Source organism: Siphateles boraxobius, unplaced genomic scaffold (assembly GCF_051911475.1).
Source record: "Siphateles boraxobius isolate OS27281-9 unplaced genomic scaffold, OSU_SipBor_1 41, whole genome shotgun sequence".
NCBI lineage: Eukaryota > Metazoa > Chordata > Actinopteri > Cypriniformes > Leuciscidae > Siphateles > Siphateles boraxobius.
In genome coordinates, this window is record NW_027509042.1 from 1726421 (window position 1) to 1798509 (window position 72089).

Consider the following 72089-nt stretch of genomic DNA (forward strand, 5'->3'; position numbering starts at 1 on the left):
TAGCATATCAATAATTCATGCCACTGTGATCAGGCTAACTTCATTACAGGACTAGTTAAAAGGTTTTAGGTGTCCAGGTCTTTCTATTAGTGCAGTCAGGTTATTGATACACCATAAGGACGGTGTGCCAGAGATCACTGCTAGTCGCTTCAGTATTGATGGAGGATGAACGGACTGTGACATTTGAGTGAAAAATTTGGCCACTGAAACTCAGTTTCTCAGTCCAAAGTTTGTTCTCCACCATTTGAAACCTTTGGTTTCTATTCAGTTAGGATAGTGTTTCTTTACCTTTTCAAGTTTCTCCAGACTGAAAGGCTTCCTAATGCGCATTAGAATTGATCCAAAACACAAAACTGAGCATTCTGTATAGGAGAATATGAGAGCCTAAGAATGAAGAAATCTCGTTTGATACCGATGAACTGATTCTCAGACGGAAATGAGATTTTATCTCAGATGATTCTCACCTATTTCAGAAGAATTATTCATGATTTCTCAATCTGTGCTCAGATTTGCCAAGATACCCGGAAATCAAAGGTCAGAGATTTCAGTGTGTACTCAAGAATTTCTCATGTAATGATCTGAGCTGTTCTCCACATTTATTACTGTATGATAACTTGACTATTTTGTGTCTATTATTGGATCATTTCGTGAATTTTATAAGAAATATTTCAGAGCTGATCATCAAAAATCGAATTGACAAACAAGCATTACGATAAATTAAGTTTAACTGAGAACTCACATTAAATAACACACACACACACACACACACACACACACACACACACACACACACACACACACACACACACACACACATATTTATAACATAAAATAAGTCTGTACTGCTGTCACGCCTATTTTTCGACGTATTGAATAACAGAATTCCTGTGAATGGATTGCGAGCTCTTAAAGTGGTTTCCCCACACGTTTCAGTTGCAGGCCTACGCTGCAGTTGGGAAGGCAACTGTTGTTTGGCAGCTTTTAAACAGAGACGTGCTAATGCCAGGACCTGCTGTATTGTTTGGTTAACAATGCTTCAGCGCCTGTGGCCATGTGAAACGCCATCTTTCTCAGAGCGCTCCTACCAACACCCAGCTTACAGAGGGCACAAACAAACAGAAACACAAAGCTATTGAGAACAGCCTCTATTCATTTCCTAACAGTCGCCTATGCCCGAGGGGAGGATACAGATACAGAGACGCACACACACACACACACACACACACACACACACACACACACACACACACACACACACACACACACACACACACACACACACACACACACACACACACACACACACACACACACACGAGAACAAGCTAAATGAAAATACCCTCTAAAAATCCTAATCTAAAAGATTTCTGTTCCTCCATTGACAGCTATGCAACTACCACTTTAAACCGCTCAAATCATATGGATTAGTTTGACAATCTCTTTATGAACTTTTTGAAGCGTCAGTCCAAAAAGAGACTCGATCGCTTTATATGATGAACAGATTTTAATTTAGGCTTTTATACACATATAAACATTGATCAGCGAACATAAACAAACAAACATGCTGCGTAACACGAGAATGAACCTCATTGGTTCTTGCTGAAGCACAAACGTCCCGCGTAACACGAGAATGAACCTCATTGGTTCTTACAGAAAGTCAAATGTGATGCGTAACACGAGAATGAACTTCATTGGTTCTTGCTGAAGCTTAAATGTGATGCGTGACACGAGAATGAACCTCATTGGTTCTTGCTGAAGCTCAAACGTACCGCATAACACGAGAATGAACCTCATTGGTTCTTACAGAAGGTCAAATGTGATGCGTAACACGAGAATGAACCTCATTGGTTCTTGCTGAAGCACAAACATGCCGCGTAACACGAGAATGAACTTCATTGGTTCTTGCTGAAGCTTAAATGTGATGCGTAACACGAGAATGAACCTCATTGGTTCTTACAGAAGGTCAAATGTGATGCGTAACACGAGAATGAACCTCATTGGTTCTTGCTGAAGCTTAAATGTGATGCGTAACACGAGAATGAACCTCATTGGTTCTTGCTGAAGCACAAACGTGCCGCGTAACACGAGAATGAACCTCATTGGTTCTTGCTGAAGCTTAAATGTGATGCGTAACACGAGAATGAACCTCATTGGTTCTTGCTGAAGCACAAACGTCCCGCATAATACGAGAATAAACCTCATTGGTTCTTAGAGAAGGTCAAATGTGATGCGTAACACGAGAATGAACTTCATTGGTTCTTGCTGAAGCTTAAATGTGATGCGTAACACGAGAATGAACCTCATTGGTTCTTACAGAAGGTCAGATGTGATGCGTAACACGAGAATGAACCTCATTGGTTCTTGCTGAAGCTTAAATGTGATGTGTAACACGAGAATGAACCTCATTGGTTCTTGCTGAAGCTTAAATGTGATGCGTAACACGAGAATGAACCTCATTGGTTCTTGCTGAAGCACAAACGTGCCGTGTAACACGAGAATGAACCTCATGAACATGAACATGCTTGAGCTTCCTTTTGCCACAACTGATGTGTGCATTGATGAATGTTTATATGTGAATAAAAGCCTAAATTCAATCTGTTCATCATATAAAGTGATCGAGTCTCTTCAGAAAATGTGGACTATACTGCTCAATTCATATGGATTTGTTTTACAATCTCTTTATGAAGTTCTTGAAGCGTCGAAGTGGCAGTTGCGTGTCAATGGAGAGACAGAAATATCTCAGATTTCATCAAAAAGATCTTCATGTGTTCTGAAGATTAATTAAAGTCTTACGGGTTTGTAAAAACATGAAGGTGAGCAATTAATGACAGAATAAATTTTTTTGGGTGATCTATCCCTTTAAATCGGAATGTTCTCTCAATGTTCAAAATGTCCAGTATTTTTTGTTATGCAAATGTTAGGAGAACATTCCATTATGAGAATGTTACTTTTGATTGTTTCCTGAACATTCTGAAAAAAGCAATAACATTTAAAAAAAAACTTTAGACGATTACTTTATTTGTTCCTTAGTTTCATGCTAACGTTTTGAGAATAAAGACCACATAACTGTTCAATTAATGTAACTGGACTAATGTTTGTTCATATAGCTTTTGAACGTTCTCTGAACATTATGAAACATGTTAGATGAACGTCCAACTAAACAATATATAATTTTAAAGAACAATTCCGGCCAAAAATGAACCTAGGGCTAAATAACACATTGGTACCGAGTCGACCGTTCTCTGGGATGCGTTTTCATGATAATCGAATGTACCTTATCGTTAGTTTTAGTTTTACCACAGATTTTGTGTACAGACAGTTTAATAAGAAGACACTTTACAAAGACAGTTCACTTCACGTATAGACCTTATGTAGCCCCGCCCCTTTTCAGGGCTGCGCTCGTTGTCTTTTGACTTCCGGTCTGTATTTTCACAGCGATCTTGCATAGGTATGAATGAACTGCTCGTTAAAAAATTCCCGGTCGACATTTGTTAAGACATCTGCTTTACAATTCTTATGATAAACATTACAATGCTCATGATAACTTTTGTTATCTCTACAATAAGTAAATCCACTTCACCAGCTAATTACTCCTGGACAGCGATGCCATAGAAATATACAGAGCGACCGCAAAAACGGAAGTTCAAAGACAATATTCTAAAGATGACGGCGCCCACGTTTCTCTGGTGCATAAGGTCTACAAGTAGGAGCCATCTTTGGAAAACAGTCTCATCCAGTCGAACCACGAACGCTGTGCTACGTGCTGGCCGATAGTCGCAGTTCAGCTCACGTAGCACGGCGTTTGTGATTCGACTGGTCGAGACTGTTTTCCAGAGATGGCTCCTGCTTGTATACGTGATTTGAACTGTCTTTATAAAGTATCTTCTTGTTAAACTGTCTGTACACTTACAATGTTCTCAATGCTTCGGTTTGCAGGTAGAGACCCTCAATTTGCTACCCTGTTAGTGTGGGGCTATTTTGAGCCTTGTTAGTGGTATTAACTAGCGATTTTAATGTTTACTTATTCGATCCCCTATATACTAGCGTTATAAGCTAATCTGTGGTTAAACTAAAACGAACGATAAAACTGGGTACATTCGATTATCATGAGAACGCATCCCAGAGAACGGTCGACTCGGTACCCATGTGTTATTTACCCCTCGGTTCATTTTTGGCCGGAATTGTCCTTTAACGTTTTGAAGTAAAGAAGTTTACAACTTGTTGCAAAAGCTCTAAGAATGTTCCCTGTTGGCTGGGTCTGTGTTCTTCCGGACGCAAAAGTATAAGTTATACAAAAGAACTTCATGATACATTGATATAATGGTGAGAAAATGATAACAGAAATGCTCATTTTTGGGTGAACTATACCTAAAACAAACAAAAAGGTTTATTAAAACACATACATTCATGGACGTACATATACTGTAGATATCAAACAGGGACAAATGTGACAGAGGATGCACACACATACACACACTGACACATCCAGTCATGTTTCATGAAGCTTCATAATATCCAGCAGCATAATGGAGACAGTAAAACACGCATTAGTCATGGCTGCTCCTTTAAAAGCAGGATATAAAAAAATCCCCCAGTACATGAGCCTCGGGGTCAGGTGCATTTTTGACTGCCGTGGGAACCACAAAATGAAATGTGTGAACCTATCTGTCTTACCTCTGGGGCTGGGCCGGGGAAAAGAGATGAGACGTGCTGTGAAAGACACACACTCGCACTTTCACACAGTCCTGATCTGTCGTAAAGCGTTCAGACTGCTCGTGGCCCGGGTTAATAATAAATCATCTGGGGGCTGTTAATTTCAACAGGCCAGAACAGGTGCCAATCAAACGCTTTCGCCAAGAAAACCATGGGAATATCAGTGCAGAATATCAAACATCTTCAGACTGAAATAATAGAACACAATATTGAGTTGGTCATATATGTTTAGAAATAGATAAGCAAAATGTCAAACTAGAAAGTTTTCATGCCCAACACCCAGTGTGATAAAGGTATACTCTCTCCAAAACTATAATCGTGCATGCAGTTATTAAACACTTAAACTATTGAGAGATATTACATTGAACATTTGTGCTTTAAAAGAATTAGTTTCTCGCACTGCAAGGTTCATTTTAAACATTTAGTGAAGACAAAAAAATATTATTAAAAATGGAGGAAATATCAAAGAAATAGTGACAGTTACATTACTTTACAAGTTTAATCTAAAATCTCAGCCCTAAAACTACAGAAAAATATAAACAATGTGCTCGTATTTTGGCAATGTAAAGCAAGTGTTCACCACGCAAAATAAGCCAATGAATTCTAATGTGACAAACCACAAAGGTAAAGACTGACTTCCTACACTGATTAAGGTTTTAATTTTCAGTAATTCTTCATGTCTGCGTCACTAGCGTCTATTTAATATCTGTTGTGGGTGTGCTTGTTTTTGGGATGTTTCACTGATTCCAGAATGGCATTTTTCACATCAGTCGACAAGACAAGACTGAATACGAGTTCATGGGATAATAGCGCTGTGTTTGTATCAAATACCTTCCTGCAAGGCACTCTTGAATCAGTGCATCGCCTATTTGATGGATCATTCTTGGAAACGGTTCTTCATTTGTTTTTAAGCCAACATACCGGAACAAAGATTAGTACAAACCTTTCATTCAGATTCCCGAGGAAAAAACACATTTCTTAAACCCATTATAGGACTTTTTTAAACTCTAAGTTAAGAAATGTTTCACCCTGGTAGGTTTATTTCCATGGTCCACTTAAAGGCCCACTGAAAACGCGCAGCAATATTTAATGTGTTGATGTAAATGACACTGAAACATGAAGAGAGGGCGGGGCATATCTAACAGCCCCTCCCCTTTTTAAAATAGCCAATAGCATTACGATTATATATTACCGCTCAGCTAAAGCCGTGTAGCTCGGTAAAGCTGCCGTTTCCTTCTAATCTCAAACTGTTTCTCCTCCTAATCTCCTCCATATGGCTTTATAGCATTCTGTGCAGAATAAAAAATGGTATGTGGCGACGCGATCATATGATTAACTCTGTGCTGTCGTGTCTCTGGACCGGAGCTGCGACGGTTTGCATGACACTAACATGAAACCAGACTTCCTTCGAACCAATCGAAAGCTTATTTACACTGTCTGAATCGTTCCCTATATAGTGCACAATGTGCCATTCAACATGCAGAAAATAGTAAATGTGTGAACAAGTGCCTGATTTTAACCTCAGCTTCAGCGTCTATTTATAGTGTAGGGGGCAGAATTGGATTGGACATAAATTTTGATGAGAAGCTAGAATGCATAGAGATGTCATTAAAATTGTGGTTATTGTTTTGGAGCACTCTAGCTTATAGATAACAGTAAGGGTTACTCATCTTCATATTCATACTAAACGCCCAAAAACTTCAATTTTAATTTCATGGGGACTTTAAAGCATGTGTAAGTGATTTCTGAGAAACAATGTTGAAAGTGGATCAGACCGAGCACCAAAACACACTTGTAGCCAATCAGCAGTAAGGGGTGTATACACTCACGATGGGGGAGGGGCCTGTGTTGCATAGGGTGTTTATGAATTTGGGGGTGGAGCTATCAAGATAGGGGTGTGACACTTTAGGTTAGGGGTGTGTTTGTTTTGGTGATTTCGAATATCAACAGCGTTTCTCAGAAACCGTACACTTAAGACGTTCTACTAACTGCACAACATGTCAAACTAACACTCATTAGAGTATTATAGACTAGTTGGGTTCGGGTTAGTAGAATAAGTTGATATTGTATGTAGTTGCAAAGTTACTTACAGTCAGTAGAATGTCTGTTAGGGAGCATCAAAATAAAGTATTAGCGGATATTAAGCAGACAGTCTAATTCTCTAATGACTGCTATAGTTGACATGTAGTTGCAAAGGTAATTATATCAAGTAGAATGTCTAAAGTGGACCATCGAAATAAAGTGTTCCCCATTGGTAATTTTCGAGCACTTCTTCAGAGAATCAGCTGTGAAACCCCAAATTGCATTGCTAAATGTGACACTAAAATGTTGACACTAAAAACTAATCATAGCTAACCTCATTAAACATTCATGCACTTTGTACAGTTGCAAAAACATGCACACTGTAATTATTTTAGCTTGCATTTAAAAGAAATAGTAATCTATGTAAATAGTAATCCAAACTAATCAATGTTGTTAATAACCTTCTATTCTATATCTATTCATATTCTTTTTTTTTTTAAACCCACATGTACTGTGCTGGACTAACTGCGACTGGTCACGAGACTTCCATATAGTTGCCCAATTGTTGGTTTGATTGCTTCTATTGCTCTCCTCATACGTAAGTCGCTTTGGATAAAAGCATCTGCTAAATCATTAAATGTAAATTTAAATGTAATATTATAAACATGCAAATAAGAACATATAAGAAATATACAGTGTTAAATCTCAAATCCTGACTAACCAGATGATTCAAAAGTCAAGAAGTTGCAAAAAAATGAGAAACCCCGCTGTATTTGATTGTGCAGACATGGCAGTGGAAGTAAACTGCATGGCGGTGATTTTAAGGGGTTGTTGTGGCGGTATGTAGTGGAGGTGGGCCCTTCGGGTCAGCGAGGTCTCCAGAGAGATCACTTCTATCTGAACTTATCGGCTGAAACATCTGTTGTAATTTCTGTCAAATGAAACTTTTATTACCTGATCATTAAAGTCCTGGCGATGGAAAAAACAGATGTCCGCGCTGCTCTTACGACCGCTGTTTTTTATGGTGTTGGTGAAAATTGAACCAAAGGGAGGCCCCCCCCCCCCACCTCCATTATAAAATTAAGGGGGACATGATTTCCACATTCCACGGACAAGAGGGGCACTAGTGGGGCGCTGTGAGAGAGGAGCAACCTGTGTGTGTGGAGATAGAGGACTAGCACACACACACTCTGCACTAACAGAACCACCACAGACAGAGAGAGAGAGAGAGAGAGAGAGAGAGAGAGAGAGAGAGAGAGAGAGAGAGAGAGAGAGAGAGAGAGAGAGAGAGAGAGAGAGAGTTTATTAGTTCAGAAGAATGGTCTGCTGAAGGGCTCTACTGTGTTTATTAGTGCCGCTCCAAGACTCGAGTACATTAAAGGAGTTGTTCTTTATGACATTTACTCCAGTCATGTGAAAAAGCTTCCACCACATTGATAGAGTGTTGCTATGTGGTTTCTGAGGCACTCTGGCCTGTTTACACCTGGTATTAAGAAGTGTTTTGGTCGATCGGATCACATGGACGATGCTAAATACAGGTGTAAACAGGGTCTAAAATGTTTTGAGCTTGTCCAGAGGTGGTCGAAAACACATTCGACCGGATTGCTATTGTAGTGTAAACGCTCATGTGGTCGAATGTGTTCAAACAAAAGACCACATACTCTCCACCTTACTAAATTAATGTGTAAACATTATGAGAAAAGCGTTAGCCAGACTGGATTTAAACTGTTGGCTGAAGACCCAAGTTTGGTCTGAAGATGAAAAATGTACCAAGCACAATGTTCTCACATCATTCTTGATTTCTAACACACACTCACAGTGTTCGGCTGGTCTTGCGTCTGTCAGAGCAGAAACTAAAGCTGATGTTGTCTTTATGTTTTTCTGTCGTCTTCGAGTGAGTTTATATGTAAATTGTGCAAGCATATTTTGTCCATTAGATCGAAATATCTGAAAAACACATACATTTACCCGCGTCTCTAATAAATCAAGATAAAAGTGGTTGAAAGTGGACAAAAAAATGCCAAACAATAAAACACCAGGGGCCGGTTTCACAAGATAGACTTTGACTATGGCTTAGATATAGTAGATAGTCAGACTTAGACATCTAAACATGACGGATCGAGTAAGCGCATTCAACCGCAAAAATATGTGTTTGCTGGAGGAGTATAACAGTTACAAGGACATTTTACTTGGGAAATTTAGCGGGAGTATCAAGAAGACATTTTTAATTTGGAAAAAGATTGCTACGACAGTTAACAGCGTTAATCCGACCGTTGAGCGGAGCGTTAAAGGCGTACAGAAAAGATACAACAACATGGTACAAGATGCCAAAAAAGAAATATACAAATTATGAGCCATTTTCCCTTTTCTTTTGGCTGTTTGTACTGTAACTGATTGTTACTGCTGGTTGCCAAGGTAACAGAGTCTTAGACCTAAGTTAGCCTGGGTTGAGTTGTCTAATTGTTTTGGTCTAAAGTAAGTCAGTCTTTATTTTTGTGAAACAGTCTAACTTGCATTAGACTAGTCTATGAGCAAATTTTAGACTTGTCTAACACTATAGACCGGTCTAAAATAGCTTTGTGAAACCGGCCCGAGGGATTGCGTCTCCTTCGTCTACTTGTGATCCAATCGACCAAAACGCATCTTAATAGCAGGAGTAAACAGAGCCTCTGAGTGTTTTTAGCATGTTGCTACTGCATCTGTTTGCCAGGCAATTGCTGTTCTAAATCTTTTTGGGAGTGTTACTAGGGCGTTTCCAGGCAGTTACCAATGAGTTCTGGGTGCTACAGTATAGTTGCCCCAAAAGTCAAAAGAGTCCTCAAGATAAAAACCATCTGAAGAAGAGGTGAAAACAGTCGCAGATTAGTAAAGTAACAACACACCTCTCATCAACAAGACACATGATTTGAGGAATCATTCAAACGCTACAAACGCTTTCATCAGAGTATGCACAATAATAAATGTGATGCTCAGCTTTTAACCTAAATATATTCACTACCGCCTCTAGGTTTTAATATTAGTGTTGGCATCAACTGAATGCAGACTTAAATAGAAACGAACTTCATCTCTTTTGGGGAATATTTACATGATGTTTTGGAAATGGGTTCTAGTTCTTTGCTCATGAGGAATGGTCGACAGAAGTGAACTGGTGAATTGGGAGGAAACTCTCCCTGATCTCTTGCTGTTCGCAGCGTGTTTGACCGGCTCAACAAACTCCAAGAGAGAAATAAGGATAAAGACAATGGCTGCTTTTATTTTCTTCTTTAGCCTCACATTCCACAGAAAGCATGGAGATCGGCCACCCTCCTCGCAAAAAAAATGAATCACGGGCAGACAAATTTGTGTCTGGGTTGCGTTACTTAACTAGAGACATAGGTAAGGTTACCGGATTTTTCCTCATATATGCTCTCGTTCACCTTTATTCAGGCTCTTTCTACCTTTCTGTGTTGGCATCTCTGGAAATAAATCACACACACACACACACACACACACACACACACACACACACACACACACACACACACACACACACACACACACACACACACACACACACACACACACAAACACACACACACACACACACACACACACACACACTGTGTGTCACTTCTGAATCACTTCTTATTGTAACAAGATGATGGTAATGTTTCTTTTAAATTTAAAGTAATAGTGTGAACTTGATTTGACCCCCTGATAAAATCCACAACAACGTGATTTTAAAGGGGATTTCTGTCTTTGATTGAATTACATTACATGTTTGATGTTTGATTACAAAGATGTTTGATTTAAAGTTTCTGTGGTTGCTGACAAATGTGACAACTTCGTGTGTGACAACTAGCCCCGGTCTTCTCTTTTGTGTTTCGGGATGCATCTTTTAAACATTAGTTTTGTTAACTGTTGAGAGAATAAACATATATGACACATAATACAGCTTTAAGGTATTTTTAAAATCACACACTAATCATTTATCAGATTATTTGCAAGCCTTGTAAACTATTAGTTCACAAATCAGGAATGTAGTGTGAAACTATAAGAAGAAAAAAGGAAACCGGCATGACCTGTCCTGAATATTTTGTTAGTTCTCATAATGTTTATCTAACACAATAACTGCAACAAAGAACACAAGTCATTAATAGATTTTTTAAAACTTCCTTAAAGATTCAGGACATCTAGTTTTAAATCTATTTTCCTAAATAGTTAAATAATTGTACTTACACTTATTTTTGTGACAATATAGTTTATAAACAATATTTTTTTAATGAGGGTGACCAAAAAAATCTAATTTGTTATGTTAGATATACATTTAACTACATACTTATGAACACTCGAGTACGAAATGGATTTAAAAACACACCACTACTCCTCCAATGCAAATCAAAATGTAATGTACATAAACTGTCATAGCTGGGGACATTTCTAAGGATATGATTTATTTATGATTGAGATGATTTATCCTTCTCTTTACTCGCTTTACTGGTCACTGTAAAAGGGAAACCCAACAAAAGAAAAACAGATGTCAGCATGTTTATCCAGTTATTTTTTATTATTGGATAAAATGCATAGTATTTGACTCCACTTTGTAACACCACTGATTTGTGTAATCGTATACATTACCTGAAATGCACAATCAACACTGCCATCATACAGTAATAAAGGACTAAATTATCAACTTTTAAACGTGATCATCTGCAACTTTCTTTGGAACACACATTAATGATCGTTCTGACATTTATGGAGTTGTATCTCCTTCACAAACACACATTTGTTTTCTTTCTATCATGGACCTTCCATTGATATCTATTGGTTTTATACTAATAATATTTTTTCCCCCTACACTTCAACAAAAACCTTTCTTTATTTTTACATTTTGATTAATACGTGATTTAAGTAGCCTATGTTTATTAAGCTGTGGTTCGTTGTAGATTCTGATTCACTTTTTGAATGTTTAAAAACATAAAAAAATAAGTCATTCAAAATGTTATTTTACGTCTGTTTTCCGCATTTCACTATACAAGTTATAATGATGATGATTGTGGCTTACAGTTTATGAAAACTTCAAAATCTCAAAAAAAATAGAATATTACATGAAATCAATTAAAAAAAGTTTTTTGAATACAGAAATGTCGGCCCTCTGAAAAGTATAATAATGCACTAAATAGGCTATATTAGTTTTACCTTTTAATCTGAATTACTGAGATACATGACATAATTTTTCGAGTTTCACCTGTATTCGTGAGGTTGTAAAGTAGCCTACATTTAAATAAAATAGCGCGCGCACACACACACAAACACACAGAGAGAGAGAGAGAGAGAGAGAGAGAGAGAGAGCTACACGCGTGTGTTGAGGACATGAGCAGGAGGAGGAGGAGGAACTTCAGGTCGCTCATTTATTGAACGTTTCTTCACATTAGTGCACTTGAGTGCGCCACACACGCAGGGAGCGAGACACACACCGCAGAACTCTCGAACACACGATCGTAACCCGTTGATTTGAGATTGAAAGATTCGATTGTAACAGCGTCGGGATGCGTCATTATATCCGTGTGTTTGCGCGTTGATCAACACACTTCACGCAGGATGGAGAGGAAACTTTGCTGAACTTACAGCTGATCTTTCTTTTGCTTTAATCCAGATATGGTGAGTGCATCATTTACTTACTGTTATTGTCTTATTTTGTCTTGCATTTCTGACGATAACAAACCGATAATATTTCATGCCTGTGTAATAGACATAGGCCTATCGGTTATCAGAAAATCTCATAAAAACGAAAAGAAAAGGCAGGATCGCATGAGGACGCGTTTGTTAACTTAACATAAAGATCCAGATATCTGATCAAACGCGGATAAAATATTTTTTACAGTCTTATGCCTTAGGAGAACTAGTTTTCCCCCTTTATTGTGCTTTAAAGGAAACCAAAAACACTGATCTGAAGGACTTATAATGAAACATCATACATTTATTTGGAACCACAGAGCAACACACGATCCCAATAACCATATTTTTTAAAAGAGTGCAGCTACAGACAAAATGATACAGGGCTAGATTTAGTGTAGTCTACAATACACTAAATTTGTCATTATTAGTATTATTCCTTTTCATATATTATGGTTTCACATACAGAAATGATAATGATAATTTAGATAATGCTTGGTTGATTTTGAGTTGACATGAACACATTAAAGGTGTCCCACACACGTAAAAATGAAGAGTATGCTCTTAAATGTAGCCTATTTTTAGTTTCAGAACTGTCTTCTATAACAAAACGTATATTGAGTTGTTATACGGAGATCAGCACCAAGCATCTAAACACAGAATAAAAATCTCGATTTGCACACAGAACACTTTACACAAACACAATTTAAAAAGTGCTATAATCTGAGTACAAATAAAGATGAGTTAAGCATGTGAAGGCTGTTAAGCATGTGAAGGCATTAGTGCTTCAAAGCAGATATGGTTTTATTTGTAATTTGTAAGCACCTCTTTTTTTATAGTGTGACACAAAAATAATGGTGGATATCAAAAACACATCCCTATCCTATGAAGCAGATATATAATACCATCAAATATTGTCATCTGATCACTTTCCCCATCAAAAACTGATTAATACTGGTATCTGGTCAAATAAATATAAAAGTGTAATGAATATTGTTCATATTTTTGCTTATATCTTGGGAAGCTAAACATGATTTTAATGTATTCTCTATGCTGTGAAATGCTGCTTCAGTTTAACTACCTGGCATTTATAACGCAGTACAGTTTCTGAAGGAAAAAGGCCCTCTCTATTATTAAAGACCAAAGAAACTTTTCAAAACCATCTTCTTAATATTGTAGTAGGCTCTTGAACAAAATACTTAGATTTTCATATCTAAACATCTGTGTAATTCTTCATTTAATTTATCCACATCATTTAAACACTGAGTAGTCTTAGTTTGTGCATACGTGTCTATTAATGCGAGCAGAAATAAAACAATGGCGGATGTCACGTCACGCTAGACGATTACTCTGAAATCGCTGAGGTGATGTTTAAAGTCGGGAAGCTAATAAGATAATTTTAGGGTGCCTTGCTTAGCGTTTTTCAAAGAGAAGCATTCATATGATCCTCGAAGAGCTCTCACAACCCCCTGCTCAAAACAGTTTCACGAGAACGCAGGTCACTATTGCACATTATCATCCCGATCTGCAGTGCTAAAGTCAAATGACCCTGTATCGGATTCTGAGATCCAAAACCTGATGTAATACTGATCCGAAACTTTCTCAACTGTAATGATTCGACCACCGCCATGACTTTGCAACACCACAGACAAGTCCAAGAAATATTGACTCATGCACGGCAACTCTGTGGATTCTGTCTTTCTAACATGACTACGATAAACTAAATAATATTTCTCATTATATAACATATTGTGTGCACAGAATGTAACTATTTTTGTCTTTGGTAACTTTATATTGTGGATCTGATGAACATTCACTATCTCACACTTCTGTTTCTTAGACATAAAAACTAAATGGCATTTCATTATTGAATTATTTATATTCGATTTGATCTCCCACTGCTGTCTCTTTAATCTGTTCACACTTGATTCCTCTTTAAAAGAACCAAACTCAAGCCTCTCCAAAAATGGACAGAGTGAAAATGAACCGAATTCTCTTTTCATTTGATGCTTTGAACATCAACAAGAGTCAGATCTCTTATTCTCTGTATCCCGATGTGAATTTGGAGTGCATGCATTCAATAGACGACATGAAGAATGCAGCACATGCAGATATTTTTACTTTTGCATTTTAATAATCACGCTCGGTTGAATTAGTTTGAAATCAGACTTAAAAGCACCCATTCTTTTTTCCACACCAATACTGTTGGAAAAATGTTGGACGCACGCATCAAAGGTCACGTGCACAGGGGCAAGTTTGATTTAACGCTCTCGTTTTCAGTGTATAATAACACCAGGTCTCATTCTGAGCCCGTCATGGTTCTGATTAGTAACTCTAATAAATTGTGAATAAGCTGCACAATTCCTGGTCGAAAGCGAGGGCCGAGTTCCCCATCCTGAGCACCCCCTCCTAAGAAAACACAAATTAATTCCTAAAGTCCTCTGTAGCCAAAGGTTTCTGGAATGATAAATATTTTCATAGGAAGCAAGGCTCTTCCTGAGTTTATCGGCGCGCGTTTCATTACGGGCCGGCCGGCGTTAACCCCTCGGTTTGGAGGCCTTGAACTCTGCTTCTGCTTTGAGTTGTCAACCGATCCTCTGCTTCCAGATGGAAGATAACCTCGGTCGTAATGAGCTAAATATTTAGCTAACGCCCACAGAGGTGTTCCCGGAGTCTCGTCGTGAGTCTTGTGCAGCTGAATGTGATCGCTAGTGAAAAGCCGTTGTCGCAGTCAACACTTTGCCACATCATCACAGTCGTAACTGTGGCTCTGAGGAATTTTTTCACTCTCAGGATAAAGAGCAATAACTATAATGCAAATATAGGAAAACAGCAGGATTAAACCATGCAACAATCTTTATACAACTCAAGAATTTCTAATATTGTCGCTCATACTCAGAATTAGAAAAATATTGATAAATTTGTAGTCAGCCTTTTTCCTAAAATGTATACAGGAATGCTTTAGTAGAAGAGTTACGGTTTGGGGCCCAACTTCACATAAACCCTGGCTGAAGAACTAACCGTCTTTCATTACAACCAAACCAACTTTTGTAAAACTAAGGACCTGTTGTGGTCAAATGTTGAATGTTTTAGGGTGATTTACGTTACTCCTGAAGGTTTAATCACTGACTGTTCATCATATTTGGCTTTTCACAGTGAAAGAGAACGTGAAAATATCTGAGAATTTTAGAATTGTGATTGGAAAAAAATAATTTCTATAGTAAGAAATATTTAAAGTGTTTGTTTTGCTGTAAAATATTTAATCAGAAATCTGTCTGTGAACTCTATGATTCTTTTTAATGTCGTCTAGTAGTAATGAACAACAAGAAAAAGTTGCAGAAATTCATTGGTGAAAAGGTGCATGATTTCAAGGTTTCATGATCATCTGGGTGGTTGCTAGGTGGAAAGTCTCTGATATTCTGGTCTGTACTATATTCGTCAATGTGGGATTCCACATCATTTAGTTACCATTAACCAAAATTATAAGCAATGGTAATAATGACAAATGACAATGTTAATGTAAGTAGGAATCAACACAGTTTTGCAGTTCCCTTTCATTTGGAAACACACACACACACACACACACACACACACACACACACACACACACACACACACACACACACACACACACACACACACACACACACACACACACACACGATCATCCAAACCCCTCCTTTTCCCTACAGTCTCATTCTTTCACCAAACAGCAGCTGGTTCTTCAGCTATTGCCAACCTTTAGTCCTTATCTTATATCTTGGAGAGAGACACACACACACACACACACACTTGCTGGCAGACATGAGCGTCACATGTATCACTGTCATGGAGTCATAAAGCAAAGTTGTGTGTATGTGTGTGTGTGTGTGTGTGTGTGTGTGTGTGTGTGTGTGTGTGTGTGTGTGTGTGTGTGTGTGTGTGTGTGTGTGTGTGTGTGTGTGTGTGTGTGTGTGTGTGTGTGCATAACTATATTTTGGGGACAAATTTGTACCCAGAAGTGACCAAAACCTGACGAAAATGCCGAAAGTTTTGTGTGATGGGTAGAGTTAGTGTAAGGGGATAAAATCTACAGTTTGTTCAGTATAAAAACCATTACATCTATGGTGTGTGTGTGTGTGTGTGTGTGTTTCAGCTGCTGTAATCCAGTGAATTAAATACTTGCATATGAAAGGTGCTTATTTTGGAACTTGATGGATGCAAAGCAAAAAATAGCATTATTCATCCAACAAATGAAGGCTGATATGAGTATAACATCATTACAGTGCTGTCAAACACTGTTCTACCATCACACCACACATACACTGTTATACCTTTCAGCCCTAATATAAATAATGCTTATATTGAGATATCTTTTTTAATAACACTAATTGTATTAACGGCTCAAGAAGTTGGCAGGCTAGAAAAACAAAACTCAACACCACAGTCTCACCAGTGAGTAACACGACATCAATCAACATGTGAATGAGAGATTTTCTTTCTCATAATCAATTTCCAAAGGTGGCGACTGAAAAACTTGGATCGTATACAATCTAAACAAATTAGGTGTCTTGAATAAGCTGAAACGTTCCTCCTCTCTGTCTGTCGGGCGCGTTTACACATGCTAACAGCCTCAGGGCAAAGAAGCAGGAAATTTTTCAACAGGTTTCTTTGATGAAGTCATTTATCATTCAGTGAGTGTCCACAACAATGTAAGTTGTGAGTGTTAGCATATGCAGCTTACCGTGTCTCAAGGTTAAAAGTTCAAGACTGAATAAACTACTTATTGTTCCTGGGTTTTGCTTTCATTATGTAGATGGTGCAAGGCTGTTTTTCAAATCTTGATTTTAAACCCAAGTCAAACTCAAATTCAAAGAAATATTCTTGGATAAATACAACTTAAGCACCATTGAATAGCATATACTTAGGGTTAGGGATTTGAACAAAGCCCTAAAGTATAACATTTTGTCATTACTCATCCTGTAGCTCGCATGCTACGTACTTGAGGTGTGCGGTTACTTTTCTAAGCATTCGAGCTGATGACTGGATGATAAAACTTGCTTCTGAATATCATAGAGACTTGAGCTAATAAGCAAAACAAATACTCAGAGAACCTTAGAAACTGCATGGCAAAACCCTGGCATCACCACTCACAATTTCTTCAAATTGAAAGAGTCTAGCTTCCACACTGAATGAAAACCATGTTTGCAAGCCTAAAATAATAAAATATGATTATACCCTTGTGAAGAAGAAGTACACTTTAGTATATGTTTATAATAAGTACTAATGGAAATAATTTACATTAAAAGAGCAAACTGAATGTAATGTTTTCAGACACTTAAATGCATGTTATTTTAATGAAATAAAATTGCATTATAATTTAAATTTCTATTAAATGCAATTAGTGCTTTTTTGACACACTTAATTAGTAATGTAATTTAATTACTTCTATTTTCTTTTTTAATATGCTTAAAGTATACTACTGAATGTACTGACAAGCATTTTCGGTAAACAAATTTTTTTTTTTTAATTTCTAATGAAACTTTTATGTCATGTATTTAAATATATCTGTATGATGAATGATGAAGTTGCAATTTAGTGCATTTAAAATGTGTTAACTTTACATGTTATTAACTTTAAACACTACAGTTAAAATTAAAATCAAGCACTTTACATGTGCTTTGGTGTAATTAATTAACACATCAAAATATGTCTGCTCCATTAAAGCACGACAAAAGATTATTACAACTTTAATGACATGATTACAAAGTGCACTTTTTAGTCATGAAACTTTTAGAAAGTATACTTTTAACATTTGAAGTGCACATTCAATACAAGTGTAGTCAGTGAAATGTTATTGCATTGCTCGGTTCTCTTTGGTTGTTGGTTGTTTGGTTAGCTCGAGTGCTTTTAATGCAGTGTGATCCCTACACTACAACAGGCCAGATGTGTTACCTGGGAACAGAGTCCCTCATAAGAATGATTCTGGGAGGTCCACCAGCTGTCCCCATCCATGACCCACGTCTCGGGGCAGCGCTCCAGGGGTGAAGGGTCCAGCAGACCTGGCTTTAGAGATGGGGGGATGGGTAGGATGAGAAATCAGGAACCGATGGGGCGAATGTCTGAACGAAGGGGGTCGATTACACATAAGTCGGGGCTTTTTTTGGGTGGGAGAGGCGATCCTTCCATGCAAGCTGGCATGAAAGGTGGCTTTCTCCTGTTGGAGGCTGTCATGTGGAAAGCAGAGCCCACCATGGCAGGCGGTTAGGGTTACACACAAACATGGTGGCCAGGAACACGCGGTCGAGCTCGGGCTGGCCTTTTTAATAACAGAAGCCCATAAATTAAAAGTCTATCTGCAGGATGGGGAAACTGATAGCTTGGTGTTACTCCGAGAGGAGGCCTTTCCGGTGTCCGCGCTAATCCGTTTTACACTTTCCTTTGCAGTATTTTCTGGACAAACAAGTATTGTCATGTTTCTGGCTGAAAGGCAAAGAGGAAAAGAATACAATTATTTAAAAATTATTTATTTTGAATAATATATGTAAATATATGGATTTTCCACACTGTATTTTGTGTGTGCTAATCTGTTTTACACTTTTCTTTGCTGTATTTTCGGTAACACTTTATTTTAAGGTGACGTAGTTACACGTTATGTACTTACTATAGTAATAACAGTAAATTATGTAACATTATTACAAGTAACTAACCCTAAACCTAACCCTAACAGTAACTCTATAGTTAGTGTGTGTAGTTAATTAGTATTATTCAGTACTTAGAGTAAGTACAATGTAACTAACTATGTCAGCTTAAAATAAAGGGTAACACTTTATTTTACAGTGTCCTTGTTACATATAAGTACTTACATAGTACTTACAACAGTAAATTATGCATAATTACATGCAACTAACCCTCAACCAAATCCTAATCCTAATGTAGTTGCTTAATATTACTCAGTACTTAAATATATAATTATACTGTAACAATGACACCTTAAAATAAAGTGTAACCAAATGAAGTGTAACCGTATTTTCTGGACAAGTATTGTCATGACTGAGGAACTTGGAAAGTTTGCAAAAATAAGCAAGCATGCAACTTTTCCACTCAGAAAGGATATTTTTTTTTACATTTTTACAAAGAACAAAACGTTTTACAAATGTTTCAGTTTGAACATAGAATGCTACAATAGTTATATTGTTCAACAGATTTTGCTATACAGTGGTGGATATATTTACATAAATATGGAGTAAACCAAAGGGAGAAAAAAAAGCAGCTGCTTTATAATATATTCACTGTTTGGAGCCACATTTTGTGATGCTGTTTTTGCACTGATGTAAAATTTCATTTGTTTTGAATAATCTTATCTTTTGGTTTGCGTCCATCGAGTTCCAAATAAAAAGAAAATAATCAAAGTGCCTTTCATTTATACAATTTTTAATTTATTAGATTTTCCAAAAATAGGGGCTTACCACATGGTTGCATAACACACAAATCATTTTTAATTCCCAGCAAAAATAACTATATCTCTCTTGATTGATACCTTTACCTTTATCATAAATTTGGCCGCTAACATGACATCATTGCGCATATATCTTCATTGTGTCCGTGCAACACTTATCAGGGTTCCCATGCTCTGCTGCGCTCCAGCATTGATGAAATCCCTGGACAGTGATGTAAGCGCCGATGCATCTCAAGAGACCATTACTAGGCTGTTATACCCCACCCCCCATCCCCCCTAAAGCAATCCCCCCCAGCAATCCCCCCCAATCCCCATCGCTCCATTAGTGAGCTAAAGAGCAGACGCGTGTGGCCGGACGACTTTATTTACGACAGTCTGAGTTCAAAGGCTGCAGACAGGCTCGAGCCCGAAGGCAAGTGGCCGTAGATGGGCTGTTCAGTGTGTGTGTGTGTGTGCGTGTGCGTTTCAGATGGAAAACACCATTTAGTGCATCAGTTGAAATACTCCCAAAGCGTGCACAGCAAGTGCTCTCAGGTTCAACACAAGCTAGAGTACGTTTGACGTTCAGATAAGAATATTTACCTAATGTCAAGTGTATCTTTCAACTATAACGTGGTCTCAACGATAATCTGCGAATAAATTGATCTCAGTTCAGTTGTCTCATCTCGAGAATTTACAGGAAAAACATAAGAGTTCAATAGTTGCTGATGAATGTTGGTCTGTTTCCACTGCATTTACAGCACTTTGTGTTATCAAGGCATTTATCAGCAACTGTTGAGCTCAGGCACTGAGATTAAAACTTCGATTTGCAAAATATAGCCTACGCAAGCAAACTCTTAGCCATTCAGCAGAAAAGTTTTCATTTTGAATGCAAAAGAAAAACTCATAGAAAAACTTGTTGAGCTTTTATGTTGGTTTGCTTGCAAAAACTTTGTTGTATGCACAATAAAAGACATAATATGTTAAATTCATGGAATGTATTTTGTGTCTCTATTGTAGAGTGGCTCAGGTTTGATTTTAAACTGTCCCTCAAAACACATGCATTTCTCAAAGTTTAATCGGAATATTACACAAAAATTAAACAATTTGACTTCAATCTTAAAAAAAAAAAAAATGTAGAAGATTGTCTTAAATGAAATGCCGTACAGAGCAAGGAAACATAACTGAAGAATGAACCCTTTTCATAGACTGATGGCATATCTTCATAGTTCATAACATTGTAAATCTAACTATTTTTTTTAATATGCAATGCACATTACATGTATATAAGGAAACGAGCTGCAGTGGAGAGCATGCTGTATATATAAAGCATCTGTTGCTCAATAATGTACAGTAATGTATTGTCCATGTTAAATAACAATTAATTCATATAAAGTTACAGACAGCAGTTAACGTTGCTGTCCGGGTGTTTCTAATACAACGGCCGAGGGAGTGACGGCAAATTTGCCATCTTTCTCTCTTCTGCTCACTGCAATCATTTTTCCTTTTTTGTAAAGTTCTAGAAATGCTGTCGTGGATTTTTCCTTTTACTGTTAGAGCAAATGGGAACGCAAAAATGATATCTGTTGAAGTTTCCGTTCACCACTGTTGAAGTTTCCGTTCACCACTATTGAAGTTTACCCAACTATGATGGCTTCTTGGAACCCTTTAAATGTGAAAAGGGTCCATATTCAAGCCGTTCTCAGTGTTGTAGCTGGAATACCTGTCCCGTTGATCCCTCGGTTTGGAGGAAATTAAAGGGCAGATGCTGCTCGCGGTCTGTCTGGAGTCACGGTGGAAACACGAGGGCTAGAGAATTGCTGCATTGTTTGAGCGAGGTCACAGTGTCTCGTGGTTTCCCTTCAGGCAATGCAGTGGTCACCCGCGCCATATGGGACATAGCCCTCGGCTACCGGCCGGAGAGCAGTTCGGTGGCTTTGATTGAACGGTTGGAGAGCTCACTATAGATCAGACAGCCATATGGCAAAGCTACGGCTCATGATTTGTTTCAAAGACAGCTGACCTGCTCTCTTAACCCCGTCATAATGCTCCTGTCAGGGCATATAGAGCAACAGTAGGTTCTGGAAGTAAAAACTCATCCGTTTACTCCATAGTGAAATACATTTTTACTGATAACCTTTAAAAAATGACCTATACGAGGCTGTTAATCAATGCTATATGCTGTTGTTGGCAGCCCCTATTTCAACTTATTTCTAAAATAATTGTTGAACAGCGAGATTCCTGGTGGAAAACTACATTACCCATGATTCTGCAGAAAAATCTCCACCAATCAGAGAACTCTTTAGCTCCGCCCGCCCATGTAAAGCACTCGAATGTAATCCAGTCTCTCTTCACTCTGACTACTATACATATTTGAAAATCATGTTGTTTTTTCTGACAAAGTTATTTAGCATTTTGTTGACACAAGTATTGTTTTATATTCTATTAGAGATATTTTGAATTGCTTTTATTTTTATATTTTCAGTTTAAGTTTTAGTAATTTTGTCATGTGCTTTTGTTATTTTTTTTAAATATATCTATTTAGCTTTATTTTTATTTCAGTCTGTCATTTTAGTGCTTCAACTTAAAATGATTTTATTTCACTTGCCAAGGACACATTTCTCATTTTCGTTTTTAGCTTTTTAAATTTGTTTTAATATTGAAGTGTAATTTTATTTCAGCTTTATTTTAATGTTAATATATAATCTCAATTTATATTTATTTTCATTATGTATATGCGTATTTTGCAATAAACTTAAAATGTATCATTCCTATATACATAATCAACAGTAGTTGACCAAAAATGTACGTATTTCAATTAATAGTACAATTCCATCAAATTGAATTGAATAATCCTTTACACATTTTAATTGAATAATTGATTAAGGATTGTTCAATTATTCAATTAAAATTTTTTAAGGATTATTCAGTTCAATTTAATGGATTTTACTATTAATTGAAATACGTAAATCTTAAAAAAAAAGCGTGTATTTCTCCATTTTTAATTAGATTGTCATTTGCAATGCTTCATGGGATTGTAGTTCTTTCCCTTATTAAATGTATCTTTGTATGATTTTCAGATACTTTTCTACTTCAAATCAAAGTTGTGTTTCACTTGTTTGGCTTTGTTCATGGCTTATAACTTTATCAAAAAGACTTTTAAAAATCTCTATGGGAAAATACGTCCAGGGCCTTCATCTTGTGACGGGTGTTCGTCAACTGGTCTATATTGGCGACCACGTTCATGCTGGGTAAAAAGAGATATACACCACGTGATGTATGATGTAAGGCGTTGTGTGGAATACGATAGCCGTGAAAGACGCAAGCGCTAGCAGGACAGCGGCGAGGCCAGGTGAAGCGCCGTGCCCCGTCCGGGGTTTGTTTTAGCTCAGTTTACCACTGTGAAAGGGGGTAGAGCGTTCTTTCCCATGCCCTCTCACTCCGGGACACACTCATTCCAGGAAACACACTGCGCATCACAGGAACTCTGGGAGGAAGTCAGCATTGCACTGGGCGGCCCGTGTCAGACGTCTCTCTCTCTCTCTCTCGTCACGTTTATTTTGTTGGGAAAGGTTTTGTTAGGAGTGGTGCGTCAGCAGAGCAGGTGTGATGAAACATCAGTGTGAACCCCGGCATCTCTGACCCGCAGAACAGCTCCTTCTGTTTTCTGAAAACAAGAGCAAATGTCCGAGAGCCTGTTTATATCAAATTCAAGGGATTATCTACTCAGCCTCATGTTGTTGTTAGAAAAAATGGGGGATGTGAGACGCAAAATTAGTTATTTAGCATAATATTTGTACTATTAAAATACAGTATTTATTAGTATTTTCAATTATCCTTTATTTTCTATAATTTCAGATTTCAAGCTTTAGTAATTTTATTGTGCTTTTGAAATTTTTGGATTTTTTTTTTTTAATTGGATTTTTGTTGTTGTTGATCTCTTACTATATTTTAGTTAGTTGCCAAGGTGGCATTTCTCATTCTCATTTTCGATTTTTTTTAGTTGAAATTTTGCATCTAATATCATTTCAGTTAATGAAAACAAATTTTATTCTTTATAATTTTAGTTAACACTGGTTGATGCTGCTGCCTTCTGTTACAAAAAATAAATAAAAAGTCTGTCAATTATAACTAATTTTTCAAGTACAATTAGCTCTCAAATCTTGTTCATGTTTACATAAAATCAATATATATGTGAGAACCTAGAAGTTTGCATACAGTGAAATGTTTCAATCTAAACTTGGCATTATAAAAACAGAAAACTATTAATGTAAAATGTTCAATGCCCTGCTAATAGCTTTAAGAACATTAAACATGCACTTTCTTTTCTTCCCAGGCCAATTCAATAGTGGTCTTTATAATAGACTTTATACTGTTGGTGGAAACTGTTTAGTTTACGATACATTTGTAGAAATACAATTACCTAATATTTGAATATTTGATAAATTTTGGATTGATCAGCCAGGCTAATAACTATTTTTTTATCGCAAGTAAATGTGTAAAATAAGCTTTCTTTTTATTTCAGCAAGTTTGCATGCATCTAATTTTTAGTATGTATATATTGGTATTATATTGACTTTTTAGATAAATCGTAACTTATCAGCCATTGAATTGCTCAAATCAATCGAATACCATCACATGATCATCCAAAAGTACCATCCATTTCTTAAGGGGTAAAAAGTTTCACTTCAAATTATTGCAGCTTTGCTGTCGTTATAACAGTCACATGATATGTTGTTGTTTTTTTTCAATGTTATGCACGCCGTACAGTAGTGTCGCAACTGTTTACTGAGAAAACAGAGTGAGCTGTAGCGAGAGATTGTCTTTGTTTGTTTTAAACATTTACTGGGTGCCTCCCCGACCGCAGACGCCAAAACATCGCTCACCTCGCGCAGTCTGAACTGTCAGATTAATCAGAAAAGATCTCGAAATGTGTTGGAGTTCAGCCGGGATGTAAATCTCACATGTACATGCCCACTCTTGCATGCTTGCACGAAAGCTCTCGTTTTAGGTTTTATTCCATGTTTGCTCCTGACAGCAGCTGTGTGTGACAGATGGAGGAGCCCTGAGGGAGAGCGTTTAGATGAAGACACCATCTTTGTGCTTCTCTTCAGTCAGACGCGACCGTACGCGAGCCTAAGATGTGGACCAGGTCTTGGCGTCAAGAGACATTTGTTCTGGTACCGCAGTAGTTTTATCAAACATTAGCCAAATAAGAGTTAACCAAGCAGCGAGAGAACAAGACTTTACTTAAACACAAGCACGGTTTTCTGTCTTGTCTTGACGCGTTTGGAGTCATATCGCAATCAAAAGTTAGAGATTGCAAACATTTCTCATCAAATGATCTGAGCTGCGATCCATTTTCATTTTATAGCTCTGTCTCATTTGTGTCCAAGTTATTCTACTAAGGTCTGAGATAAAGTCTACACTATACTAAACTGAGCTGAATTACGACACGATTGTCTTCTGTAGAGGTGCTTAGCTGAATTGAACTCATTTCAGAATCGATGCTCTTTACACAAAACAACTGAATTGAGCTGAATAATGTTACTATTGTCTTTTTTTAGAGGTCCATTACAGCAGAATCTTTGCATCATTTATTCTGTTATCCTCCCGTGAAGCTTCTTTGAAACAATCTGTTTTGTATAAAGCGCTGTATAAATAAAGGTGAGTTGACTTGACACATTTGAAACGTAAAAGAGAAAGAACAACCTCTGAGCAAAACGATTCCCCTGGGTTAGCAAAAAAAAAAAAGGTCAACAAACATGTCAACCAAGGTTATTGGCGTTTCACCCGTATCTTCTCTGATTTGTATTCATGCAAACTATCCCCACATACGTTTACCACACCTTGACTGTACCAGCTCAGAACAGGGACAGTTGCATTTCTTACATTTCAGGTACAAGAGCAACCTTGGTTTCCCCGTCCTGAACTGGTGCCACGACGCGCTGCCTGCGGTTTGCTATGCCAAATTATGCCAGGTTCAAAAAGCAGGATAGACATTGTTCTGTTCCAGGAACAGTCCTACCGAGCCGGTTTCTACAAACAAGCGTTTCACTGTTGTCTGTATCGCTGTATTCTAATTATGTGTGTTTTCGGAAACCGCAGGTGCCTCGTCATTGAGAAATAAAAGTTTTTTTTTCATGTGTAAGACACGATTAGACATGAATTGCGCATTGTGCGTTTTTTTGTTCTGGATACTTCTTCATATTTTACTTTCGAGATGCGTGCTGTTGGACCGAAGCCCGATGTGCTTTTAAGGTCACGTATTTCTAACAAACAGGTCTGTCATTTTTCAGGAGAGCTGACAGCTGAACGTGTGCAGGCGGAAGTACAGCGACAGACAGACACAGGTCGGGATGAACTTCACACTCCACAGTTTGGATTTAAGGAACTTCCTCTAGAGCATTCATGCTGATTCAGATGTACGATGTTAAACATGTTTCTTTTGTTCACATGCAGGAGCCTCTCGACCTACACATCGATTTTAGGCCATGTGAGTGATGTACACTGCACAAAAAAACAACTTAATTTAGAACTGTTTTAAACTTCAAGTTTATTTTTCTAACCCCATTGGCATTTTTTTGCAACAAATGTCTGTGCAAATTCATTCAAGGTGACAAATGACGTATAGCTTTATAGATACGCAGAGATTTTTATTGGTGAGTTTTAATAGACCAACATTTTTTTTTTCTTTCTAAATCCACTTAATGATTCCGGTTCCACAATAATGGAAAAATAACAAATGAGTTTGAGATTTTTTCCAATTCATTAAAATTGAGAGTCATTCTTTCCTGAATTAGATTCCACTTAGTGATTTATTTTCCTTAAGGATTTGATTAATGATTCTTTTAGTGCTTTTTTAAGAATTGATAACTAATGAGTTTGAGACCAATTCATACATCTGATTCATTAAAAAAGAACCTGCTCATAAGAGTCATTTGCTCTTGAATTGGATTCCACTTGATGATTCCAATTCTTTAACGGTTCCATTAATGACATGTTTAGTACTTTTGAAGAATTGCTAACAAACTTTTGAGATGGATTTGAACAGAAAGCACAACCAGTTAAGTCCGATTCATAAACAAATGACTCTCGTGTGAAGTGGTTCGTTTTTTTGAATCATGAATCAACCTCATATCAGCTCATATGATTCACTTGTTCACAGATTGGATTCCATTAATGATTCAATTATCTAATTACATGAACAATTATTTTCTAAAAGTAATTTTAGAAATAGAGTTTGAGTAAGGGTTATTATAGTTAACTAAAGCTATAAAAAAGTGTTTACTAAAAAATAAATAAAATATTAAAATTATATTTTTTCATTTATTTTAACTTGATGTACTAAACCAACTAAAACTGGAATACAAATTAATAAAAATTGCAAAACCACACAAAAAAATTAATAAAACTTTATAAAAAAATAAAACTATATTAGTGTCTCAATATTAGTAAATAACACTTGCTTGTGACTGTCAGTCTTCCTGATTAATCGATTAGAGTGTGTGTGTGTGTGTGTGTGTGTGTGTGTGTGTGTGTGTGTGTGTGTGTGTGTGTGTGTGTGTGTGTGTGTGTGTGTGTGTGTGTGTGTGTGTTTTTGAGAACACTGCATTAGAAAATGTTGTCTGTTTATTGTAAAGATTCAGTTTCTCTAACGACAGCTGTTTGTTTTCTCAGACCAGCTGTCCTCGGATCAGTCATGGCTGCTTACGGACAGACGCAGTACAGCCCTGCGTTACAGCCGACGGGCCCTTACACACCATACACACATCACACACAGGGCTACAGCATGGCGTCCTACAGTGAGTTCTCAGTGTCCTTTCACAACCACCCGAAATAGTGCACATCACAGCTGATTTGACAGTCTTTCTCTCACCTGATCAGATATTAAAACAGAAGATGGTCTGAGTCATTCACCAGGACAGAGCAGTTTGCTGGGGTACACGTCGAACTTCGGCGGGACGCCACCCGGTCAGGCGCTGTACACTTACTCCACACACGGTCAGTGTCACAGCCTCATCTTATATATATAGTATTTTAGAACTTGGATTGAGCAATAAAGTATCACAGCATGATATGTGCCCATCACTTTACATGCAAAGAATTAAAACAAACTCTGGTGTGATTCTGGTTCAGTTGAATAAGTGTGAACGCTGCCGTCTGAACCCTGGTGTTCACTAAACAAGCTGAAAAGATTTCATTTTCATTTAGCTGACACTTTTATCCAAAGCGACTTACAATTTCTATATGTCAGAGGTCTCAGGCCAAGATGAGTCTCACTCCGCTTCCAAACAACTCTGGTGCGGTTCGAATGAAATATGAACACAACACGGACCAAAGACATGTAAACGAACCAAAACAGGACATGATGTCATTAGATGCGACCCTATCCACCTTATTCCTGACGAGCTTACTGCGTTTTGAATTATGGGTGGCACTTCCAGTTTGGTGAACTTCCATTAAAAAAGACTGAAACAAATCATTTCAAATCATAAGCTTGCCCTACAGAAAAAGCTTATCAGTTAGTTCGACTAAATGAGCTATCAGTTTTCTTTCATGTTTTATTTAAGAATAGCATGAGAATTACGTAACACTTGGTATTTTAACGTGACCTTATAACAAGAATGTCTATAGTAAGAGCTATTTTCAGTCACTGCTTTCTTTTCCTCATGATTATTTTATTTTTTCCTTTTGCATTCCGCTGTAATAGTATGAAAAAGGTCAACATATAGTGCACATTTGTGGTCTGTTCTCAACGATTTGATTTACGATATATGCCATTCATAATTCACTGGAATGAACAAAGAATGTCTTTTTTTCTTCCCAAATCCTCACGTCTCTTTCCAGGTTTGTTTTCACAGGTAAATACAATATATTATCTGTCAAACCTTGAAATAGCATCACGCAATGCTGAAGTAGCTAAATAATAACAATTAAAATTATTAAGGCAACGTATGTTACATAATACAGATTACCACAGTGATATTTAACCGTCAGATTTTGCTGTGGAAATAATCACGCTTTTGGGGTTATTCATGATCTGTTGAAAGTATTTTACACTTTTAAAGGTCCTTTTTAATGTTCAGTGGTTGAAGGGTGGGTAGAATAATGTAATGTCATTGTACACAGTTTAGAGTCTTTCACTGATTGTTTACAGCTTAACGGAAGTTACACCCATAATTCGCGCAAAGAGGCATGGGGCGTAGGAATAATGTGGATAAAGGACAGAATGCTGAAATAAAGCTGTTTTTCTCGTCATTTGGCGATGTTTCCCATCACAGTTCAGTAAAAGCATCAGAAGCGCGTCTCCTCGCTGCAGATCTGTGTTTGTGTGTGTGACGGAGGATTCCTGACGCTGTTTCGACTCCTTTACACATTTTATAAGCTCTTCACGAGTTCTCAGCTGGTCAGAATCCATCATATGTAGCTACGCACATACAGCGAGCGCATTTATCCCAGAACACAGCATTGTTTTAGATGTTCGGTAACTTCTATCGCAAAATATACGTCATAAAAGCCGACCAATCAGGTCGTGAACGTATTCCTATGCCTTTAGGTTAGGTGTTAAAATACCAACTTTTCCATAAAAATGTGTACACTACCGTTCAAAAGTTTGGGGCTGTAAGATTTTTTTAATGTCTTAAAAAAAGTAGTCGTACAGTAAAAAATACAGTAAAAATTGTGAAATATCATCACAATTTAAAATAACTGTTTTCTGTGTGAATATCTAGTAAAGTGTAATTTATTCCTGTGATCAAAGCTGAATTTTCAGCATCATTACTCCAGTCTTCAGTGTCACATGATCCTTCTCAAATCATTCTGATATGCTGATTTTGATGCTCAAGAAACATTTATGATTATTATCAATGTTGAAAACAATCGTGCTGCTTCATATTTCTGTGGAAACTGTAATAGATTTCTGAATAGAAAGTTCAAAAGAACAGCATTAATTTGAAACCGAAATCTTTCTTAACATTATACGTGTCTTTAGGGTCACTTTTAAGTGTCCTTAATAAAAGTATTAAATTCTTAAAAAATAAAAACTCTGTCCCCACACTATTACACCATAATGTATATCATTAGATGTAAGAGATAAATAACAGACCGCTTTATCGCAGAAAATAACCCAGACATGGAGATCAGGACTATGACAGAAGAACAAGAGTGTGAGACTAAATGGCACAGAAATTGCTTGCCGAATAGTCAGCAATTTATATTATTAGCATTATACAGTATAGCATCATTATACAAACATGATTGACCGAATATCCAGAAAAGTAATTTAATAAATATTATCAACCAGAACATTAAAATATTTTTGCTGATATCGCCTACCTATAAACAAATACACGTTTTTGAACATCTGTGTTTGGTGGATGATTAGCAAAATCCCCACAAACACACACACACAGATTTTTCAGCATCTACAGTCGAACCCCCCCAACACACACACACACACACACACACACACACCTGTTCCCCATTATCCGCGGTCTGGGCTCTGGCGTCAGGCGTCTCTCTCGTTCTCTCAGGAGGTCAGAACCTTTCTCTGTTCCCTTCCACAACACGCTGGCCATTGGAGGAGTGTGTTTGTGTGGGAGAGAGAGTGTCAGACGGGATCTGAGCGTCGGATCGCAGTCACACACCCCTCTTCTGCCCGCAGTCCTGATTTTGCCACCGCAGTGTGAAATTGACCGTTCTCGGTCAAGGTCAAAGGTGAAGTGGCACTAGGCACGTTTTCAGGTTTAAAGGAATAGAATCATTTACTTGCTCCAAACCGGCATGACATCTTTTCTTCTATGGAACACAAAGTTATTGTTTTTCAAGCAACATATTAACATCCTAAAAGGACAATAAAGTAACATAAATCTACTATATTAAGTTTGGTAATACTTTATCACTTTACACATTCTGCTAGCTATAAGTAACTTTAGTAACTCTAAAGTAACACTTTATTTTACAGTGTCCATTAAACGTGTTACATGTAGTTACTGTAGTAATAACTATAAATTATGCTGAATTACATGCAACTAACCCCTGTTCCTAACCCTATAGTAAGTACATGTAGTTAATTATTATTACACAGTACTTAAATGTATCACTGTAATACTGACACCTTAAAATAAAGTGTAACCAAACTTTGCAACTACATCTCATCTTATTTTACTAGCCTGAACCCTAAAACCTAAAAGTCTAAAAGTCTGCGAACAGTTTACTAATACTACTAATATATGAGTTAGTGTTAGTGTAACCTAAAGTTTTCTAAAACCATATGATACCTTTTTGGGAGGCTATTGTGAGGTTATTATCATTTACTAAATTATATTATTATTATTATTACTAAAACTATTTAAAAAACTTGTTTGTTAAATTAAATAAAGCTGAAATATGTAGATGTATATATGTATATAGATATGTATATGTAATATGTATATTAGAAATGTTGCCTTTGCAACTAATTAAAAAAAGTTTAAGTTGAAGCACTAAAATGACTAACCGATAATTAATTAAAAATGAACTAAAAATGAAATAATGGATTAAACCTAAATTGTAAAAAATAAACAAAAAAACGAATAAAAATGACAAAAGCACACAGCAAAATTACACACAAAAAATTACATAAATAAAATGTACATTTTTTTTTAATAAAAGTTCATTCAAAATATTGTAGTAATAATACTAAAATAACACTGGGGTTAGACTATCAGACTTAATACTAAATCATTATTCGCTAAAAATCTTCTCTTCCACCAAAAATGTTTGGTTTCATTAACCGCATCATGTCTTGACGTGCCAAATGTGTAAATGATATGTAAGTGCAACAGTGTACGAGAAGATTTTCAGTGAGTGACTTCTGAAGACGTGAAATATAGTGTGCATGAATAGTGAACTGCTTTTATGATGCTTTTATATCGCTTTCTGTCCATTCGGTGCTTGAAAGCTGTTGGTCACAATATATCATTTCGTTGGAAAGAAATCGATATTTTATTCAGCAAGGGCACATTAAATTGATCAAAAATAACATTAAAGACATACATAGTGTTACAAACGATTTCTATTTCAAATAAATAGCATTATTCTATCTTTCTATTATCCAAAAAATCACAATTTTGACTGTTTTTTGATCAAATAAATGCAGCCTTGGTGAGACTTAATAAGAGACTTGTTAAAAACTCTTGTAAACATGCGTGTGTGTGTGTGTATGTGTGTGTGCATGTGTGCAAATAGTGAGCCACAGACATAGAGGCATACAAAGTCATATGACATCTACTTCCTGCTTCCTGTCTGTCCAATTAGCATAATCAATGAGTTATTAGTGCTATAGCAGATAATCTATTAGGTTTTATAGTGATTTACTGTAATTCATAAGCACCCCGAGACATCATTTCCTGTAAAATTGTCTGCTCGTGAAATGGATGGATTTCTAATGGGTCTGGGAAAACGCGGTCACTACGTCTCGCGCTACATCTCGCCGGTCTCGTTTGATTTATAGGTGAATTCCAACAGGAGAGCCGCTGTAGCATGAAATAAATAACCCTTCTCTGGGTGCCAAAGGTCCTCGCGTTCCACCGCTGTGGAGAAAATCAGAAACGCGTTCGCCCGCGTCTCCCTCCCCCTTCCAAGACTTTTCGTTTGCTTCCTCCGAGATCTGGTGCAGTTTTGACAGAGTCATTTATCTAGGGCAGGTTTCAGAAAGAGAACGAGCGTGGATGTGAAGGGAAAGAGACAGAACTAGACGGGTCTGGAGAAAGACATTCCGGCCCGGAAAGTCCGATAGCGGATTTGCTCTGGCTCCACCTGAACTGTTTTCAGAGTCATAAATCATGCAAACTTTCTGTGAACGCTTTAAACGTGTCTATATTTCAGCAGCCGCTGCCTGTCGTGTTTCCTGCGCTGTGTTTGTGTTGGATGCGTCAGGCCCAGTCTTTACCACAGTCAGCTCGATGTACGCTCTTAAACTAGCTTTGTGCTTCTTTTCCAGGCGGCAGCATTTCTTCTGGAATTTTCCAGGGTGCAAACAGCATCACCGGCTCGACGGCCTTCAGTCCCACACAGCAGGTGGGTCAAATTAGGAAAACCTTCCCTGATGGACTACAACCACACTGGGAGACTCCACGTACTGGACCACGTGTGATATACTGTTGTGCCCGTCGCCAAATGAGTCACGTGGCTACAATATATCATGAATAAAAGTATCTTTATTTTTTTCTTTTTTTTTGGAATATTAAAGTTTCACTTAAGCCATCAGTGCAAAAAAGGATTTTCTTCCAAAGTATTTTTGTATTGTTTCCAGTACAAATATCTAAACATTTTTAAATCAAGATACATTTACTTGAGGACCAACGTCACTTGTTTGCGTATCAAAATTAAGACTTTTTGCTTAAAAAAAGAATGGGGCCATAAAAAAATATATTGTTTTCTCTTTTTAAGTCAATGTATCTCGAATGTTATGATATTTGTCTTTAACAACAATTTTGAAAACACTTTACATTAAATAGAAAAGAAAAATACATACATATATATATTAGAGATGCGCGGTTGGCGGTTATAGCCGCGGATAAACCGCGGATCGGGCGGATGACGTGGCGGAAAAAAATATTTTAATTAAATTCGGGCGGGTGGCGGGCGGTTTCTAGTCTCGCGGCTGTCATCAGCAGCGCCTTGTATCAGCGGATGGCGGGTGGGAAAATTGGTCAAAAACGTTGGTGCGGAAGGATGGCGGACGGATGATGAGTTTGTGATGCGGTTGCGGAGGAAATAATAGCCCATCCGCGCATCTCTAATATATATATACATATATATGCGTTAAAATATATATATCAAATATGTTTTACTGTATCTCTCTCTATATATGTAATTTGGGAATAAAGGTCAATATATAGGATATTCTTATTACATAATATTAATAATATTATGAAAAAGTTGTATGAAAATTATAAAAAATACTACCAACTTGTAAACTGTTAAAACTTAAAACTAAAATATATTTTTAATTTGCTTTAATATCTGAAATCTGTTTAAATATCCGGATTTTGTCTCCCTATGTATGTTTACATGAAGTAGCAATGAAAAGTACTTCTGAAGAATTTATTATAATCATACTTACTGTATATTTCAACATTAGCTAATATTTATTAATTGAACTGAGCTGACATGAACTAACAATGAACAGTTGTATTTTTTATTAACAAAGATTAATAAATGTTGTAACAAATGTATTGCAAATTGTTAGTTAATGCATTAACTAATGTTAAGCAATGGGACTATTTTGTAAAGTATTAATGGAGTTATTTTGGTATATGAATTTTGTAATCAGACAACCATCAGTGAACCAGGAAACTGCCACAGTATCCGGTTTAGGTGGACTTAAATTAAAAAATGAGACATAAAACCAATAAAAAAAAGTAGTATATAGTTATCAGGTTATATAGATTATTCATTCATGTCATTCTCTCCATCAGGATTTCTCAACATATTCTAGCTACAGCCAAAGTCAATATTCTCCATACTACAACACACACTACAACAGCCCGTACATCACCAGCAGCAACATCACACCCTCTGCCATCACCACGGCGATACCCTATCAGCACACAGAGCATCCCGCTGTATCGACCAATCACAGCCCAGAATCCCACACAGGTGAGCCTTATGGTGAGAAACGATGAGGCTGCTTAACATACTATATTATATATTGGGGATACTTGTGATAATACTATTAAAAACATAGTAAGGAAAAAAATATGAAATGTATATATTGCTGCGTTAAAATCCAGATTTTTTATTATGTCTTTATTTACATGTAATTTAAGAATAATGGTCAATATATAGGGAATACTATTAAAAGTATTATGAAAAAGTTACATAAAATATGTAAAAAAAAAAAAAAAAAAACTTTAAATAAATTAAAAAAAACTTTCCAAGTTTCTTTGATATCCAGATTTTTGACTATATGTGATTTGAGTATAAAGCAAAGCTCAATATTTAGGGAATAAAAAATGGCACTTTCCAAAAAAAATCAAGTTGCATTAATATCAGGATTGTTGAGTATATGTCTCAATGTAATTTGAATATAAAGCAAAGTATGTTTCAATATGTTAAATAAATACTACAGAATATTAACATAACCAAATTGTATAACTGTATCATTTTAAAAAGGTTGCATTTGACATTATTATGCATAATGTGTTTCAGTATTTAATACAATATTGCTCATATTTGCTTTGCTATTCAGATATTTGGTTGTACAGTCAAACTAAAATCTATTCAGACACCTACAACATTTCTAACATTATCACTGTTTATTCGCTATCATTTTTAGACAATGGTAATAAAATATGACAAGAACTCAGTTGATATTTGACTGGTTTTGTCCATCTTCTGTTAGACTGTCACCGATGAATTATGTTGAATATCTGTCAGATGTTAAATTTAACAACACAATTAGATAATACCAGTTTAGCTCAACCAATCACCAAGCAATGCTTCATGTTGTTCAGTCTGTGGGGTAAAAAGGTGCATTAGCAATTAAAGAAAAAACACTTCAGCAAAACATGATCAGCTCAAAGTGTCTGAATACATTTTTGCTCCCAAATTTGTATACATTTTACTGGTAGTCACTATATGAAGAATTTTTGGGTATAATTTGTCACAGTTTACTTTATTTTGCTCTCCTCACTTACATAAATGAACTACAGTGTCCTGCACACACTAGTAAAAAATTCTGGTGTCTGAATAATTTTTTATTTGACTGTTTGTCTATATTTAAACAACGTCATCACGTACGTGTGTGTGTGCGTGTGTGTGTGTGTGTGTGTGTTCATGTGTGTGTGCGTGTGTGTACATGTGTGTGTGCACCAGCAGAGTACCACGCTCCCACGAGTCCTCCGACTCCAGGAAAGGATCAGGAAGGCGCTCCGGCGAGACGCAGTTCGGATGTGAAGCTCAGGGGCCGGAAACGGGCCAATGACCCCGGGCCCCCTCTGGACTCTGACATTGAGGTACAGATGCTGGCATTCACGGTGTCCCTTACACAACGTCTTTCATTAGCATTCCTGTGCTCCGCACCACAGGGACAACTTTCACATCCAACAGTCCAGTTGTGCAATGATGTCTGGCAACAACCTCATAACTCACAGGAATAGACAACGAGTTTAAAGGGACAGTTAGCCTTAAATGAATGTTTTATCATCATTTACTCACCCTTGTGTCGGTCCAAACCTGTATGACTTTCTTCAGGAGGGATTTTTAACAAGCCAAATGTCCAATCTGTCTTTTTCATACAATGGACTGATTACATTTTTTTTTAATAGCACAATAAAAGTTTAAAAACTCATCTCAAGTCATACATGCTTTGAACAACAGCAGACTGAAATAAATTTGTGTTTTCTTTGCTTTACAAAAAGCTCTCAAAATATAAAGAATAAAGTAATAAGTATTTTTAATTACCAGACAAAAAACTGTAAATATATTTCTGCACGACATGTAGTGTGACATGAGATATCGAGCGTTTGCCCTTAAGCTGTGAAATGTGGATGAACTGACTACAATTATCAGATGTTTTATCATAAACACAACATTGAGATATTATGCAGTGTTTTGGAGTAAATACTTCTCTTGACTAGTAAGCAGATTATATTTGTGCTCATGCTCATCGTGTGTGTGTGTGTGTGTGTGTGTGTGTGTGTGTAGAGAGTGTTTATTTGGGACCTGGATGAGACCATCATCATTTTCCACTCGCTCCTCACAGGGACATTTTCCACACGCTTCGGCAAGGTACAAACCAGTTCCTCCACTCGCACCACTTAACTTTACACTGCTTTACAAGACTATACTCTGTTTTATTAATTAATTAATTGAGTAAAATTGTATATGTATCTTTTAATGTGGTATGTGTAATTTTTTATAACAGTAATGGCATAAATCACAATATAGTTTTTTGGGCTGTTAATTCAACTCCAAAAAGGTTGTATATATTAAATAACAATGGAATGAGGAGATATATGTCATATTTGTGTGTGTGTGTGTATGTGTGTGTATATATATATATATATATATATATATATATATATAGCTCTTTATTTTTTTACAGTATTTTGTGTCAAATAAATAAATGCAGTCTTTATATATATATATATACACACACACATCTTGTTTATACACTGTGGGTCAGTAAGAAAGAAGCATTTATTTGTTATTTCATTTATTTATTATCAAAAGTACTGTAAAGAAAGAAATATTGTGGAAAAATTACATAAAATAATAAATAAAAAAAATCAGTATTCTTTGATGATTAAAAAGTTCAAAAGAACTGCATTTAAGTATTTGATCTATTTTCCCCAATTAATAAATATGGATCCACAGCTGTTTTAGAGTAAGAAACTAAATGCGGAAGAATGAAATGAACAGTGAAAGATATAATGAAGCTCCAGTCTTGTTATTTGGCCGCTCTGATATGATTGACGCCACATGAACTTCTACGCAATCTCCAGGCTGCTGATGAGGAAACAATGGTCATGTTTCTTTTTCTTGGCCCGCAATCTATTTTGAATTCCCACGATCCCTTGCGGATTTGACGTGACACATAAGAGACTCTGAGAATCGCCTGGCCGTCTCGAGAGCGCAGCTCTTTTGGATTTTCTTTTTGAGGACTGCAGAAATGTTACCGTGACTAATGTGTCTAATTTCAGATCCAGGAAAAAGACTCCAAAATAGCTTATTACTCGGGCAGGAATCCACTGGAGATACAAAAATAAAAGAAAACATCCATAAAAAACTCCAGTTAAAGAAGAACAAGTTTGATGTGTGTCATGACAAAGCTGCTTACCGTCTGACAAAGAGCCGCGATTGCATTGGCTCAGATTTCGCATCATTAAGTAACATGATATTTAACTCGCTTTTTCTTTTTATTCGTACTTTATGTCAAAGCCATAAGCCCATCACTGTAAACAGCCTGTTTGAGCTGATCGGCCCACAGCTAGACTCGACCTGAATATAAAAGCACTCTGAGTGTTGAAAGACACCCCTCTTCAAATGTGTTTTTTTAAGCTGAGGGGAATGTCAGAGGTTATTCGACATGTCATTTATCCTTGGTCAATATGTATACACACATAACTTAACATCTCAATGTGCACATAAAGTTGTGTTTTTTCCAGTCCAAATTATCACAATCATTTATGGCACACCCTCAAAAAAACAAACAAAAAAATACATGTATATATGTATATATAATAATTATAAATATATATAAATAAATAAATAAATTATTATATATATAAATTATATATATATATATATATATGTAAATATAAATAAATGAAGAATGAATAATTTTTATAATATATATAATGTATAATAATTTATATTATTATTAATATATAATTATAGATAGATAAATAAAAAATATGAATTTGTGTGTGCATGTATGTATATATATATATAAGTAAAATGAAGAATAAATTATTTTTATAATATATATAATAATTTATATTATTATTAAAACCACACGCATATATGGAAGTAAAATAATGACAAATGTTTTTGAAACAAAAAAGCGTGTTGAATTGCACTACTTGAGAAAATATATATTGCAAACCCTGCTTGAAAAAAAAAATTCAACATGGTTGTATATTTAAGCTGTGAATATTTCAATTCAAAACATTTCACACACGTTTTAATTAATAAAAATTCAATAATCCATATTCACCTTTCAGATTTCACTTCAAAATATTCATTCGGTTTAAAAATTCAACCTATAATATTCAACAGGCATTTTCGGTCCATTTTATTTCACTTTACAAATTCAGTGCTTCAAATTCAAACAGAAAATTCAACATTTCGTTAAGTATTTGTTGTGATAATCAGGACCAGTATATGTAAAAGCTGATAAAGACACAAAAGCTGTGTTTACAAAGTCTTCACAGTTAGTTTTGCACATGTAAGCAGCTTTCTCTACCGTGAAGGAGATTATAATGTTATTCCCCGATGCTGATGTATAGATAAAAGTTAAATCTGAGGTAGTAGACATATATTTCTCTCGGTTGTTTAGTTTCTTAACTTTATATTGTGGTGATGTGCTGCAGTTTTTCCCTCAATACGCCATTCTCCAGGATTCCCCTGCGGTCAGGACACTTAACGCTTAATGGACTAATACAGTAATAAAAAAGCCCAAACTCGCACCTTATTGGGGATGTAGGCTATACTAGATATAGGAACAGGCAAGTGGACTCAGAATATCAACAACGTTTCACACTGAGCGATTCCCAGTGAAATACTGGCATAAAGTTGACACTGGATATTCGACATTCGCACATTTAGGGACCGTCTCTAAAGTTACATACGACATTGCGACACATGTTCCTAACTTCAATAGCATTTGAAGAGAATGACTTATAGTGATAAAACCATATGTAAAGTGTTCATGTATGTGCATGCCAGGCATGATCCCTTCTGAAATGTTCATTGGTGGTACATCTATAATTCTGCGCTTGACTGCCACCTCTAATGAAGTCGTCCATTCATAGCGGTAGATTATGGGTTATTATCTTAATTAAAGCAGGACAAACTCGCAGCTCCTGTGGCTACAGCATTCGCCAACAATGATTAGGCGTAGAGGAAGACTGGTTTCACAGTTAATCTGACACTAACCTCTGGCTGACACCTGTAGCTTGATCAACTGCCAAACGTGGCATGTTAGCTAGTGGCGCACAATGACAGCTTATGTTAGCATGTGGCTTCAACTACAGAACGAAGAGAGAACAAGAGAGAAAGAGAAAAAGCTGTAGTTGGACATGTTTCTTATTAAAACCACAATGAGTGATCAGCATTCTTGTCAGACAAAAAACCTGTTGTACCGCACGCACCTATTCATAGTGAGCTAATATAATCATCACCTGTCACTCAAGTTCAAACCAGATATGAAAACTAATTTGACGTGCTCTTTATGTTTTGATCCAGGACTCCGGCAAGGCTGTTTCTCTGGGCTTGTGGATGGAGGAGATGATCTTCAACTTAGCCGATTCACGTCTGTTTTTCAACGATCTGGAGGTGAGCAAGCCCACTTGGGATTGTGAAAGCCAATGTGTCAGTTATAAAAACTTTTATAATGTAGGAAGAAAGAGAGCACAGAGTGGTATTAGACATAAAACTAGCACAAAAGTTCGTGGTCGGTGAAATATATTAAAAAAAATATATTTGCTGCAGACTGCTGTGATTGACCAATCAGAACCAAGTATTCCAGAGAGCCATGTTATAAACTTCTCTTATTGGTCTAAATCTGCACCTGTAAGAATTGTAGAACACCTGTCAATCCAGCTGAAATCTGATTGGCCCCTGCGCTGTCAATCATCGCTGATCTACGTCAATTCAACCCACGTAAACACCGCTCATTTAAAGACGTGCGTTTATTGCTTGTACGGCGCAAGATGCTCAGTTCAGTTGAATGATAAAGTCTGCGCTCTTTAACTTAACACTGTTGAAGCTACTTGACAAATACTTCTGCTAAAATGAGGCCGTGCGGTTTATCTTTTAAACAGGCGCGACTGGAGGACACGTTCGCTAGTCTACTATGGCAACGTTAGATTCCAGTCGCATTTATTTTAAATTTTTATTTCAGAATTATCGACAGGTAGAAAAGCTGAGGCATTTTGTTTATAATAAAAAATAAAGACTCTAACGTTATGTAGAGGTGTGTTAACATGTTTGGTTGAAAATAAATGTATAATTGTGATGAATAATTCACTGAAGTTTCAATCAACACATGAGCCAGAAAGAAAACAAACAGAGCAATGTCTCACGAGACAATTCCAGACGGTTAGTACCGCTGCACATTTTAATTATCATTAAACCTGATTGAATTTAAAACCACCTAAATTAAACCTGAATTTGATTATTGGAGGAAAACTCGACATCATCAGGTATTTTAATAAGAATCAAGTATATTGATAATGCAATGCTAATCGAAAAAGCCTTTATCAGAGTAGAATACTACAAAATGATGTATTTTTGCCTCAATTTGTAAAGTAATAAGAATCCTCATCAGATCATAAAAACTCAAATTCATGGCTGGTAAGAAATATTTATGACTGGTAAACTTTCAACAGCAAAGAAAAGTTAATTTAGGACATCAAAGTGTTTGTTCAACAGTCCTGATAATAAATGTAGAGTCAGTGTGTGAAAAGACCTCAGTTTGCCCTCTGCATGAAGAAAGGAGGGATTAGATTCTTTAAAAGCTTTCGAAGAGGCGGTGCAAAAAAAATGACAACATTTGAGTGCTTAAGTAGGGGTGTGTGGCCGCCACTGAAAAGAAGATTTGTCCCGGGGAGGAACAACAGCTCAGGGGTGGAGGTTTTAATCACAGCCCCTTCCCTCTTCTTCTGTTTTCCCTGTAATTGCCCTCAAATAGTCCAAGGAATCATTCAGCATTCAAATCTATTTGTCATCTGAGGAACAGAAAGATGCCGCGGGCGAAAAAACTGCACAGCTTAGAAGTACAAGCGTGATTGATGGCCTAACTTGCTCATTTAAAGCTTTAATTAATCAGAAAAAATGTAATTAATGTCTGGTAAGGATAGTAAGGATAAGCAGAATAGTTAAATATTTAGGATGGGTGATTTAATATCAGAGATAGCTGGTTGGAAAACAAATTTCATGCATAATCATAAATAATAAAATAGAAGAACATTGAAGAAGGAATCCAATCTGGCGACCAAATAGCAATTATAAAATAAATAAAAACTAGTACCATTTGGCAATGGCTCATATTTCCAACAGAAAATGTAGTAGATCTGCTTAAAGTGAAAAAATCTAGTTATAATTACAGTCATTTAAGAACAACTGAAGTCAGTGGGAGGTCTGAACTATGATAACATGAGGCAAATCTGTGAAAACAATAGGAGAGCATGAACGTCTTTTGTCAGTGCTAAAGGCTGAGTAATTGTTTTGCATTGATTAGCGTAATTCAGTTTGTAAGACTATGCGATTCCAAATCCTTATCAAATTTACATGTGTTATGTATCGCTAAATCAACACGGAGAAACACACTAGATGATTATCTCAAGGAAAGAGCAGATTTATACATCGAGCAGCGTAATTCGTGTATACTGGCAGTCGTACGCGTGAACTTGGCCAAGACAAAGGCTAATACACAGCGTTAATGAACGTATGATATCAGGTTGAGATGGCGAGGTTCTGTCTGCCATCTTTCTGATATTTTACCCTCCGGTGTTCAAGGCGCCTGCATGTCTTGTGTCGCTGTGGCCTGTTCCTGCTTTTTTGTTGTTGGTCTTTTTTAATATTTCAGTCTCGCTCGGCGTCGTTCCCCGAGGCTCGGCGGCGGGTTAACCTGTCTGTACACAGTTCATCACTTCACTCCACTGAAACATATACACCTCATGCATATCTGCTTTCCCTTCATTTCCCAGGAATGTGACCAAGTTCACATCGATGATGTGGCCTCGGATGACAATGGCCAGGACTTGAGGTAGAGTATGACTTTCCTTCATCTAGACAAGTGAGCATTTCTAATAAAATCCATATTATGTGCCATAAAGGGATCATTTTCTTCACATAATGCATGCTACTGACATGTTGAATATTAAAGGCTATTGGTTTTTATCATGGTTTCTCAATTTCTGCTTCCAGACTCTTTATGATGGACATTAATCACACGTTTAACAGCATGTCCACAGAATTATTGAAGTACAGTCCTCTAGAAAATGAAATTTCTTTCATTTCTTACTAACCCTCTTGTTCCAAACGATCTTGTTTCAATGAACAGTTTTCTTTTCAGTCTAATAATTTATTTACTATGAACTGATGCTTTATAAACATTCCATAAAGCTCCAAAAGTACAAAAACACTCAAAAAAGTTAAATAAAAGCAGTCTAAATTACTTAGTAAATAGGTTTTATTTATTTATTTGTTTGTGATTATTACTGAAAATATCGAATATTTTTCTTTTAATTTATTATGCACTGATGCTACATGAAAAAACAGCAGGAATATTTAAAAAAATCAAAAAGTACAAAAATACAACAACAAAAAAAAAAACAATAAAAGCAGTCTATATGATTTAGAAAAACATCTTTTATTTTAGTTAATTTTATAATCTTGTATAGATTTTTACTCAAAATATCGTATTTCAATTTACTGATTTTTAAAAATCTATTTATTCATGTACTGTGAACTGATACAATATGAAAAAGCAGCAGGAATATTTATTTTCAAAACGCTGCAAATGTACAAATACACTCCCCCAAAAAATACTTTAAAAGCAGTCTTAATGATTAAGTGAACATGTTTTATTTTAAAAAATATTCTATTGATTTTAACAAAAAATATCTCATATAGAAATATTCAATTTCCTGTTTTTTTTTTTCAATTTATTTATTTATTTACTAAGAAATTATGCTACATGAAAAAGCATCAGGATATTTCTTTAATTTCCTTTTGTGAAATGACATGGTGAGTAAATAATGACAGACTTCTCATAATGCTGTGCTGATATCCTGGTCATAAAACATTATAGTCTCTCATCCCAGTTTGGAGGCAGACCCTCGCCCTGATTCCAGACAATTCACGATGGATATGAATCTCACTTTTAGGAGCATGTTAGGAGATCTAATGTTTTGGTGTGTGTAGAGCGGATGTAAGCTGACCGTGTGTGTGTCTGGACTTGCAGCACGTATAACTTCGGCACAGATGGTTTCCAGAGTCCCGCAGGTGGAGGCACGCTCTGCTTGGGCTCCGGTGTTCACGGCGGGGTCGACTGGATGAGGAAACTCGCCTTCCGCTACCGGCGGGTCAAAGACATCTACAACACATACAAGAACAATGTAGGAGGTGAGAATAATGAGGGCTTGAAATGTCTATACTAAAACAGATAGTTCCTCTTCTGAAATCTGATTGGTTGAAACAGGTTGGAAGCCGTTGCTGTAACAGCACGTCAGTTGGTGTCTATAATAATGCATCAACTGCAAACATTGTACAGCCAGGCTAAAGGACTATTAGGGTTGAAAATTATAATAAAAAATAAAACAATAAAAGTAGCAGTAGTAACAATAATCATTTATATTATTCATTTTATTATTATTGACAACATTAATAATATCAAGAAATAATAATAATATTATTGTTAATAATTGTTGCAGAAATTAATATAGTTCAATAGCATTTTATTCTTAATGAGAGCAAAGTTAATATTAATATATCTGTTATTTAAATATGCTTATTTAATATAATATATATTTCATATTTGTAATATGTAGTTAAATATTTATTAATTTAAAGATGAATATTCAAATGGTTTATCGTTAAGGTAAAAATGTAAAAATAATATTTTTATTATGGATTTTTAGTTCTTTGAAATAACAAAAAATAATTGATGAAAGCATGGTAAAATGTTTTCAATGCACTTTTAATGTGACCTTCATATAACAAAAAGAAAAATTTATGAAATTTCTGATTTTAATAAAAAATCAATCAATCATTCAACCCCAGAACAAAAGTGCCTGTTGTTTTAGAAACAGCCAGTGATATATTGTACATTGGTTTCTTTTATCATATTACCGTTGTTGTTGTTGTTGTTGTTGTTGTTGTTGTTGTTGTTGTTGTTGTTGTTGTTGTTGTTGTTGTTGTTGTTGTTGTTGTTGTTGTATAAAAGGAGCGAGTCACTGAAGGCCGTGCACTACACTGATTTTATGTTCGACTTTGCTTTGTGCCAAACAACCCTGTAAAATCACTGCAATTCATTGGTCATGAGGCTTACAAAATTCAATTTATTTTGAAGTATTAAACTTCTGTTGGTAAATGTTAGGTTTGCTGGGCAGTCCGAAGCGGGAAGAGTGGCTTCAGCTGAGGCGGGAAATGGAGGTTTTGACTGATCTGTGGCTGACACAGGCACTGAAGGCCCTCGCTCTCATCAACTCCAGGTATAAAACAACAGCAGTTTGAGAAAGCAATAATCCGGGTTAAATAAACACGACATGTGAGTGCCGTAGAGTTTAAGAGCAGAAACTTTAAGTACTATTTTTCACAGCATGCCACAGATACTGGATCTGGAATATTCTTTTAACAATAGACTTATTTTACAGCAACTTACAGCAGTTTTGTGTCACTCAAACATAACAGGCTTGGCAAGCGTAGATCCTTGATTCAACTCGGAAGAAAGGTTAAGCTTTCCTTCATACCGTGTAGTGACCAGAACCTGTCAAGCTTCAAAAAAGAACCAAAAATCATCATAAATGTGGTCGATATTATGTGTAATGTCCGAAGCATAATACTGTGTTCGGAAAGCAAATGACGCATTCTACGGAGCCCCTAAAGGGACATGGTGATGGAAGAAAAAAAATATTTTGATGCTTTTGCATTCTCTCGCAATGATATAGTTGAGTAATTATATTCTGTTCAGCTTTATTATCCATACATAATTTTTTAGAAAAAACACATGCGAGTATCAAATATAATCATCAGGCTTCGGATTTAGTTTTATTGTTCATCTCTCACTCATCATTGTATTGCATTGCATTATATGTTTTAAAATGTAGCGCTGTGAGCATAAAACTAAGCATTTAAATATCAATTACTAAGACGTATTATTGGCAGATATAGACCACTGATATAGATACAGATATATGTGACCACTGATATTATTATCATTTTATGTAAGCATCAGGGAGCCTCTATCAATGTTTTGCGGGGTATTGAAATTGTTTTCGAATGCACACTCGCTTTTTACTTTCAGTTTTGAATTCGCGATCACGCGTACTCTGTGTTTTCACACATTTTACAAGATCAGATAATTGTCAATGACAACAGGATCTGTCGCTCACCAAATCCCCCGCCATCGTCCTGTCAGTCATCTCTTCTTAAGCCTTGTTTGTACTTTTTGTCAGGGAGAAGAAGTAAAGTACACACGTGACAGTGGCTGCGTCCTAAATCGCATACTCTCTTGAGTAGGTATTTATTTAAGTATTTACTTCACGACAACTAAAAAGTATGTTCTATATAGTATGAGTGTAATCTACACATACTACATTCACCATGTTGTCATTATCACGTGACCTAGTACCAGCATCAGTTGTGTCGCATTACCGCCATTTCACAAAACAAATCCTCTCCTGTTGCCTCATGGGATGGTAAAGTGTCCATCATCTGTACACTTCAGAATCTCCCCAGAACTAGTAGGTCATCCAGGTACTTTTTGTCTCCTCTTTTATGAGTACTGTGAATTCAGACATACTACTTTTGTAATGTGCAGTTTTTAGCCTATTATATAGAAGGGAAGTTTGTGATTTTGGATGCAGCCATTGTTTGTTTGTATTATACTTGACTTCACCAAACCCACACTACCAAAGAATCGGGTAAAACAGTAAACCTTTAGATTATTACTTGTGACATTAGAACAAAATATATAGAAATGAGAACATGTGTATAAAACTTAATTAGACAACAGTTTCTAATTTAATGAAACATTTTTCATAAAATTTCATGAAATGTTTATTAAACATGGACCTTTATTTTCCTTAAAAGGCATATTTTTTCTAGTATAGGCTCATTTTGTAAATGTAAGCTATTAATTTAGACAAGCTCAAACTGGGTGCATGTAAGATGGCGATACAGACGTACTCGGGCAGAATCGTCTCGAAGTCCAGCATCTTTGGAAGCGAAGCAAAGTTACAAAAAATTGCCATACACATACCACCGCGCAAATTGCCGCCTCAATACGCACAACCGCCTGCACCGCAGTGAAGTATTTTTTGTGGGGACGCAGCGAGTATAAACCAAGCTTTACTCTCGTCACGTGATACAGTGCCTAGTATAAGTGAACACACCCATGCTAAAGTTGACTGAAAAGAGGAATAAAAAATCATCTTTTGGAAATTGATCTCAATGCCTTAATTTAAAAAATGAGGAAAAATCCAACCTTTAAGGACACCAATTTTCTTTGTGAATGAATAATGTATCGTAAATAAATAAATGTTCTTCCTTAAAATACAGGTTGCATAAGTCAGGACACCCCTATGATATATTCCCATAGAGACAGCAGATTTTTATTTTTCAAGACCAGTTATTTCATGGATCCGGGATACTATGCATCCTGATAAAGCTCCCTTGGCCTTTGGAATTAAAATATCCCAAATCATCACATTTCCTTCACCATATGTAGAGATCGGCATGGGGCACTTTCCATAAGATCATCTCTCAATGCAAATCAAACCAGCTATTAGCCTAACTGAAATAACAACATCTCTACATATGGTGAAGGAAATGTGATGATTTGGGATATTTTAATTCCAAAGGCCAAGGGAACTTTATCAGGATGCATTAGTATCCCGGATCCATGAAATAACTGGTCTTGAAATATAAAAATCTGCTGTCTCTATGGGAATTTATATAGGGGTGTCCTGACTCATCCAGTATTTTAAGGAAGAACATTTATTTATTTATTTACGATACATTATTCATTCACAAAGAAAATTGGTGTCCGTAAAGGTTGGATTTTTCCTCATTTTTTAAATTAAAGGGCTAGTTCACCCAAAAATGAAAGGTCTGTCAGTAATTACTCTCCCTCATGTTGTTCAACCCCGTAAGACCTTCGTTCATCTTCAGAACACAAATTAAGATATTTTTGATTAAATCTGAGAGCTGGATCACTCCTCCATAGGCTTCTAAGGGATTGCAACTTGCCAGCCCCGAAAAGTTATTAAAGACATCGTTAAAATAGTCCAAGTGACTACAGTGACTCGATCTTAAGTTCATCAAGCGACGAGAATACTTTTTGTGCGCAAAAAAACTAAAATAACGACTTTATTTCAACTATTCATTTCCTTCTCTGTGGGCCTCGAGTCAGTTCACTAGTGTAATAGTGTAGTGTTTCTGTGTTGTACGTCACACGCATCACACACGACCAGCGTCGGCCAATAGTGAGCCTACGTGTGACGTACAACACAGAAGCTTACGCTATTATACTAGTGAACTCACTCGAGCACACGTGTGTTAAGGTCATCCATTCATTGGACAGGAATCAGAGCGGGACCGAGAGCACATCTTCCGCTGGGTCTCGGTCCTCTGCAAAAATGCTTGTCTCACTTAGTATTTTTGTCTTGTTTCCAGTCCAAATACATAAAAATTCTTAAATCAAGATGCATTTACTAGAAGAGTAAAATGACATAAGATATTATGTCCTGTTTTTTGGGGAAATAAATATAAAATAAGTGAGTTGATGCTTAAAAAAAGCAAAAATATCTGCCAATGGGGTAAGAACAACAATCTTAATTTAAACAGAAACAAGATTATTTTTCGGACCCCATTGGAAGATATAATTTAGCTTATTTTAAGCAAAAACTCATTTTTATTTATTTCCCCCAGAAAATAAGACTTAATATTTATCTAATCATTTTACTACTTTAGTAAATGCATCTTGATTTAAGAAATGTTTGATATTTGGACTGGAAACAAGACAAAAATACTAAGTAAGAAAAGCATTTTTTTTCTGCACAAAAGATCCGCACCAGGGGGGAAATGAACTTGAGTTCGATTCAGTCGAACCAAACAAACCAGATGTGAATACACCCTAAGACTCATCTTTCCTTTCTCAGACCCAACTGTGTGAACGTGATGGTCACCACCACACAGCTGATTCCAGCGCTCTCTAAAGTGCTTCTCTACGGCCTGGGAGGAGCGTTCCCCATCGAGAACATCTACAGCGCCACCAAAACAGGTCCGCTGCCTCTTTCACACAGCTTTCCTGATCTAGGAACAGACTTGTTAACGTGGTGTGTGTGTGTTCCAGGTAAAGAAAGCTGCTTCGAGCGCGTGACCCAGCGGTTCGGCCGGCGGGCCGTGTACGTGGTCGTGGGAGACGGCGTCGAGGAGGAGACGGTCGCCAAGAAGGTATGAAGGAATGAGTAATTATGGTGCAATTATTTTAATTATGGTTCTAGTAAATGGCCTTTTAGTATAATTGTACAAACGTCCACCTTCTGTTCGTGGTTCATGTGGTGAAATCTTTACTGATTTTTATAAAGTAAACATAAGAGTGACTTTCATATTGTTAGTAATATTTCAAGATGAACACTTTCTGGTCTGAAGCTACTTCGGTTTACTTGATTATTTATACATCATTTTTGAGAAAAAACAAATGTATCAAATATGATCATCAGGCTTTTGAGGAAGGTTTTTTGTTCAACTCTCAATCATCATTGTGTATTGCATTATAAACTACAGAGCTTTGATCACAACACTAAGCATTTAAACGTCATCTTACTAAGGCATATTATTGGCAGATATAGAGTGACAACTGATATTTATATCATGTTATGTACGTAAGTTTCTTATAGTGTTCTAAAGATCAGAATTCCATACTTTTTGGTCTTATAAACATCAACATCTGCACCAAATTGCATGTTTTTGCTCAGTTTGGACCTCGAGTTTGAGCTCCATATTTTCACTATATTAGCCTGATGCATTAAATATGATACTCAACAAAAACTATGTTGAGTATCTATGTTGAGTAAACTATGTCTTTGTTGTCTAAAGAACATTTGTCCAATAAATCTAATAACTTCACAAAATATGATATTTCTGACAAATATTTCAACTACCATTATATGTTTTAAAATAAAGTAATTGGTATTTCACCATATACTATATATATACATAAATTATAAAAAAAAAATTATGAATTTGAACTTGGTTTCTTTGTGTTGTCCTGCAGAAGAACATGCCGTTCTGGCGAGTGACGTGCCGGCCGGATCTGGAGGCGTTGAGTCATGCACTTGAGCTGGATTACCTCTAGAGGACAGCATCTGCTCCTCAGCCTCACACATGTGCGGTCCACAGGAATCACATGACCCAGACAAGAACTGCAGGACCAATCAGCAGGGAGCAGCAATCTGACTGGAAATATTTGCTTCAAATCAATCCAAGAAAAACACTTTTGTCTCTTTCTTGCTCTCCACCTGAGAGGCTCAGTTCTTTCATTCAATATCCTTTTCTTTACAACAACACTGCACTGAAAACCAAGCCCCATCGAAGATTTATTTTAAAAGGTCTGTGTTCGGAATAACATTATTATTATTATACCACTCATACTAGTTCTGCAGTATGCAGAATTAAGCAAAATTAAGATACATGCTATTGTACTAAAATTGCAGAAAAACTAACCCTCACTTTTTTATATGACTACACAGTACTGCATATCCAGCTATTTGAATTGAAAAACCTCTGAAGCGATTTAAAAGTGAACTAATCATCAAATCAGCGAAAATATTGTAGCACATTATAATGCTAAACTGGTACTAAAAGAAATGCCATTATTAACTTATGAATTTCAGTTTCTCCATCTTCTCTTCTTCCTGTGTCTGTGGAACATCATGTGGTTTGTTACTGGATGTATATTTGTTTCATGTTTCTTGTACCTTGCTGACGTTGATATATTACTGTATGTGCCGCTGATCCTCTGACCTGCATGTGCTCTTCACAACACCTGTTCTGTTCGCTATGATTTGTATATAAGGTCTTATTGTTGATTATTTCTGGGCTTATTATAATAGAATAAAGGTAAATTAATTCATTCTTAAGTCTCCTTTTTAAAGCTGCATTTGCCTTGTCTGGAAAATTGTTACTCAATTTTGATTTTACTGAAAGAAACATTTCTTATCAGTATCAATTTATACACACACACATACACAACTGTTGTCAACATTGATAATAATCAGAAATGTTTCTTGATCACCAAATCATCATATTAGAAGGATTTTGAAGGATCATGTGACACTGAAGACTGGAGTAATGATGATGAAACTTCAGCTTTTGATCACAGGAATAAATTACATTTGACTATATATTCACATAGAAATCAGATATTTTGAATTTGTAAAAAATATTTCACAATATTACTGTGTTTGCTGTATTTTGTATCAAATAGAAGCAGCCTTGATGAGCAGAAAATACTTAAAAACATTAAAAATCGTACCAATTTAAAACTTTTGAACGGTATATATACACTAGTTATATATGTATAATATATATATATATATATACACTAGTATGAGTTTTTCAAAAGTATGTGTGTGTGTGTATACTGTATATATTTTAAGTTTATATATATATATATATATATATATATATATATATATATATATATATATATAAACACACACACATATATATATGAATTATTTGTATAATACACCTGTATTATTTGTCACTGTCAAATACACTCTAGAGTATATACATATTAGATATAGATATTTATATAGAGTAAATCGAGTTTAATAACGGAAGAAATCAGGACAGGAGTCTCAGTGAACTGCAACAATACAAGCTCTGCTGCCATCTACTGGAACCCTACCTCAACTACCTTATCTAAAACAACACATTCTTCCATCTAGTTTATTTGTACAAGTACCTTTTTTCATGGCCCTTGACATTTTTACCAACAGTCTGCACATGTTTTTGTCATTGCAACTTTGCACCTTGAGTCTATGCCACATTACAACATGTGAAGAGACAAACCACCGAATACAATCTGCCCTAGATCAGAGTGGTGTGTATTCAACACACATTTGATCAGGTTCTGTTGACAGATCATACCTAATGCTCGTAAAGGAATGTTTGGATGAGTTTCTCCAGACCTTTGATTAAAGCCCTGTCGTGCCCTTGAGTGAGTTAGATCTGAGAGCAAATGTCAATGACTCCCAAGTTTGTTTTTCAGATGAAGGTGTAGCGGAGAGGTTATTCTGTTCTGGCCCATCACCATTATCCTATTATGATTCAAACCCGTAATTTTCTGTGTAATATCTGGCTTGAGTAACGTCTCGCTCTATAGAATAAACATTGCATAGAACACACCTGAACGTCAAAGCAAAAACATCTGATGAAGACGAGATGCTTAGTGGAAAGAGAGACTTCCTCCTTTTCTCAATCAAAGACATGTAAAAAAAAAAAATTAAATGGTCATTTAAATACACTGTTTGTTTGTTTATTTGTTTTGGCATCGCTGTCATTATAATAAACAAATGTGAATGTCAGGGTTTAGATCATGAACTTAAGAGACCACAGTTAGATCAATCTGGCAATGAATTTAAACCACTTACACGTGTTTGCTCAAATCAATATTAACTTTGAACATTTAATTATTTACATTTGCAAAGGTTTGTCCACCTTGTTGAAATAACAAACAAAGATTAATCCAATTTTTTTTCTGTTAAAATTTGGATAATTTTTTTTGTTCTATAGCATTTTTAATTTTAATTTAAATACATATGTGCTTTTAAATTTAATTGTAATATAAATTATAATAAAAAATAATTATATTATAAAATGAAACTATAGTTAAATCGAATATAACTGAATATAAATATATTAAATATGTGAATAATAGTAATAATTATTATTATTAAATAATATTGAATAATATTAAAATCATTTGTATAATAATATATAATAAATAATTATTGATATTCATATTTAAAAAGAATTACAATGTAAATTATAGTTATTGTAATAAAAATAATTATAGAATAAAATAAAAATATATAATTTTGTCATACATAATTATAGCTAATATTTTTATAATTATATATTTTGTATATTATTATTTAATCTATATTTTTGTATATTAGAAATATACAAAAGTTGTAATACAATTATATAAATCCTTTAAATTGTATGCAATTGTAAATATAAATGAATAACGTTTTCAGACAGATTTCATAGTAAACATTTAGAATTAATTACTAAAACATTTATTTTTTAACAGCCAAGTAACACCAGAAATGTGTTGCTAAACATGTTCTCCATGTCATTTTTTCCAAAAAAATTTATGCATTAAACTGCATTATTTGCAGGGCCTGAACATCCATTAATAAATCAGAAACAGCGTTTTAACCGCACACTGACTTTAACCTGTTTATTTGTCTCAATGTCCACTAATAATAATGGGGGTCAATTTTGCCATGAAGCACATCATGCAAAGATCCCGTAATCAAAAAAGCAGGCACTCGAACAAGTCACACACACACTCGACCCTGCTGTTGACTCTTGAGTTATTTGTCATCCAGCATTCAGCATAACAAGTTTATGGCTACAAAGTCTACAATGTTCCAGAGTCCAGGCCGAAAGGGGTTATTCCATCGAGAGAAACCAGTAAGAGACTGTGACCTTGAGCAGCCACTGATTACGCACACACACACACACACACACACGCCATCAACATGTACCAGCAACGAGTTCACTCACTCAGTGCCCTTGATGAACTCGCTGGACAGCAGAATGACATGTAGGCCTACATGATATAGCACTTATCATCTGACACACAAGCACATTCACTTCATGCTCTTTTGGGGACATAATAACCTCATCAGGATGACTAGACCAACGCAATGCTGTACAGTGCCAATATTCAGATTAGTTTGCAATACTTTTCAATACTCACCTAAACTTGGATTCCCTCACAAATCTTTTGCCATTGAAATTACTGCACGAAAGATGCTGAATTTAAACTGTAAAGTATCCATGTACAGATTATGGTTGAATATTCTGTACAAACAATCATGAGAATCAAATGATTCATTAGTGAAACAAGGGAATTGTCATGAAATCAGTGGCTAAATTGTTTCCTATCATTGTTACTTAAAATAAATAAATAAATAAATAATGCTGTTATAAAAATAATGACAGAATGAATAGTATTAGGCTTTATTTTCTTTATGCAATACTGAGTTAAGTTGGACTTAGTTGTCTTTTTGTTTCTGTGTTTCTGTTTCTTTTGTTTTACTGTGGTTTGGTTCAGTTTTCTTGGTTATGTATTTGTTACTATGGTGTGCTATGATTTTACACCAGTGTCTCCTTTAGTTGCCTGTGTTAATACGGTTGTCAGTCCTGTATTTGAGTTCTTAATACGGTAACGTTTACACAGTACGAATATTTACGTGAGTAACAACCATGTACTATAACCGAACTATAACACACACTTGTAAATGTTGTAAATCAGAGTCAACCGTCTTCTTGGAACCGGACTAGACTACTCTACATAACTTCTCACCTAAACTTGGATGTCCTTACAAAGCTTTGTCGCATATTGTCATTTCACACAAATTACTGCAATGCGCAAAAGATACTTGATTTAAATTGTAAGTATTTATAGACTATATGCTGTTAAGTCAAATCAAATGAGAATCATTAATACAAAAATGGTAATTATGCATTTAAAAAGTACTAAATTGTTATGAAATCAGTGGCTAAAATGTCTCATATATTGCAGTATTTTTTGTATATGTGCATCATTGTTAATTAAAACAATTAATAAATAATATTGCCTCAAAAATACTTTATATAACACTAATAGCCTACCTTATAGTCCTAAGCTTTCTTTTCTTTGTGCAATAAATATTTCCTATTGTGTAAAGAAAGATTTACATAATTATTTTCCTTCTTTTGTTTTTGTGAGATTCATTTCATTAGTGGTGAGGTGAACTATGAGAAAGAGAGGTGAGTGAGATGCTGGCAGAGGTCATACAGTGCACATTCCCGGACGATGGTGATTCACTGCGAGGTTCAACACACACACACACACACACACACACACACACACACATCTGCAACACATCTGAATAGCACAGAGAGCTACAGCTTCTACTCATACAGTCACTTAATGCATTTTTACTGATCAGAAAGATGACAAGACACTTACATTTAAATGTATGCATTTATCCAAAGTGCCTTAAAAAAAAGAGGAACAAAAGCTAAAGACACCGTTTGAGATGCATACAAGATGCAACTACAAATGTAAATGCATTTAGTTTCTCCAAAGAAAAAGAGAAAATCTAACAATAATCCAATCGATCAAAATCGACAAGTTGTGGTTTAATCGTCTGGCAGGCGATTCAATAGAGCTGCACGATTAATCCTTAAAAAATTGCGGTTTTGATTCAAACAGCCACATGATCTCATTCATAAATGACAACGATTCGGCTAAGTCTATTAAAGGTAGGGTAGGCAATTTGTTTTAAACACTTTTTGTTATACTGGTTGAAACTCTCTTCACATCCTGATAGCAATCCGAAATTGAAGTGGTCTAAATATTCAAATATGTACATATATCTTCTGTGGAAGTCTTAGGGAAAAAAAATGTTTGCATTTTGTGCATTGTTTGCAATCATTGCATTTGTTTGCAATGTTTGCATTGTTTGCAATCATTGCATTTGGTCCTAATGCAATGATACGAAGTCTGCCTGTCAACGTATGTATTTCCATACCTCCGCACATCTGCAGAGATCAGCCGTAACTGGAATTACGAGATGCTGTTCACGTCCTCAATACTCGAATTTATGCATTTCTATGTCAACACTATGCCGAAATGAATCTGCAGCAGTCAGGTGGTACAACTATGTAAGTTGTTTACATTCATTATCATTGTTATGTTATGTGTTTTTGAGTCATAAGGGAATTTAACTATCCGAAATTGCCTAGTACTGAGATTAAAGTTTATTACTCGGATATAAACACTGAAAGGTTGTAAAATAGTAGAAAGGGATTAAAATAGAGCAAATTACATATTGAAAAGTAACTCGTTGCGTCAAATAACGATTGTACCGATTACATTGATAACGACAAGACAAGTGACTGTTAAAAAAATAATTTATCATTGGATCATTCATTCAAGTGATTCGTTGAGAAATGCTGATTTATCCATTAATGAAAAAAGATAGAAGTGAGTCACTGAATCATTCATTCAAACTGATTTTTTTTAAAATAATTAATTCAAATTAATTAAAAGTTATAAATAGACTGCATCAATTAACATTTTGTTAGAGCCACTGGTAGACTATATTACATGTTATTTTGTTTAGTTGTCTCGTGATCTCTATTTGAAACAAATATCGTGATTCTCAGTTTAGCCAGAGTCGTGCAGCTCTAATCTATAGCTTAGAAAATGTGCATAAACATGCTGGACAAAATACACTCTGAAATACTTAAGGTTAGGGCTTGATAACAAACCCTAACCATAATTATCTGCTTAAGCAAACCCTACTAAATATACAAGATTACAGGCCATTCTGTTGCATGCTGGGAATTATTGGATAGTTGTTTACAACTTAATGCAAAGCAGCTGTCCCATAAAAACAACTTCAGCACAAGAGTCACAAACTCCAGATTGTGTTGATTTTTCAGTGTACGGCACAGAACAGAGCGTGTCGTACGGGAACTCATTGAAAAAAGTCAAAGGGCGATCATATAAAGGGAAGCACTAAAACATATCAGTTGTTTGACTGTAGCACAGAAACAGTCCCCGGGCTACAGTTTCTCCACCGTCTTTTATCAAGCGGAAGAATTTGTTGCACAACACGCTCGTAAATTTAGTGTTACTCTCAAGGAACTCAAGGAAGTTGACGTCATTTGAGAAAACACAGCGGTGGGCAAAACAACCATCACTGGAATACAGGCTCGGGCAGGTCATTGAGAGCACTCAGATATTGTTGCAAAGACTGAAACAGAGATCCAATCTGGATAGTTTCCACCAGAGGAAAAAAGCAGGGAATATGTGGTCGGGTGTTTGTAACTTCACTCCCGCGCTCAAAGAACAAGCATTACAACATTTGTCCCAAGAGTCAACGTGCCAAAGCCATTCGGTTCTGGCGCGGTTTAGGAGAACGGTCAATGCTTTTAAACTTGACCATGATGAGGAGAGGCCAACAAAGTCAAACAACATGCCTATAAAATACGTCAAGCATCTGGAAGTCAAAATGTTCCCAAATATGATCCAAGAATTTATCAGTGGTGTTTGGCGAGGCAAGGTTTAGGATTGGTTCTAGAGTTGAGGGTGGGCTCATTTAACTTGGGCCAGTAAACAATTGCCTAGCCATGCCCTAACAACCACCAGAACATGCAGAAACAAAGAAAACAAATTAGCAAGAACCTAAAATACACTCAGAAGTCCCACCAAACCACCCAGTACACTCTAGTAACTGCACAGCAATAACATAAAGCCATTACAAAAGTGCACCAAAAGACCACTACAAGTGCACATCGGTGCATAAAAGCAAGTTGACACATCCTTTCAACCACATGACAATGCCCTAGCAATCACCCGTCAAAGCTCTAGTAATCCTAGTCTAGTAACCGTTGGCTGAACTTCTGACGCATATTGCACACAAAATGGGAAACACTTCGGGAGTTTCGAAGTCGTCATTTAATTGGTTGAATTCTACAGGATGTCCAGGAGATGTGTGTGTCCCGTTCTTTAACGGTCTGCCTGAAAACAAAGATGCCGTGATGTCAAACCCCCTTATGGAAAAAGCAAGCCGCTATGTTCACAACTGTGACAATGAGCGCTTACCAGGATCAACTAAGCGCAGGATTTTCAAAAGTATGTGAAGTTTGCGGCTCCATTGTTGTAGTAAACTTGCACAACATTCTTGAATTAATCATTTCGGTCTGTAATCGCAGAGACATCAAATGTATATTTTCACGCCCCTAAACATGACACGGAACAAACCGAAATGTGATTGGTTGCTTTACATGTCGGTCAGATGGTCCTTGGCAAATGAAAGCTGCGATGGAGTCCAGACCGTCTGCCGTCAGTCTGAGGGTCTGGCGACGAAAGACTATAGTAATCCTAACCTAGTAAACCACATACCAATGCAATACAAACAGCCAGTTACAAGCGCACAGCAATGAACTAAAAATGATTCAGCACACCCTAGCAACTGCATACCACATATCAACGCCCTAGCAACCACCTATTAAACCAGCAACCAACAAAGCACTTTGGGGGCAGTCGTGGGATGGTTAGCGAGTCTGATTGGTAACCTAAAGGTCACATTCACTTTCAAATATGCTAAAACTATTTAGAGCACCCTAGCAACTGCATAGTAATGCCCTGGCAACCAATAGATCATTGGACCATTCCATCAGTAATGACATAATCATGTGTCCAGTTTGTAATCAAATCATATTATTCAGAGCTTTAATGTGTCAAGACCTTTTCCATACGGCAGTCTGGTTTACATCAACATCAAGAAGCAATCACTGTGAAGGACTATCAGCTGTTGCTGTGGACTGTCACTTATACAACACCTATCATAACAACCAGCAGCGATGAGCTCATAATAACACTGAGTCACTTTTGTGTGACACTGGAAATGGGTAGCGGGAGTTCTTCCAAAACATTTGGAAGACTTTATCCTTTTAAAATATCTCAATACATCTATTTCAGTCAAATAAACCTTTACACCGCGGGGGGAAAATTAACCCGAGGCAACAGTTTAAAAGTAGCCATGTGGAAACCGCAGACTTGGCAACCTCGGCACAATGCCAAATGGCACTTTTAGGGGTGTTGAATGGGTCGAGTAACACTATCAACACCTATCAGCTCCCATGTAGGTAAACAGTCATTCAGATTAGTTAATTTTTTCTTCTATTTTCCTTCTAGATCAATAGAAATAGATTGACTATAAATAACCAAGTAAATAACCTCCAAAATACCCTAGCAATTAGACAAAACACCTTAGCATCTTATGAATGCCCTGGAAAAAAATTGTTGAGGAAATTACAAGATAGCTAGAATTTAAAGTAGTTCAGTCACAATTGGATGGATGGATGGATGGATGGATGATACATAAATGAATTCAGTGAACAGTCCAGGAGTTTAGAAAATGTCCTTTTTATTTCCTTTCTCGTTTTATTAACCCCTTACCAGTCGCCCCCCTTTTGGCAATCGAGTGCAAAATCACATACCCATAATAAAATGGTTGTTGCTAAGGAGTCCTTCTGACTACACACAAAACCAAGGTATCATTTAAAAGCTAACACTTGACAGTTTACTGTGAAATACTCAGAAGTGCTCTAGCAATTACTAATAGAGAGATAAAGCAGCTCAAAAACAATGCACAATTTTTTTTAATGTAAAATTCGGGATCACCAGTGATCCCTGCGGCTCAAGGGGTTTTAAGTCACAAAACTCCAAATTTGATTTAATTGTGGATGATTCATTTTAAAAGTCATGATCTAGTCATCATGGAAGCTAGATTTATGGGAATATTTTTAACCTTGTGTAAAACAACATCAAGATTCCAGTCTGAAAGTTTCCCGCTCGTCGTCTGGAGGTATTTGCTCTGTTCAAATTTCAACCACTAACAGGCAGGAAATCTCTGTGGAAGAAAAAGAAGATGCAATAAAGAACCTCAAGCCTAAATATATTTACAATCAAATCTCACATCAAACTGATGGGTTAGTGAGCGCGTCATTTCTCGGGAGGATTGATGTGTGTAGGGTAATGTGCAGGCTGACATTCTCTGTGCTCCTGTTTGCTTACTCATAACATGATAAGATAAGGCCAGCTGGATTTCGGCTTGTTTCCGAAAGGCTCTGCACCCTAGATTGGGTTTACGCGACCTGCTGGACACAGTATCTAAGGTCAAGAGCTTCAGCAAATTTACCCGAGGCTTTAAGTAGCTTGGTCGGGGTCATGGGGGACGAGGGGTTTCATCACCTATGAGTCTGGCAGTTTACTGGCTCTTTGCATCTGTTTAGTAGTGAGTGTTGACTGTGTGGGATTTGATCAGACAGCGACCACAAATCTGACTAAAATCCATTTAGTAGTTAATAGTCTAAAAACTCACAAAATACGTTATTCGAAATCCAATTAAAATACGATTTGGGGAAATTGGTTTCAGTTGGCCTGAAGTATTCAAACTAATTTTAGCTCAGACTTTCCCATTTAGTATTTTAGTTTCAAGCAGTGCACGGTATATATAGGCTACATGAATATGTCAAATAAATTGTTGTTAAAAAATTTTTATTTTTTTATTATTATTATTATAACACACCTATGTCTCCTACGATTTAAAATAATGGCTAGTGCGGTGGCTGGGATATATGTAAACCTACCAACATCCATCGCCATGATCTTTGAAAATGACTCATGAGAGTAAAAATGACAATTTAGTCGCATAACATTGGTAAATGGAAACATCGTCTTTTTCGCAATAGTTTTTATCGACATTTACAAAATATCGCAAAAGTTTTCTGCAAATCTGTAATGGAAACCAGGCTATATTCACAAAAGATGTAGATTTATCAGACACAGACAACACTGCCTGAACAAACGTATACAATTTCAAGACTTGATCCGATATATGATCACTAAAGTCTTTTCTTTACGTAAGAGGTTTGTTGCAACCGGCTGCAAAGCTTCACGTCATGTCATTTAACCTCAATATCATCAGCCTCTTCAGACAAGAGTATAAGAGTATAACTGATTCAAAATTAAATATAAAAAAATGGTAGGAGTTGTTACTGTAAACATAAAGCTTTAAAAACTCTAGAATCATTACATAGGGGTGAATTCAGGTTGATTAGGACTATTTTCCCCAGTCATGTCCCAATCGACCTGTATTCGGCCCTATATTGTATTTTAAAATATAACTTTTATTTCATATGCTAAGGCAACTTAATTTAATACGGTTGACCAAATAACTGTAGCATTTTATATAGTTTTTGTTCTGTTAAAATCACTAACCTTCTTCTGTAAAGAATATAATAATCCCCAAACCATTTTTCCTTAAATTATGTATTTGCAATTGAAGATACATTTGTTGGAGGCACCTCTTCTCCATCATAATGACATATAAAGAAAAAATTATGGGAAAGGGACAAAGGTAAATCATCTCATGGCAGTTTGCTTGTGACATCACATCCTGAATTGTTAAAAAACGGTAAGAATGTAAGAAACACAATCCTGGCTTTGTCACTTTTTTGGGGCTGAGTGATTCTAAGCTACTTATACTTACCAGCTCACTAGTTCTCATGGCAGTGTGTCACCGGTGGTTTTAAAGTGTTAATCTTCTTGAGTCAAGATAACAACACCCAAACAGATTGTTTACAAGCTACATATTATGGGAAAGACCAATCAGAAATGAAAGCCCTTTACAGTCATTTCTCAAGATTTTCCTAGAAAGCAATAAGATTCAATGGAGAGCAAATAGACTTTGGACAGTGTATCTCACTTCTCAGATGTTTCTCCTGAGAAAATGACCGCAGCGACCTCTCCTTTTGAGTTTCAGATCTCAAACTTCTGTCTGAGATCTCAAGATGAACTCACACTTCTCTCATCCCATTGTTCCAAAATGAACTGAGCGGTTCAACACATTCATACTCTTCTCTACGACCACCATCTCAGAGGAAAACTCAAACATAACGCGCCGTGTTCCTCTGGGATGTGCTGCTCTTATCCGTGCTGTCGTCTTTCGACAAATCCATCTGAAAGCAACATTCCAGTGAAAGTAAGCTTTGTACATACGGCCACAGGATGAGCGCAAAAATGTTAATAATCTCTCTCTGCTGGCAAGTGAAGATGCAAATTTACTCTGTCATATATGCAAATAAGAGGAGCTGGTTTGGGAAAACAGCTATTGATTGCACCTGTGATCTATCGGCTCATTTGTACCCTCTCCTCTCAAGACTGTGCAACAGTAGAGCACCAATGTGTGGATTTTCTCTTAAAATTAGGTTAATCAGACTTAAATGAAGGCAAGAGGCTAATAGATATCACCACAAATGTTTGGTATTACAAGTTTTCTGAAATATCATGTTCATGATTAATTATCTAATTAAATACGCAGTAATTTGAATAAATCTGAAAATTAGATTAAAACATTGGATTTCATTTTTGTTGACGATGTATTAGAGATCGGGTTTTTATAAAGGGGATTTGGGATTTTACGCACTACATAAATCAGAAAATACTGTCAACAGCCAGAAGAAATCATTTTACCTTGTTTTTAGGAATAAAATGTTTTATACAGTAAATCAGACGAATGATATATGAGCAAATCCATCTGTAAAAACCTTTAGAATAAAGTTACTGTAAAGATACTGAAGATGATATTTCTGCCTCAGTGGTGGAGAAAAAAATAATTTAGAGAAAACTACCTTTTTTGATATGTATTGTAATTTACATACATACACAAATATATGTAAAATAAACACTTGAATGTTTTTTCTTTCCACTAGTCTGAAAGAAAACAAGTTATGGAAGCAAAATAGCTTAAAATGTCAAAGTTGACCAGTGTCTGAAAATAATCTGTTGTTGCCAGAAAACTGGATGCGGATGGTTCTCAACTGGTTTTGATTTACATTGGACATCAATTGGTGACTCCAACAAAGGTAAATAAAAACATCCCTCAAATCACACACTGAAATGTATTACCATAAACTGCACAGACCAAACAATATTAACTTTGCATATGCTGAAAGTGTCTAAATTAGTTTCATGCTCTCTGCGGCCTATATATATTCGATGACATCTGGACGTCAACAACAGAAGATATGGAAGCTGTCGATCTTATCTATACTTGCACTTTATTATTTAAAATTTGCATTGTTTTTTCCACTGCTGTCAACAAGACCCAATTTTAGGTCCCAACCCACCAAGTTGGGAACCACTGCACAAACACCCCGATTCATTTCATAAACACATTATGATAATTGTGCGTTGCAACGATGACCCTATAAATCAAACACTCTTTAAGGTCCTGAGTAGGGTAAAGGTGGCTGCCAAATGTATAGGGAAACCCTTAACTCTTTCCCAGCCCTGCAGAGTTGTTTACGCAATAAAAACCTCAGAGAGGGTCAGTGAGTTGGCAGAGGTATCCGGGGCTGAGACGTTCTCAAATGTCATCTATAAATCACTGTCCAAGTGGCGTAAACGCAATGTAAATTGACAGCAAAATGGTGCTATTGGATCAGATTAGTTACTTAGGTATGCACTGATGTGATAACAGGAATGAATGACGCTAGCAGGGGTATTTTTTACTCTAAATCACACGCACAACTCTTTCAACACCTTGATGCCAAGAGGAATGCTTAACCTTATTCTGTACAGGATGGCTAAGGTCATCAACCGGCACGAGAAACAGATGTGGCTCAGAAATCTGGGAGCTTATTCCAGGAGCACAGTAATGTTTCAACAATAAGATAAGACCCTCTCTGTGGCAGTCAACAAATAATTTGCTGGAGTTAGAGGTTTAAGTCATTATTAATCATAGAGGTTTAAGTGATTGCATCATGTCATACAAGTAATTTTGTTCATTTGTGAAGAGTTCAATTAAAAAGTTCTATTTTCAATAGATGTCCACATATGCAATCTTTGATTATATTTTGAATTAGGAAATCATTATAGTCAAAGATAAAAGAGACATTTGTTTATTTGTCAAGATTCAACGTGTTCAGTTTCGTCACTGAACTCAATGACCCCTGTCAGTCGGGGTCATACGAGCTTGAGTCACCAGTTTTGGTTCACTTCATGTGTTTTCTGCCTGTCTTATGTATGTAGGGTCAACAAGTTTATGAGGCACACACATGGGTTCATAGAGTATGTTTAAAACATGTTACATATCATATAATTTAATCTTCATTAGTTGTGTTAGTTACATTTTAACTCATTCTGTAGTATTTGTGCTAGACATAAAGAAGAGGACGGTGTACTTTTACTTTTCCAAGCAAACAGATGGAAAACAAAATCCCAGACCTGATATGAATCCCAGAAAGGCCACTAAGTATCCATGTGCAAATCATCAATTAACAACACCACAGAAACCACATATTAATTACCCAGAACACCTTAGAAACTGTCTAGCAATGCACTGGCAGCAACACACAACGCCAACATCATGACGGTGAGTGAGTTCTGCATGGCCAAACACCATGTTTTTCAAAACCATGTGTATTTGTATGGATATGCATGTGCGGTTTTATCTTGTTTTTCATTTCTTTTGATCTACTCATTCTGAAGAAAATCAAACCAGTGTTGAGCAATAAAAAATCCAAAAGTATGAAAGAGATTAACCAAAATTTACCAAAGAAAGAGTCTTGTATAAACCACAATATTTCACAGCCTAGTACTGCCAAATAACCAAAAACAAGTTGAAGGGTTTAAGTCTGGCTGTTGTTCTTTAAATACCTCTAATACCTTGTTTTTGCCAAAAAACGAAACGACCACCCATGTGTTCTGGAACAACCTGAGGATCGGGTCATATTGCATTCATTTAGTCATTTTAGCCCAATAAAGTTAACAAAAGTTAAAGTTTTATTGGTAAAAAATTGTTAATAAAACGTTATTGTTGTATTGTTGTTATATATGTTTTTAGTTTAACATAAACATGGCCTAACAGAACCAACATCACAATAAACTCTGACTACTCGCTTCACTGATTATAGTCCAAACATCTCCACCATTAACCAACAAGTTCTGAAGTACACGAGTGTTAAAGTGCTTTGAATCATTTCTGTTATGCAAACAGATGATACTTCAGATATCTTCATACTGACTTTCTCAAACAGGACGGAGTGATCTAGAGATACTTACTAAAATGTGTGCTGCTGATTTCCCTCCTAAATGATGTCACTTCCTGGAGGATGATGTCATCAGGGAACTGGCTGGGGCTTTGCTACTAACAGAACGAAAAGTGACAACGGGGACAGTAAAAAAACTGAAACTCTATTCCTAAGAAAACTTGACCTCTGCTCAAACAACAGTAGTGAAATTTATAATTTTCTATTATAATTATTTAAATGAATTATTTAATTCAATATTCTATATGATAGGCATACAAATTATATGATAAACCCGCCAATATTTGGGCATTTTGAGATCAATGGTCAATAGACATGGCTCTTCCAAACACAACGGTGATGAATCTGTTCTCTGTGTGTTTTGTGGACTTGATCTTGTTAAATGCTACGGCAGCAAGCACTGCGGAGGGTTCAAGGTTATTTAAACAAGATCTATGTGCTATGAGTCAACATGTTTGCTGTACCGCATATCTGTACTTTTGTAAAACTATACTAAACTATCATGAGCGTGGGATTATCAGTGGGCTTGAGTTCAGATGTAAGATGATGTTTTTGCATAATGCACACTGGGTACTGGGCAACACGTTTCCCCCGGCTAATTTTACACTCAAACGTCATGCTCACAGGTCATACGATACACACATTAACAACATGGTCCGGCTGCACAACCCTTACACAAATCCACAATGCTAAACAAACTTTGCAGACAAATTCGCTAGTTTACATGCCATTTCAGCTGTGTGGTGGAAGATGCTATAATTCACTGTTTTATTATTCTATAATTATGACATCACATTCATTGAATACTTAACATCTGTACATTATATGGATACGCACTTCCTCTTTTACACATGTGCTACTTTTTAATGTCAAATCTTGATTTTATGGACTTCATTCCATGTTACATATCAACTATGGAACCTCTGTATTATTATGCATTATAAAAGTTATTTTATTTTCATTGTCCTTATGATTTTAAACTAATCTATTCCTTTTTATTTTATAATTTTAGTAATTTTAAAAAACATAAACTTTTATTATTTAGTCATTATTTTAACGTTAATTTTATATCTGTTTATTAAAGTAATTTGAATCAGTGTATAAAATACAATATACAAATAAAAAATAGTATGACTTGCCTTGCAATTATAATATAAATGCTTGATTTTATTTCAATGTGTGTGCTCTTTTAGCCTAATTTAGATTTTTCTTATGTATATGCTATAAATTAACTTAGTGAATCAGTTATTTTAGTGAAGTTTAGTTATTTTGTTTTCTTTATATGAATATGCACTTTCCTCTCATACACACATGCAACTTCTTAATCTAAAATGTTGACATTCATGGACACATCCATGTCATTTATCAACTATTCTGATTTCAATAAATGAACTTATCTCAATGCAAAAAGCTTTTAGAACCTTATCTTCTCAAAGTTTGTTTGCGGTATTATCAATCAAGTGCTGCACGTACATGCATAATGATGCTTAACGATGATGAAATGTGAGATGTCATCAATGAAATTCCACGTCGAAATGTTCCATGGCTCCATCGCAAATACTGTACAAACAACGCGATTGCCGATCGCCTTTGGCCAGGAGCGCAACAGGAGCTGCTGAGTAAATATTTGCGGTCTCAGTGTTGACTCAGAGAGAGGAGTTGAGGCCAGCTCAAAGCGAACCGCCTCACCTCCGTTATGTTTATTTATAAAGCGCGTTTGAGGGCACTTCCTCGGTCTGTGCGGGGTCATGCGATAGGCTACTCAACAACGTAGATCCATAAATGAATGGTGGGCTCGACTTCCACACACGATTCCTGATTGGTCGCCGCGTCCGACCGAGGTAAACACAGCCGAGAGTATATATATATATATATATATATAGTGGCATCTAAGACAAACTCCACTGACACTTTTACGCACGTCGTTTTACGCACGCTTTAAGATGAGAGTGCATATCCAGAAAGGTCCTCAGATTCTGGAGCTACTGAAGAAGAAGTCGTCTGTGGGGCTTCAGCACTGTAAGCCCACATCCTCCGTGTGCGTGCTGGACTCGAAGGATGCTGGCGGGAGCGCGCCATGCGCGCACAGTCTCGACTCCATTCCTGGACCAACAAACTGGCCGCTGTTCGGCAGCCTCATCGAGGTGCTCCGGAAAGGAGGCTTAAAGAGACAACACGAGGCGCTGGTATGAACATCTGCATTAGCCTATTACGCATTACCAAAAAAATTTAAATAAATAAATTATATATATATATATATATATATATATATATATATATATATATATATATATATATATATATATATATTCATTTATGTCCTTATATATTTTAATGATTTTAAAATAACTTTGTTGTGTCAAATTTATATATAAAAACACTTTTAAATTATGTTTTAACAATGTGCCTATATGCCTATTTTTGAATCAAAATGTTGATGAAATATACTATTAAAAAGGCTTTTCTTGTATTAATAATAATAATAATATTAATAATTATTATTATTATTAATTATTATAATAATAATTATTATTATTATTTGAATATGATTTTATTAAAATTTGTGGGGGCTTTTCATTTATATTTTTCTTATTTAAATGTACACTATAAATTAACTTTAACTTAATTCAACTTAATTAGGTAAACTTTTTACTTTATTTAAAACACACACACACACACACACACACACACGCACATGTGTTTGTATCTGTACATTTCCTCTGTTTTAAGTGTTTTATTTTCTCTGTTCTTTTTGACCTCAGGTCGATTACCATAAGAAGTTTGGGAAGATCTTCCGGATGAAGCTGGGCTCTTTTGAGTCGGTTCACATTGGGGCTCCAAGTTTATTGGAGGCTCTTTACAGGAAGGAGGGCAGCTATCCTCAGAGACTGGAGATCAAACCATGGAAAGCCTACAGAGACATGCGGGACGAGGCTTATGGGCTGCTCATACTGTAAATATTCTGGTTCTCTTACAAGATTTGGTTGGTTATTTCAGGACAGTTGTGGTATTTGAAACTGATGTATTTGCAGAGAAGGGAAGGACTGGCAGCGGGTGCGCAGCGCTTTCCAGCAGAAACTCATGAAACCAACCGAAGTCATGAAACTGGATGGGAAAATCAATGAAGTGAGTTGTGCTTGATAAACATCAGTTCACGCACTGTATCATTCACGTCTATGCACGTATATGACTGCTTGTTGTCTTTAAGGTTTCAGCTGATTTGATAAAGAGGATCGGAAGAGCCCATGTCAATGGAAAGATCAATGATTTGTATTTTGAACTGAACAAGTGGTCCTTTGAAAGTGAGTTTTCCTGCAACACTTCCCACATATACTATACTGCATTGCTATAATGAAATGCATTTAATGTTTCTCTCTCTTTTGGTCTTATAGCCATTTGCTATGTGCTTTATGACACACGTTTTGGGCTCTTGCAAGACAGTGTCAGCGAGGAGGCCATGAATTTCATCACGTCGATAAAAACGGTAAATTGACCATATCTTTGACCCAATCAATATTTTGAACATTGAACGCTCACTGTTTAAACTATTGATGAAAATGATGAAAGTTAAGCTTTATCCACATCTCCTTATCTGCGTTCTGAGGCATTAGAAATATATCTATCTATATCTATATATCAAAGATGCAAAGCCATAGTTAAAAAACAGATGGTGTTTTCTCACTTTCAGATGATGAGCACCTTTGGGACAATGATGGTGACGCCCGTGGCGCTTCACAGGATTCTGAATACGAAAACATGGAAAGACCACACAGCGGCATGGGACCGTATTTTTAGCACAGGTACTAAAGAGTTCCTTGATCAAGTGACGTGTGAAGAAGAAGAGTGTGCACAGCGAGATAGAGAGAGAGAGAGAGAGAGAGAGAGAGAGAGAGAGAGTAACCATGGTAGTAAACACGGTGACCTAAGAGAACCCAGCCAAATATTTGTATACCAGCAGAGAGAGAGAGAGAGAGAGAGAGAGAGAGAGAGAGGCGGTAGGAATGTTGACGCGAGACTGAATTACTCTCAGTTTGTTGTGTCACTGACAGACACCTGTCACACTATTACAAATACTTCATCTTTCCCGCAGCTAAACATGTGCTGGACAAGTTCAAGCAGCCCGACACATGTAGGCTGACCATTTAGACAAAGTGCTGACACCATAGCAGTTTTTAATTAACAATTAGTCATTTACATTTCTGCATTTGGTTGAAAGTATACAAGGATATATACATATACCTCTGAATACTGAATATTAAACAAATATATAAAAATATTACAAATACATAATACAAATAAAATTATTAGTTTATTTAAATGAAACATTTCACAGTGATAATTTAAAGTGCTTTGCATAATACATAAAGCATAATGATTTCCATTACACGAGAGTAGATGTTAAAACTTCATGCTGATTTGTACTCGGCTTTCGCCAAGATAAGCACCAACTAAAGACGTAGCTTTACAGTAACCTATGCTTCTCCATCCATTTACGCTTCTTTCCATCTGGTGACGTGAATCTCCTTCTGTCTGGTGTTAATAGTGTATTTGCGCGTCAGCACACACAACGGCTGCAACCACAGTGCGGTCCCCCCATAACAACCCTCTGGATTGAGCGGAGTAGGGAACATCTCTAGGGTCTTCAAGTGGGCACCTTCCGTCCTCAGTGTTTCGTCGACTAGCCCACGACACCTCAAGAGGGCTCGACAGTGACTCTGGCGTCCCAGAGTCACCCCCCTCCGTCCCCCACTCAACTCAGCCCAGCTTACTGACCTCTACTTCCCTCTTGCTGCTGAGACCTAACCACAATCTCACAATCTCTCCGCATCCCAACCATACGCGCCGACCCGTTTGACTAAGGCTGTCGAGCCCCACTGGTGCTTTAATATGCAGTTTCAGTGGCAACGGTTCCGTATGGCATACCACCTACCGCAAAACACAATATCTGCCCAACCACCCGTCATTCACGCAATATACACAGGAACGTAATGACTGTAAATACTATACAACCTCTACAAATAAACCAACAGTGCTGCTGAGACCTAACCACAATCTCACAATCTCTCCGCAACCCAACCATACGCGCCAACCCGTTTGACCAAGGCTGTCGAGCCCCACTGGTGCGTTAATATGCAGTTTCAGTGGCAACGGTTCCGTATGGCATACCACCTACCGCAAATCACAATATCTGCCCAACCACCCGTCATTCACGCAATATACAGAGGAACGTAATGACTGTAAATACTATACAACCTCTACAAATAAACCAACAGTGCTGCTGAGACCTAACCACAATCTCTCCGCAACCCAACAATACGCGCCAACCCGTTTGACTAAGGCTGTCGAGCCCCACTGGTGCGTTAATATGCAGTTTCAGTGGCAACGGTTCCGTATGGCATACCACCTACCGCAAAACACAATATCTGCCCAACATCCCGTCATTCACGCAATATACACAGGAACGTAATGACTGTAAATACTATACAACCTATACAAATAAACTAACACCCTTCAAGTTTTCAAGAATTCTACGAAACCGTAGCATGGCGGCCTGTACTCAGCCAGCTAGAATCTTTCCGTCTCAACCACAGCCAGTTGCTGCTCCTTTCTGCTGCTTCAGATAAGTTCTTTACTGTGCGACGCAACTCTTGACCACTGAATCCGACGTCTCTGAGGAACCGGGTTGTAGAGTGTGCCACAAAACCTCGACAACCCACTTCCACTGGATAAACCTGGACTCTCCATCCTCGCTGTTCTGCTTCAGTGGCCAGATGAGCATACCGCAATTTCTTCCTCTCATATGCCTCATCTACCGCATCCTCCCATGGCATTGTTAACTCTATCAGTTGAACAATGCGTGCTGATCCAGACCACAAAACAATATCTGGTCGTAGGTTAGTGGTGGCAATCTCAGGTGGAAAAATAAGCCGTTGATCAAGATCAGCCAGCATCTTCCAGTCCCTAGCAGCTTCCAGTTGTCCTGGGCGAGAATTGGTGTTAGCACCTTTTCTTGGTGGTTGCTCGCCTGGGCGGAGGAATATTGTCTTCTACGTGTAATGTTTTGCTAGAACAGGCGGCAACTTATTGGTCATACTACGCTTGCCTTCCAATGCTAAAGCCAAACATCGCAATACTTGGTCATGGCGCCAAGTAAACCGACCTTGGCTAAGAGCCACCTTACATCCTGTCAAAATGTGCCTTAATGTGGCAGGTGATGAACACAAAGGACAAGAGGGATCCTCTCCTACCCAGAGGTTTAGGTTCTGCGGTGATGGGAGTACATCATATGTTGACCTAATAAGGAAACTGATCCTACTCTCTTCCATTGACCAAAGGTCTTGCCAGCCCATTTTTCGTTGTTCCACACTCTCCCATCTCATCCACTCTCCCTGCTTGGCCTGGGAAATGGCACTTATACATCTCATCCTCTCCTCCTGCTTTCGCACCTCGTTGACTTCCAGCTTCCTCCTTTGAGCTGGGCCTGCCTTGTGCCATTTAGGAGGAGCTAAACTGAGCCCAAAACCCCCTCTTCCATGCGGTACCTGTCCCACGATATCCCCAATTTGAAGGTCAGCCTTTGCCTCTACTACAGATTTCTTTGCTGACCACTTTCTACCAGTTTTTACCACAGGGGCTGCCTCCCTTACACATTTGTCGCGTGACTCTGCTAAAGTCATTTCCAGTCTGACCTTGGCACACTTAAACTCCTCGGTTAAAGCAGAGACTGGCAGCTGCAATACTCCTTTACTATAAAGTCCCACTCTGCTGAGGCAGCGTGGAACTCCCAACCATTTCCTGATGTATGAACTTATTAACGCTTCCAGCTTATCCACTTTTGTCAAAGAAACCTCGTACACAGTCAGTGGCCACAGCAACCTTGGCAGTAGACCAAACTGAAAGCACCAGAGTTTTAGTTTGCCTGGTAGAGCACAGCTGTTTATGCTCTTCAACCCTTCCACTGCTTGTCGTCTAACTTCTCCCACTCGAACTGTGTCCTTTAGATCCCCATCGTACCATCTCCCTAGACTCTTCACTGGCTTCTGAGAAACTGTTGGTATTGCATCACCATTAATGAAGAATATTTTATCTACTACCTTGCCTTTAACTATTGAGATGCTCCTTGATTTAGAGGGCTTAAATTGCATTCGTGCCCATTCAATATTATCTGTTAACTTCCCCAATAACCGATTAGTGCAGGCTACCGTTGTAGTCATGGTTGTCATGTCATCCATGTATGCTCTGATTGGTGGTAGTCGCATCCCAGAAGCCAAGCGCTCTCCTCCTACTACCCATTTTGATGCCCTAATGATTACTCCCATTGCCATGGTAAAAGCCAGTGGAGAAATGGTGCATCCTGCCATTATTCCAACCTCTAAGCATTGCCATGTAGTGCTGAATTCTGGAGTTGAGAAACTAAATTGCAAATCTCCAAAATAGGCTTTCACTAAATTTGTTATCGACATCGGTACCCTGAAAAAATCAAATGATGCCCAAAGAAGCTCATGTGGCACTGAACCATATGCATTAGCCAAATCCAGGAATGTCACGTGGAGCTCCTTCCTCTCCTTTTTAGCTGATTGTATTCGTTGCCAGATAACACTGATATGTTCTAAGCATCCTGAGAATCCTGGAATGCCCGTTTTTTTAACTGAAGTGTCAATGAAGCCATTCTTTAATAGGTAGGTTGACAATCTCTGAGCAATAATGCTGAAGAAAATTTTGCCTTCGACGTTTAATAGTGAAATAGGCCGAAACTGACTGATGCTTGTAGCATCTTTTTCTTTGGGTATAAAGACTCCCCCTGCTCGGCGCCATGATCTAGGTACAACCTGCTTTTCCCAAGCCACTTTTATCAATTTCCACAGAATCCTTAGAACTCCTGAAGCACTCTTGTACACTCTGTACGGAACTCCATTAGGCC

General features: G+C 36.7%; 2 protein-coding genes across 8 annotated transcripts in view; both read left to right on the forward strand.

The window, feature by feature from the left end:
* Nucleotides 1-12028: 12028 nt before the first annotated feature.
* Nucleotides 12029-50384, forward strand: eya2 (EYA transcriptional coactivator and phosphatase 2). Of its 6 annotated transcripts, none has more exons than XM_077197704.1 (16): nt 12029-12375; nt 26107-26160; nt 26270-26303; nt 27488-27612; nt 27695-27811; nt 32793-32869; nt 34273-34453; nt 35672-35811; nt 36503-36586; nt 39767-39856; nt 42232-42290; nt 43491-43651; nt 44625-44739; nt 48409-48530; nt 48603-48703; nt 49527-50384. In XM_077197704.1, the coding sequence occupies exons 4-16, from the start codon at nt 27510-27512 to the stop codon at nt 49605-49607; spliced, it is 1431 nt and encodes a 476-aa protein (XP_077053819.1). In that variant the 5' UTR covers nt 12029-12375; nt 26107-26160; nt 26270-26303; nt 27488-27509; the 3' UTR covers nt 49608-50384. The 6 variants fall into 6 exon arrangements, with proteins under 6 accessions (XP_077053819.1, XP_077053824.1, XP_077053823.1 ...); XM_077197709.1 differs by having other exon boundaries at nt 12031-12375; nt 26110-26160; nt 35675-35811; XM_077197708.1 differs by having other exon boundaries at nt 12047-12375; nt 35675-35811.
* Nucleotides 50385-65912: 15528 nt separating this feature from the next.
* The window catches only part of cyp24a1 (cytochrome P450, family 24, subfamily A, polypeptide 1), a 13803-nt gene continuing 7626 nt past the window's right edge, over nt 65913-72089 (forward strand). For both annotated transcript variants that reach the window (XM_077197682.1, XM_077197684.1), the window contains exons 1-6: nt 65913-66354; nt 66931-67121; nt 67201-67294; nt 67377-67470; nt 67561-67652; nt 67857-67968. In XM_077197682.1, the coding sequence (XP_077053797.1) occupies nt 66112-66354; nt 66931-67121; nt 67201-67294; nt 67377-67470; nt 67561-67652; nt 67857-67968 (826 nt within the window). In that variant the 5' untranslated portion in view covers nt 65913-66111. The remainder of the gene's footprint in view (nt 66355-66930; nt 67122-67200; nt 67295-67376; nt 67471-67560; nt 67653-67856; nt 67969-72089) is intronic.

Excerpts from the sequence above, each read along its gene's own strand:
- eya2 (XM_077197704.1), top strand. The coding sequence starts at position 27,510 with ATGGCTGCTTACGGACAGACGCAGTACAGCCCTGCGTTACAGCCGACG. Across the intron at positions 34,454-35,671 it reads CAGCCCAGAATCCCACACAG|CAGAGTACCACGCTCCCACG; the intron begins GTGAGCCTTATG and ends TGTGTGCACCAG. Across the intron at positions 48,531-48,602 it reads CTACAGCGCCACCAAAACAG|GTAAAGAAAGCTGCTTCGAG; the intron begins GTCCGCTGCCTC and ends TGTGTGTTCCAG.